At 47.4% G+C, this 71567-nt stretch overlaps 1 protein-coding gene across 1 annotated transcript; it reads left to right on the top strand.

Annotated features, from left to right (window-relative positions):
- Positions 1 to 37709: 37709 nt before the first annotated feature.
- CRHR2 (corticotropin releasing hormone receptor 2) lies at positions 37710 to 64028 on the top strand. The gene is made up of 13 exons (XM_049785284.1): positions 37710 to 37889; positions 42667 to 42754; positions 47827 to 47949; positions 56221 to 56306; positions 56874 to 56983; positions 57176 to 57293; positions 57454 to 57607; positions 57950 to 58010; positions 58977 to 59049; positions 62293 to 62378; positions 62476 to 62611; positions 62703 to 62744; positions 63761 to 64028. The coding sequence occupies exons 1-13, from the start codon at positions 37818 to 37820 to the stop codon at positions 63899 to 63901; spliced, it is 1290 nt and encodes a 429-aa protein (XP_049641241.1). The 5' UTR covers positions 37710 to 37817; the 3' UTR covers positions 63902 to 64028.
- The last annotated feature ends 7539 nt before the right edge of the window (positions 64029 to 71567 follow it).

Here is a 71567-nt window from a genome sequence, read left to right as displayed (position 1 = left end):
GTCTGCTCAGAAATAGCTCCTGGAAGGCCCGGGGGACCATATGGGACACCGGGATTCGAACCAACCACCTTTGGTCCTGGATTGGCTGCTTGCAAGGCAAACGCTGCTGTGCTATCTCTCCAGGCTCAGAAGCACAAATATTATCGTCAACCAATTACTTAATCTTTTCTGTTTTAGTGCCAGTTTTGTTTTGTTTTTAAAACATATTTAATCTGATGAAGTTTCATCTCTGTTCTGGATATTTTGTCCTTTTCACTGGAGTATACTGAGGATGACGTTCAGGAGATGATCATCTGAGTTTGCTTCTGCGTAGTTTACAATTAGGGGTCTAATATCTCTGTCTTTGATATATTCTGAGTTGTTCTTTTGTCTCTGATCATGCTTTATTTTTATTGTTTATTTTTATTTTCTACTTTGTAGGTGACAGTAGTTTTCCCAGCATTATTTCTTCAAGAGACTTGATTTTCTCCATGGTATGCTTTTGGCTCTTCTATTGCAGATCAGTTATTTATTTATGTGTGGATATTTTTCTGGGCTCTCTATTTTTTTCCATTGGTTTGTGTGCCTGCATTTGTTATTCCATGTTCCAATACCACAACTTTCTCTATCATGCTTTGAGGCCAGGGAAGATGAAGTCACCTATTTATCTCATGATATTTTTTGAATACTTAGGATCCTTCATGGACCCATATAAAATTTCTGGTTAACTGCTTCCTTGAAAATGACATGGATATACCTTGATAGGGGTTATATTGGCTCAGTAAATTGCTTTAGAAAGTATGAATATTTTAATAACAATATTCTTCCCGTATACGAGCCTGGGGTATCTGTCTTTCCATACTTTCTTTCAACAATTTCTAATAGTTTTTTTTTTAATTTTGGGCCACACCTGGTGATGCTCAGTATGATGCTCATACTCCTAGGTATGCACTCAGAAATCGCTCCTGGCTTGGGGGGGCATATGGGATGCTGGGGATCAAACTGATGTCCGTCCTGGGTCAGCAGTGTGCAAGGCAAATGCCCTACCACTACACCATCGCTCCCCTAGTTTTTTTTAATGTAGAAGTCTTTCATTTCTTGGTTACTTTTTCTCTCTGGTGTTTGATCTTTTTTATTTTTTATTTTTAGAGGCAATTACAAATAAGATTGTTTTCATTTTTTTCTTTTTTTTTTCTTTATCTTTATTTAAACACCGTGATTACAAACATGATTATAGTTGTATGATTACAGTCATGTAAAGAGCACCCCCCTTCACCGGTGCAACATTCCCACCAACAATTTCCCAGATCTCCCTCATCCCCACCCCCCTACACCTGTACTCGAGACAGGCTTTCCACTTCCCTCATTCATTCACATTGTTATGATAGTTTTCAGTGTAGTCATCTCTGCAACTGCACTCATCACTGTATGTGATGAGCTGCATGTCCTGAGCTGCACCTACCAGCCCTCATCTCTCTTGTCTCTGAGATACTGTTAAAAATGTCCTTCATTTTTCTTAAAGCCCATAGATGAGTGAAACGTTTCTGTGTCTTTCTCTCTCCCTCTGACTTACTTCACTCAGCATAATAGATTCCATGTACCTCCATGTATAGGAAAATTTCATGACTTCATCTCTCCTGATGGCTGCATAGTATTCCAGTGTGTATATGTACCACAGTTTCTTCAGCCACTCATCTGTTGAAGGGCATCTTGGTTGTTTCCAGAGTCTGGCTATTGTAAATAGCGCTGCAATGAATATAGGAGTAAGGAATGGATTTTTGTATTGTATTTTTGTGTTTCTTGGGTATATTCCTAGGAGTGGTATAGTTGGATCGTATGGAAGCTCAATTTCCAGTTTGTGAAGGAATCTCCATATTGCTTTCCATAAAGGTTGTACTAGACGGCATTCCCACCAGCAGTGAAAAAGAGTTCCTTTCTCTCCACATCCCCGCCAGCACTGCTTGTTTTCCTTTTTTGTGATGTGTGCCAATCTCAGTGGCGTGAGGTGGTACCTCATAGTAGTTTTGATTTGCATCTCCCTGACGATTAGTGATGTTGAACATCTTTTCATGTGCCTTTTGGCCATTTGCCTTTCTTCTTTTTCAAAGTGTCTGTTCATTTCTTCTCCCCATTTTTTGATGGGGTTAGTTGTTTTTTTCTTGTATAGTTCTGTCAGTACCTTGTAAATTTTGGATATTAGCCCTTTATCTGATGAGTATTGGGTGAATAATTTCTCCCACTCAGTGGGTTGCCTTTGTATTCTGGGCACTATTTCCTTTGAGATGCAGAAGCTTCTCAGCTTAATATAGTCCCATCTGTTTATCTCTGCTTCCACTTGCTTGGAAAGTGCTGTCTCCTCCTTAAAGATGCCTTTAGTCTCAATGTCCTGGAGTGTTTCACCTACATGTTGTTCTATATACCTTATAGTTTCAGTTCTGATATCAAGGTCTTTAATCCATTTGGATTTTACCTTTGTACATGGTGTTAGCTGTGGGTCTGAGTTCGCTCTTTTGCAAGTGGCTAACCAGTTGTGCCAACACCACTTGTTGAATAGGCTTTCCCTGCTCCATTTAGGATTTCTAGCTCCTTTATCAAAAACAAGGTGGTTATATGTCTGAGGAACCTTCTCTGAGTACTCAAGCCTATTCCACTGATCTGAGGGTCTGTCTTTATTCCAATACCATGCTGTTTTTATAACTGTTGCTTTGTAATACAACTTAAAATTGGGGAAAGTAATGCCTCCCATATTCCTTTTCCCAAGGAGTGCTTTAGCTATTCGAGGTTGTTTGTTGTTCCCGATGAATTTCAGAATTATTTGATCCACTTCTTTGAAGAATGTCATGGGCATCTTCAGAGGAATCACGTTAAATCTGTACAATGCTTTTGGAAGTATTGCCATTTTAATGATGTTGATCCTGCCAATCCATGAGCAGGGTATGTGTTTCCATTTCCGCATGTCCTCTCTTATTTCTTGGAGCAGTGTTTTGTAGTTTTCTTTGTATAGATCCTTCACATCTTTAGTCAGGTTGACTCCAAGATATTTGAGTTTGTGTGGAACTAATGTGAATGGGATTGTTCTCTTAATGTCCATTTCTTCCCTATCATTATTAGTGTATAAAAAGGCCATTGATTTTTGTGTGTTAATTTTGTAGCCTGCCACTTTGCTATATGAATCTATTATTTCTAGAAGCTTTTTGGTAGAGTCATTAGGGTTTTCTAAGTAGAGTATCATGTCATCTGCAAACAGTGAGAGCTTGACTTCTTCCTTTCCTATCTGGATTCCCTTGATATCTTTTTCTTGCCTAATCGCTATAGCAAGTACTTCCAGTGCTATGTTGAATAGGAGTGGTGAGAGAGGACAGCCTTGTCTTGTACCAGAATTTAGTGGAAAGGATTTTAGTTTTTCTCCATTGAGGATAATATTTGCCACTGGCTTCTGGTAGATGGCTTTGACTATATTGAGAAAGTTTCCTTTTATTCCTATCTTGCTGAGAGTTTTCATCAAGAATGGGTGTTGAACCTTATCAAATGCTTTTTCTGCATCTATTGATATGACCATGTGATTTTTATTTTTTTTGTTGTTTATGTTGTGTATTATATTGATAGATTCACGGATGTTAAACCAGCTTTGCATTCCTGGGATGAAACTTACTTGATCAAAGTGAATGATCTTCTTGATGAGGCACTGGATCCTGTTCGCCAGGATTTTGTTGAGGATCTTTGCATCTGTGTTCATCAGGGATATTGGTCTGTAATTTTCTTTTTTGGCAGCATCTCTATCAGGTTTTGGTATTAAGGTGATGTTGGCTTCATAAAAGCTATTTGGAAGTGTTCCTGTTTTTTCGATTTCATAAAAGAGCCTGACCAGAATTGGTAGTAGTTCCTCTTGAAAGGTTTGAAAGAATTCATTCGTGAATCCATCAGGGCCTGGGCTTTTGTTTTTGGGTAAATTTTTGATTACAGTTTTAATTTCCTCAATAGTGATGGGGGTGTTTAGATATGCTACCTCTTCTTTATTCAACCGTGGAAGGTTATATGAGTTCAGAAATTTATCCATTTCTTCCAGGTTCTCATATTTAGTGGCATAGAGTTTCTCAAAGTATTCTCTGAATACCCTTTGAATCTCTGCAGTATCTGTAGTGATCTCCCCCTTTTCATTTCTAATACGCGTTATCAAGTTTCTCTCTTTTGCTTTGTGAGTTTTGCCAATGGTCTATCAATCTTGTTTATTTTTTCAAAGAACCAACTTCTGCTTTCGTTGATCTTTCGGATTGTTTTTTGGGTTTCCACTTCGTTGATTTCTGCTCTCAGCTTTGTTATTTCCTTCTGTCTCCCTATTTTTGGGTCCTTTTGTTGAGCACTTTCTAGTTCTATTAGCTGTGTCATTAAGCTACTCAGGTAAGCTCCTTCTTCCTTCCTGATGTGTGCTTGCAAAGCTATAAATTTTCCTCTCAGTACTGCTTTTGCTGTGTCACATAAGTTCTGATAGTTTGTGTCTTTATTGTCATTTGTTTCCAGGAACCTTTTGATTTCCTCCTTGATTTCATCTCGGACCCACTGGTTATTGAGTATGAGGCTGTTTAACTTCCAGGTGATAAATTTTTTCTTCTGTGTCCCTTTGCAATTCACATCTAACTTCAGAGCCTTGTGGTCAGCAAAGGCAGCCTGCAAAATGTCTATCTTTTTTATTTTATGGAGGTATGTTTTATGTGCCAGCACGTGATCTATCCTGGAGAATGATCCATGTACATTGGAAAAGAATGTGTATCCAGGTTTCTGAGGATAGAGTGCCCTATATATATCTACTAGGCCTCTTTCATCCATTTCTCTTTTCAGGTCTAGTATATTTTTGTTGGGTTTCCATTTGGTTGACCTATCAGGTGTTGACAAGCCTGTGTTGAGGTCTCCCACAATTATTGTGTTATTATTGATATCCTTCTTCAGATTTGTCAACAATTGTATTAAATACTTTGCTGGACCCTCATTCAGTGCGTATATGTTTAGGAGAGTGATTTCTTCTTGCTGTACAAATCCCTTGATTAGTACATAATATCCATCTTTGTCCCTTACAACTTTTCTGAGTATAAAGTTTGTGTCATCTGATATTAGTATGGCCACCCCCGCTTTTTTAAGGGTGTTGTTTGCTTGAATGATTTTCCTCCAGCCTTTGATTTTGAGTTTATGTTTATTCTGACTATTCAGGTGTGTTTCTTGTAGACAGCAGAAGGTTGGCTTCAGTTTTTTGATCCATTTCGCCACTCTGTGCCTCTTAACTTGTGCATTTAGTCCATTGACATTGAGAGAAATAATTGTCATGGGATTTATTGCCATCTTTGTGTAGAAGTTTGGTGTGTTTTTTGTTCTGTCTTGTTTTTAGAGTAGATCTTTCAGTTTTTCTTTTAAGGCTGGTTTTGAGTCTGCAAAGTTTTTGAGCTGTTGTTTATCTGTGAAGCCGTGTATACATCCTTCAAACCTGAAACTGAGTTTTTCTGGGTGCAGTATTCTTGGCGAAGCATTTATTTCATTGAGTTTTGCCACTATGTCCCACCACTGCCTTCTGGCCTTGAGTGTTTCTGGTGACAGGTCTGCTGTAAATTTTAAGGATGCTCCCTGGAATGTAATTTCCCTTTTCGATCTTGCTGCTTGCAGTATTCTATCTCTATCGGTGGGTTTCATCATGGTGACTAGGATGTGTCTTGGGGTGTTTCTACTGGGGTCTTTTTTAGCTGGTACTCTTCGGGCATGCAGGATTTGGTCACATGTTTTCTTTAGCTCTGGTAGTTTCTCTGTGATGATGTTCTTGACTGTTGATTCTTCCTGGAGATTTTCTTCTTGGGTCTCTGGGACTCCAATGATTCTAAAGTTGTTTCTGTTGAGCTTATCAAAGACTTCTATTTTCATCTGCTCATATTCTTTGAGTAAATTTTCCATTGTCTGATCATTTGATTTAAGGCTTTTTTCCAATCTCTTCTGCTGTGTAAAGTTGTTATGCATTTCATCTTCTAAAGCACTAATTGTATCCTCAGCTGCTTTTAACCTGTTGGAAAGCTCATCCATTATGTTCTTCAATTCGTCTACTGAGTTTTTCAGACCTGTTATCTGATCTGATATTTCAGTTTGGAGTTTTCTGATTTCTATCTTCATATTCTCTTGATTTTTATTAGTGTTCTGATTTATACTTTCTTTGATTTCTGTTAGCAACCTCCATATTTCTTCTCTAAACTCCATTTCTGAAAGACTGCTTAGGTAGTTGGCCATTGTTGGGTCATCAGAGTTTCCATCTTCATTCTCTATGGTTGAAGTTGGTCTGCATAGTCTCCCCATTGTCACGCTTACGCTGTGGGTTTTTCTACGTTTTGTGGTGGTACTCATTGGCTAGGTGGAGTGTGCGGCTGCGAAGCGCAGCGAAGCGGCCACGCTCCGGCCCCCAAACACTCACCTCAGCCAAGGCAAGCCATCAGGGGATGCCCAGGGAAGCCCCCAAATGTCTGCCAAGCTAAGGAAACCAGCAAAAGTCTCTTGTCCACAACTCCAACAGAAAACACACGCCTCAGCCGAGACACGCCTTGAAGAGATTAATGCTGGAGGAGATCAAAGTTCCCAGGTTGATGCAGGCTGGGGGAGGTCCCAAAACATCTGCCGGGCCTAGGGGTCCAGCAGTCAGCCTGATCCGCAACTCTGGCCCCCGAACACTCACCTCAGCCAAGGCAAGCCGTCAGGGGATGCCTGGGGAAGCCCCAAAATGTCTGCCAAGCTAAGGAAACCAGCAAAAGTCTCTTGTCCACAACTCCAACAGAAAACACAAGCCTCAGCCGAGACACACCTTGAAGGGATTCAGATTGTTTTCTTAATTTTCTTAATCAGGCTCCATTGTGTCAAAGCATGCCCCTCTAGTCCCTGTGCTATCTCCCTTACCCAGAAATGTTTATTTATTTATTTTTAATTTATTTATTTTTTATTTATTTATTTTTTTAGGGTCACACCTGACAGCACTCAAGAGTGACTCCTGGTACTGTGCTCAGAAATCTCTCCTGGCAGGCTTAGGGGACCATATGGTATGCCGGGAATCAAACTATTGTCCGTCTTGGGCCGCCTGCATGCAAGGCAAACGTGCTACTACTATGCTATCTCTCCGACCTCTATTTTTAAAAATTTTTAATAGTAGCTTTATTTGTAATAATAAAATATTTAGAATAACTCAAGTGTTCCTCAATGGATGAATTAAACAAAATGTGATACATCCATACTATGGTATATTACTCAGTAATAAAAAAGAACAAACTATCAATACATGCAGCAAACTGAAAGGCTCTCAAGGAAATTATGCTGAGTAGGAAAAGCCATCTCAAAAAAATTACTCTCAGTATAATTGCATATATAAGTAACATTCTTGAAACCACAAAATTATAGATAATGGTAACTGAATTATGGTTGGAAAAATTAGAAAAGGAGGCATTTTAGTAAGGAAGAGGAATGGAATGGTTTATATAGGGTAGATGAAGGAACATTGCTGTAACGGAACAAATTCCATTAATTTTTAATTTCCATTGCAATCTTGATCATAGTAGTGTAACATTGCATAGTAACATTACATAGACTTACAGACACAGACAGAGAAGTTTGTGAAACTTGAATTCTAGATTATTACTTACATTCATTTCCAGGTTTTTCTATTACACTGTGGTATATAAATTGTCATCATTTTGGGGAAGCTACATAAAGGTTATCTTATAGAAGGATCCTCTCTATCATATTTTTGGAACTTTCTATTAATCTTTATTAAAAACATAAAGTGAAAAAGTCTATCAATCTAGTATCTTGGGTATGTATGGGTTAAACACCTATGTTACTCATTAAATAGATGAGTATAACATCCAGAAAGTTTTATTTTTTCCCCGACCCCAGAAAGTTTTATTTTTAGTACTGTTATCAACTTCTCACTAGGCCATAGAACTTGTCTCCCTTCCTTCCCCCTTTATCTTTTGCTATTGTCTCATATCACTGTTGTTTATGTCGCCATAAAAATATTACTACTTATCTTTGTTTAAGATTTAAAAACATCATTTAGTTTTTTTTTATTTTGGGCCAACACAAGCTTATTCCTAGTTGTGTACACTCAGGAATCACTCCTGTTGGTCTTCAGAGACCCTATAGGGTGCTAGGGCCTGAATCCAGGCCAGTCACATGCAAGGCAAGTGTACTCTCTCTAGCCCCAAGATTCTGGAATCTCTTGTTATTCAAGAGTTTCAATTATGTAGAACTTTCAACACTTTTTGGAGAGCAGGTTTTGTGGGAGTAAACTCTATTAGCTTTTTTTTTTCCATCATATGTGAATGACAATCTTTCAGGATTGAATATTTGGGGGGAGGCAATCATTTTGTTCCTTAGTAGCCTGACTAGTCATTCCATTCTCTTGTGGCCTGTATTGTTGGTTTCTGTTCTAAAATATGCAAGGAACCTGGTGGAGGTGCCTTTTCTTTTCTTTTTTTTTTTTTTTTTCTGTTCCTTTCCTCCACTTCCCTGCTGGACGTCTCCAATAGTTTATCTTTCATTTGACAGTTTCACAGTGATTGGTCTTAGTGTAGATCATTTTTTTTTTTTTTTTTGGTTTTTGGGCTGTAGCAGGACAGCCCCTGAAGAGGTTGACTGATGGAGGGATGGAGAATGAGGCCCTTTTCTTCCAGCTCGGAGCACGTGTCTGCCACCCTGTCTAGCCCACGGTTCTGAGGTGAAACGGCGGGTAAACAGCTCGCAGACAATCAGGCTCGTGGAAATATTTGCTTTATTCGGATGGACAAAACTGAAGTCCAAAGACTCCGATTCAGTTCCAGCCAGCAAAAAGCCTCTCGCCTTCCACAGACCCTTGCTCTTATAGTCCAGAGTCAGGTCCCACCCAATGGTGGGATCAGATACCAACCAATGGTGGAAGCAGAATCAGGTCCTACCCTGGGGTGGGGGCAGAATGCCAGGTCACACCCTAGGGTAGGGCACAATCACCTAATCAGATTAGGGTGAGCAACATAGTAATCCCCCAAAATATTTACATACACAACATTGGGCCACACCTGGCGGTGCTCAGGTGTTACTCCTGGCTGTCTGCTCAGAAATAGCTCCTGGCAGGCACGGGGGACCATATGGGACACCGGGATTTGAACCAACCACCTTTGGTCCTGGATCGGCTGCTTGCAAGGTAAACGCCACTGTGCTATCTCTCCTGGCCCAGTGTAGATAATTTAAATTAAAAAACTAAGATGTTGTCTTAGTTTCCTGTACTTAGTTTTTTCCTGAGGCTGGTGATTTCTCATCTTTTTTTTTCTTTTGGAATGTTCTCTGTTCCTTACTCTCTTTTCCTTTGCAACACCCTTAACTCTAAAGTTAACTCTTTTATGGACTCTGATGTTGCCCACATATTTTCTGCTTTTCCTTAATTCTTTTGTTGTTTTTTTTTGTTTTGTTTTTTTTTTTTTTTTTTTTTTTGGTTTTTGGGCCACACCCAGCGGTGCTCAGGGGTTACTCCTGGCTGTCTGCTCAGAAATAGCTCCTGGCAGACACATGGGACCATATGGGACACCGGGATTCAAACCATCCACCTTAGGTCCTGGATCAACTGCTTGCAAGCAAACATGGCTGTGCTCTCTCTCCGGGCCCTTTTCTTTAATTCTTATTTCTCTTTTCTCTTCTCTTTGAGTCTTTACTGTGACCAAATGTGCTCCTGAGATTTTTCTTCTTTAAATTTGAGTCTCCCAGGGATTTAGTGTGAGCTCCATTTTCCCCCATATAGTGTCTCTTTAAACATGCTATTTGTGAACTTTAAAAATGTCTTCAGATGTAAAGTGATGTACATGATACCCCTTCAGTGTCAGTATTGTAAATTACATTGAAAGGAAGAAGAAGGGGCGACTTAGGAAGATTTTTAGTCAACTTGATGGTTGATAGGGGAGAGGGAGGGAGGAAGGGCGAGAGGGTAGGAGGAAGAGAGAGGGGGAAAGAGAGACAGATAGACAGACACAGAGAAAAATTGTCTGCCATTGAGATAGGCTGGAGGTAGGGATCAGGAGGGTAAATTGGTGGTGGGAAATGTGAAGGGACTGGTGTTGGAACATTGTATGACTAAAATTCATTTATAAACCATCTGTAATGATTCAATTTAAATGTATTTAAAAGCAGCCCCTCAAAAAAATAAACCTTCTGGGGTCTAAGCAATAGCACAGCAGGCAGGGCATCCAGTTTCCCATGTGAGGTCTTCTGAGCCTACCAGAAGTGATTTATGAGCACAAAGCCAAGAGAAAACCCTGAGCCACAAAGCCAAAATCTACAGTCTCCATGCGGATGTGTGTGTGTGTGTGTGTGTGTGTGTGTTCATATTGCTCCTTTATAAACACATGTCTTTGTGTTCAGTTGAGACCCTCTAATTTTAGTGAGTTTTTTAATTTTTTTTGTCTTGAGGGAACACTGACAGTGCTCTGAGCTCAGGTGGTGCTGGGGGTAGGGTGGGGGGTGTTGAACCCAGGTCGGCCATGTGCAAGGCAAGTGCTCTACCCACTGTACTTACTCTCTGCCTCCAAGACTTATCATTTCCTTTAGGGAATTTTATCTCATGGTTGCAATAGGGATTAAGGCACATTTCTATCCGCATATCAAGGTTAGTTCTTCCACATTCCTGCAGGTGGCAGTGCCACTTTAGTATTGGAATTCTGTTTAAGTGATAGGGAGATGGCCCTGAAGCAATCAGGGGAGCTCCAAACTGCTCCTTGATTTCCGGGGTTACTCCTCCACCCAATTCCTGCCAACAGTTTGCTTTACAGTTTCCATTTGGGGGGTCACAACATGAGAGCCTGGCTATACCCTGATGGAAGGACAGAAGAGATGGTCCAGCTGTTGGAAGGTTCCTAATGAAATAGGATGTCAACTTGATGACAACTGTCTGTCTCTCTCCCTCTTTCTCTTCCATGTTTGGATTTCAGGCATACACTGTTTCAACACCCATCCCTTCACCATTGTCCACTTTCTCCCCTAATCACTTCCCCACCCCTTTTTGTCTCCCACCCATCAGTCTGCCCTTACACAGGCACTTAAGCTTTTTCATGGTAGCTTATAGTACTGCTGCTGATAGGATTTCATACCTAATACTTTCCCACCTTTCAACACACAGCTGATCACTTCTCTCCACCATAGCCATTGCCCCTCCATTTTCTACCCCTTAGCCTCTTCAGCTGGCATGTTCCCCACTAAGTACCAGTTCTCATGTTCCTGGTTTCCATTGTCTCTGAGCATTCTTCATTTCAATAAGTTTCCATTCCCGCTCTGTGAACTTCCCTGTGCAAAACACAATATAAACTGGCTTGTGGCTCTGGGCAGGGTTGCCTATTTGGTAGGTGACCCTGGCCAGTGAGTTCGGAGCTGTTAGTGATGGAATAATGCTTTGCTTTGCTTTATTTCAATTGTGTGGTCTTGTCCTGCAATTCCAGATCCTAGCAGTTCTGGCTTAAAGGCACCATGATAAGATGCTTTGAGCACCCAGAGAAACCAAAAATTCTCTCCATATATCTCCTCATTTCTTCTGAGGTAAATGATCCTCGTGTTGTCTTCTAAAGTAAAGTATATTTTACATCATCAAACATTTCTCCTAGAGTACCAGAGTCCATCTTTAACATATAAAGTTTTTTTTTTAAATCAATGAAAACTGGGGCCCTGAGAGCAAAGAGGTGAACGGCCTGTCTGTTCTGTCTCCATGGGCAGCATAATTCGAAGCTGGTTCATTAACCTCTTGATGCCAATATATCTAAAGCTACCGCATAATGATGAATTTATTGTCATCTGTGCTCCCCTGAGGAGTCCCCCAGCTTGGGCAATCAGAGATTAAAAAATATACAGTGAGGCCAGAATGATAGTAGTCAGAATGTTGGAATTTTGATTATTGGTATATAATATAGGAATATTAGGATATTGGAATATTGAGTTATTGGAAGGAGATTGAAATCATTGAAATAGATTGAGATCATTGAAATATTGGGATGTTCTATTATTGAAATAAAGGCATATTGGAATACACGAATGTTGGGTCATTAGAATATTAAGCTTTTGGGGTGCTGGAATAAAGGGATGTTTGAGTATTAGAATTTTGGAATTTTGATTATTGGTATGTAAGAATATTAGAATATTGGAAGGTTGAAATAGGTGTTGGAATATTAAATCAAGTTGAGATCAGAAGGTTTTCTTGTAATCTCAGCTACTCAGGACCTCTTCATTCACAATAGATAGACATTGCATTGTTCCTCTCTCCTGTGCTCAAGCATTTTATAATCACTCACTGGTCATTTTTTTTCTTGGTTTTTGGGTCACACTCAGTATTGCTCCAGATTACTCCTGGCTCTGCATTCAGGGTCATTCCTGGTGGTGCTCAGAGGATCATATGGGAGGCCAGTAATCAAACCCAGGTCAGACACATATCAAGAAAATATGGAAAATGAGCAATAAGATCACACACACCCTCAGATGAGCCTGTGTATGAAGATGTCATCTGTTTTTATCCAAACAAAGGCTAACGGTTGGCCAATATGCCCTACTATGGGCATGTAAGATGATCAACTCTGGAGGATATCCAATCAGATTCCCACATGCTGTTATATGAGCATATAAGTTATCATCTGGCCTCATCTAAATTGTATTTGAATTATGACCAATCTGATTGCAATGCCCTTTTATGGGCAGGTAAAATATATCAATCTTCATGAAGGCTTGGAGAATGATCAATCAGATCATACATGTCCTTATATGGACATATAAAATAATGATGTCCCTTGTCCTTTTTGCAAATTAAATATGAGGTGACCAATCAGATCACATATATCCTTAGGCAAGTACGGCATCATGTAAATTAGTTGAAGAATGACCAATTAGGTTACGCATCTCCTTAAATGGGCATAAAGATAATGTAATATCTTATGTAAGTAAGGTCTAGAAGATAACCAATCAGATTCCACATGCCCTAATATAAACATGTAAGCTATCATGTAAATAAGTCTGGAGTATGACTAATGAGATGACCAATTAGATTAAAAATAGCCTCATTGTAAAATAATATCATCTTCCTTTATGCAAAATAGGGCATGTTATGTGAGCCGTCAGAAGTCTGGCCCCTCCTCCTCTTATCTTTCCTCATACTCACTTGCTCAACAGTTTTTATGGGGTAGTGTTGCTGAGCATGGTGGGGGTATGCATGGCCACACTACCCTTGTACATAACTCATGTTATTAAGACTGAGAAATAGGTGAGGAACTTAACTCACTAGAGATGGTGGACTGGCTGCTCAGACTACAACTTCCATCCTCTATTGACATGAGGACAGATGACACTGCCTGGGGTCCATGTCCCACTCCTCTTAAAATATGAGCCCCTGGACCAGAAAGCCTGGAAGGAACCAGCTGTGAGGAAAGGAGCTTCTTTCACTTTAGGTGGGAATGTTGCCTGGGTCCACATTGATGGAAAACACTGTGATTTCTCAAAATAATAATAATAATAATAATAATAATAATTGGGCTTCTGTGTGACTCAGCATCACTCTTGGGCAATCCAACAGTGAATCAATAAAAATATTCATTTAAAAGGATAGATACGCACATATTGCAAAAAGTCAGAATTTAGAAACAGCACAATGGCCCAATGCTGGATGTATGAAGAATGAATCTGTGACCTATAGATACAGTAAAATCCTTCTTAGCGACCAGGAAAGGTGAAACTTTGCAGGTCACTGCAACTTAGGTGGGTCTGGAAGGACTTAAGTCAGGGAGAAGGACAGTTCCTGAACATTCCACTCATCTGTGCTACGGAGATAAACATAACAAGAGAATATTGTCAAAAATTATAAACCTGAACCGGAGTAACATTTATCTTGCATGCAGCTGACCTAGGTTCGATCCCCAAAGTCCCATATGGTCCTTCGAATCTTCCAGAAGTAACATCTGAGAGCAGAGCCAGGAGTAACCTCTGATCACTGCTGAGTGTGACCCAAAAACAAAACAAAATGACAACAACAACAAAGAAAAACTTTTGGTATGGATTACAAATTTGCTTTCTAGAATTACCACATTATTAAAATGTTCAACGTTCAATCAAAAAAATCACAAGGCATGCAAATATTCAGAGACACAACTACAAAAGTGTGGCTTTCTCCTGGACCAAGACCAAGGTCCAAATCATGACCATTGTAATTCGTGTTTAGACATAGGGTGCTGAGGGCAACACATCACAAATCTTCCCATCTGTGAGAAAGTTGTTTCAAGAAAAATAAAACCCAGCCCGACCCAGTTTGACACATGGGATCTTTCAACCCCATTACAACTCTGGGATCATCCACCAGTGTGCTTCTCTGACAATGTTGGGGTCTGACTTTATCTGAGCAAACAAAGGCAACCTCAGTGCAGTCTCCCCAAAGATGAAGCAATAGTTGGAAATGAAAAATGGACAGATGCCCGGATGGTGCCCTGAGCTCTTCCAAGGCCCTACACATGCACTATTGGAGAAGGAGATGCCAAGGCCCATCCACAGGTTCCCAAGCCTTCTAGGAGATTGGGTTGCGAGCCCTGTGGCAGGAGAGAGAAGTGGAGCACTGGGCCCCCTCACAGCCATTTATAGCACCTGGCAGCCTGGATCTCCGCAAAGGCAGGGAGGGAGGGAAAGGCCCATCTCCCCGGCCCCACCTGTGACAATCACACAAAGAAATGGTAGCTGAGCCCTTGGGACTGTTTGCCAAGGGATTCCCACCAGCCAAGGCTAGAATCAGCCTTGGGGGTTACCACATGCCTCAGACACCCTCTTGCTGGTTTTCCCAAGTCCACCCTTTGCATACACCTCCATCTCTCACACCCTGACTCCTTCCTCTTTAGCAATGAACAGTTCGTCTAATACCCAGCTGATTCCTTCCAAGAGCAGGTGAGACTTCACAGTTCATTTCCTCCATTCTGCTCCCCGAACAGTGCTCTGCTTTCCTACAGATGTGAGAGGCTGTAGAGCATAAGCCAGGATTGAACTACTCGCTGCTAAGATTCCCACCAGACCTGACTTCCGGCGAGGCCTGATTCAGCAAAGCTTATAGAACTGCAACCACATATACACATATGCTAGGGGTAGAGGCCAGTGTGTCTGGTCACTCCACTAGAGAGTGTCAGTGTGACCCTAAGATGTAGCTCACCTCGGGCAATCTGGCATTTCCTAGTTGCGGCTTCAGGCTGTCAAATCCTGTGTTCTGGCACAGAACACAGATGCACCCAAGTACGACCGCAAAATGCAGAGCCCCAGTACAACGAAGCAGCGGAAAAGGCACCAAACTTAAAAGAGCCTCCCTCTGCTCCCCAGTCTATTTATCCCCATGACACGGCAGCTTGCAGTCAGAATCAGAAGCTGTAGTTCTTAATCAAGCTCAACTAGAACACGGCATCCACCACCTGTAGTTAATAAAGTTTAGCTGCAACATGGCCCTTGAGCACTTGTGGGGTCCTGCAAGCCCCCCGGAGGGGCCCGGCCAGCGGGGATCAGTCGAGAGGCTCACGGATGGCCGCATCTTTATTTTGCAAAGCTCAGATCGCAACCACACCTGTAAAAAATCTGAGAGGTTAATATTAATAAGGCACAAGACAGGAAATTTTGTTCAAAGGCATTTCATGGGGTTCAGCACCTTCTTAAATAGAGAAGGTACAGGGAGCAGGCAAAAGGCAGTGTCAATCACTCTTTTCAGTGCACAGATTTATTTCATTATTCCAAATAAGGTATAAACACAGGACAGGTAGGTTGGAACAGGAACATAACACCATTCTCTAAAAAGGTGGGCAGGGGGCGGTCATGCCAGATCCTGGGAAGTCGGTTTTGCCACATTCCTAAATTCTTAACAGATGTATGGTGGGGCAAACTTCTTTGTAAAAACCCGATGTTGCACAAGGCAATAAAAGGTACCTCATTAACTCAAAAATGTGGACTGGGGAATTCTGACTTTATTCCAGGCTGGGTTTCTCTTTCCCCTGGGCTAAGAAATTATTATTACTTGTTTCCTGCTGGTCCAAGGGTTTGTAGCAAACAGCACATAGGACTGGAAAAATGGCAGAGAGACTTTTGCAAAAGTGACCACCGCCAAGTCACGGTAGCCAACAAGCACTAGCAATTATGGCTGGAGCATTTCTCCCTGCTGTATCATCACTTTGACCTCCAAGCTTCCCCAGCTCTTCATGTACCAGGGCATGCTGAATCTTCTCCTTGATGGCCGCAGGTCAGTGTCAATGCTCACACCTAGCCAGGCAGCGGTCACTGTGTGGCCATGGTCCACAGTGGGCAGGACAGTCCAGGGGCCTTGCTTGCTTGGCCCAGCTCTGGCTCAGCCAGTTTTGCCAGTTCTATCCCACCCCTTCATGAAACCAAATAGGAGATTAATGCAGGGCTGGGTGCTAGAGGAATTCAGGGGGTTCATTCCCTAGGCCAATGGTCCTCAAACTACGGCCTGCAGGGCACATATTGTATTTATTCCCATTTTGTTTCTTCACTTCTAAATAAGATACATGCAGTGTGCATAGAAATTTGTTCATAATTTTTGTTTTTACTATAATCTGGCCCTCCAACAGTCTGAAGGACACTGAACTTCCCCCTGTTTAAAAAGTTTGAGGACCCCTGCTAGGCTGACAACTGACTGGCAGCGTCTTGCTTTGGTGCTTTTGAGACCCCTAAGATCAATAATTCATCACAAACTCCAACTAAGCTCCAAAGAGAGAGAAGCAGCCTTCCCTCTGGTCTCCCCCTCTGAAGGCTGAGTGTCGAACTCTGTGAATTAATGCTGCTGCCAGCTGTGGGCAGTGTCAGACACTTGATTGATTTCCATTTCCAGAAATGGAAAGGATTCCCCATTTTCTCACAGAAAACTTCACTAAAATGGAAAGTCTATTAATAAAAGGTGCTTACTGCCCTGAGGCCCAGAGAGACATTCTATCGATGGGGGAGGGAGAGCCCTGTACCCCCATTTGTAGAAGTACCACTGGAAGTTGGTCTGAGTGATGTGTCTGGGCCATCCACAGAATCACAAGCTGATATGCATGTGTAGTTTGGTGCCTGGATAACAGAAACACAAACCTTTTGGGCCAAGGTGGAGGAAAGCCTCTAACTTCTGTACCTCCTGACAATGGGCAAGAACTAGTCAGTGCTTGACTTACATCACAAGGCCCCAAGGGCTGCTGTGGGAGGGAACAGAACAGAGACAGAGAGGGAGTGAGGATGGGGAACTCGGTGCAATCAGCTCTGTCCATCTGCAGCTCTGTCCATCTGGCCCCTGCTGCTGTGTTAGGGCAGCAGAATAAGGAGAGGTCCGGCGGTCCATGGCAAGGATCAAGACCCCCATCCTGCCTGCACCCAGCCAGCTGCCAACCCAAGCCAAGACCCTCCACAGAGCTTGGAGCCCTTCACAGACCAGGCCCTGTCCCTGCTACTCACCCCTCATCTTGCCCCTCCAAAGCAAAGCCTGGGGTCCTGGAGCTAGAGAAACCACCCCTAGTTCCACAACCCAGGTCCCAGGCGAACAGTCAAGTATGTATACATACACACAATGTTTGTATAGAAATAGTCTGTCATGCCATCTCGCACACACATACATTCATACACAAATAATCATACTGAAGCAGACAAGCAGGGAAACCTCCCCTCCAATGAATTGAGGTGCAATAGAACCCAGAGATAGGCTTTGAGGAGGGATGTCATCATTGATGAGTCTTACCTGGCCCCATTGCAAGTTTAGAAAAGACACAGGATTCCCCCTGCCCACTAGACAGGGCTCCGGAAAGGGAACCCAGCATGAAAATAGGGAGGTTTACATGCAAGAAACATGTGTGTGATGCCACATGCACAGGCTGGTAATATGCCTGTGTGCCCCTCCTTTGTTCCAAATTGGCTTTGATAGAGATCCCCACCTACCCCATGCACGGGGTTTTCTATACAACTCAGGGTCCAGTTGCCAGGGGAGTTGATGGTCTTCCCTGAAATTCTTATTTTTTGTGTTTTCGGACCACACCAGGCTGCACTTGAATGACTCCAAACATATTTGGAGGATCTTATGGGATGCTGAGGATCCAACCTGGGTTGGCTGCATGCATGGCAAATGTCCTCCCCACTGTGCTATCACTCCAGCCCCTCCCCTGAAACTCTTTTTTAGGAGGGACAGCCATGGACTGATTTGCCTGGGTAAAAGCCTAGGTCCGACTTTGCTTTTTTTGTGAGAACAAGGCCCATAGTCCTAGTCACCCCAGCTATTGGGGGGGGGGCGGGAATGACCAGAGGTGGAGAGAGATGGAGGTGGGGAGTATTTGAGAAGGAAGAGTGGGCCACAGAGGGATGGATGGTCAGGACTCTGGGCTATTTCTGGGCTGTGGAGAAAAGATAGATCCAGGGTCAGAATCGCCCCAGCAATGGGATCCCTGCTCAGAGGGTTTGCCAGATAAGGCCCTGTGTAATTACAGAGAGATTTGGGCTCCCTCCCCGCCTCCTCCCTAGGACTCAGGTTCATCTGCAAAGAAATTAAATTGAACTCTCAGCTGGCAGGGCCAAAGATGAGCGGCTAGGCCAGCTCGCTCCCTCTCCTGAGCAGGCCCAGCCTCTCTCTGTCAGCATTGGGTGCTGTGGCGGGAGGACTTTAGTTGATGTCCAGTGTGCAGAGACATGCAGGCATGACTGGAAGACACAACAAGGCCTCAAAGGGACACAAAGTATGGCGCAGATCAAGGACTGTTAATAGGAAGCCTACAAAAGCCAACCAACTGCAGCATGTGAGTGTTGCTCCAGAGGCCAGGCTGGGATGCCCAGAGCAGGACACAGGCAGGACTGGCCTCCCTGCTGCCCAGAAGGGGCAGTCTCCCCCTTCCTGAAGCCAAACACAGCCAGACTGCCCAAGGAGAGCATCTCTTTTCTGACAATTAGGACTGTCTCCTCCCCTCACACACACATTCTCACTCATACACTCAGGCACACACAGTCTGATACATATACACACATTCAGGCACACACAAATACACTCACTCTGACACATACACACATCCCATGTTTACACACATTCCTAGTCCCATTCAACTACACCCATGTGAAATCACTCTGACACATATATATCATCAGCCTTACACTCACTTGCATGCTTACACACACCCATGCACTTACACACATAGTCACAGGCATACACAAAAACATTCACGTATGCTCTCATTCACATGTACCATCACATTCAACACTCTCATACACTAAAACACACACTTGTAACACTCACACACTCTCACATTTACATTCTCATTCTTACACATACAGAAACACCCACTCACAGGTTTCTCACACGTAGAGAGGACCTTGCCCATTGCCTGTGGCTGATGGCAGCCCTGCTGCAGCAAACCCCCCATTTCTGGCCCCATTGATCCAGCTCCTCAGAGAAACGAGGCTCTAGGAGCACAGTGCTTGGCCCATGGGGCTTGATGTGCTCTCATGGCAGAAGCCTCCAGAGCTCTGCCCTGGAAGAGCTGGGACATAAGGGAAGGCTATCTCCAGCTCTCCCTTATCAGCCCCCCACCACACAGTTACACACCCACCACTCACTTGCCACACACCTCCATCACCCCTATAACACATACCTGCCATTAAGTTTCTGAGAAATTTTAATTGGGAGAAGTGGACAGTTTGGGCTACACCTAATGATGCTACGGGGCTACTCCTGGCTCTGAACTTAAGACTCTGTATGAAGTTCTGGGGATCAAACTAGGGCTGATTACCTGAAAATCCTGAATGATCTCTCCCACTCCTCCCAGTTCTGATCACTGCCCTGGCTTCTGTAGAGAAAGCTTTTACTCTTTGGAAAGACGTGTGAAGCATTTTAGACATCTGAGGGATTAAGGCCCTCAGTGCTCAGCTGCAGGCTGATAACATGAGTCTTCAGCGCAGACATAGCTATCAAAACGTTGAAACAAAACTTGATACAATTTTGATATCAAAACTTTGATACAAATGACTCAAACCAGTTCTGCTTGGTATGAAAACCTAGAAGAAAGGAATAAAAGCTCAGGGCACAGAAATTGTGTAGCCTGTCATTCTTACCCCCAAATGCACTAGCAATAATTATGGCACCATTTCTTTTTGCAAAGGCATACTAAAAAAGGGGAAATTTTATATATATAGAAACAAGCTTTTATTTACTAGGGATAAGAACTATATATTTTATAATATAGGGGCACCTCCCACCCTGAACACACAGGGTTATGTGGACCCAACTTAAACTCCAGGTGATCAGACAGCAACCCTCCAATCCCAAACCCTAGATCCCAGACATAGAACTGACACAGTTCTCTGCAACAGCACTAGGAACCAAACTCCCCCTGAGAAATTCCTAATACTGCTCTGGCACCAACTTGTGTCAGTTTTGATATGACATCCTGGCAACAAGAAAACAACAACAACTTGATCTAAGAGCAGGTTGTCCTATCTCATCACCTCACGAAGATGAAATCAGAAGACACATTGCCCTTTGATCTGTGCGAAAACCAAGATCACTAACTACAGAAGACTGACTTTGACAACTATGACTGAGCAGAACTTATTCTGGGACCAATAAGAAAGACCCTAGCCTAGGCTTCAGCCTATGATTTGTACAATAACCAAGATCTCTAATTCCAGAGGTCTGACTTTAACAACTGCGACTGAACTTCTGGAACCATAATGAAAGACTCTTCTATCCTAGGCTTCACCTAGGATTTGTGCAAAAACTAAGACCACTAATTACAGAAGACTAATTACAACAACAGTGATGGAACAGAACTTCTAGAATCATAAATTTTGGTAAGACTCTATCCTAGGCTTCATCCTATGACTTGTGCAAATACCAAGATCTCTAGTTACAGAGGCCTGATTTTATCATCCATAACTGAGCGGAAAGCTTCCTGGCACCATAAAAAGGCCTTGGGGTGTGAAAATGAGCATGTATGGAGTCTGAATGGAGCCTGTAGTTGTTCCCATGACAGTTGCTTCAAGAATAGAGAAACCCTGTCTTTTAGGCCAAGAATCTCCTTTCTAATTTTCCCAATACTTACTGTACATTTGCAAAAAAAAAAAAAAAAAAAAAGGCACAAAGCCTTGCCACACCAGCCATCCTTTTTTTTTTTCATTCTTGTGGTTTTTATTTGGTTGTTGTATTTGTTGCTATGCTGCTTTTTTGTAGTTGCTGGGTTTTGTTTTTTTGTTTGTTTGTTTTATGTTTTTCTTTTCCCCTTCTTTTAAATTGATATTTATAACCTCTAGGTGAACTCCTCCCAGTTTTTTTCTTTTCTTTTTTCCAACAGTACCAAATAACTTGAATCATCTTGATAAAGATGATTAATAATAAATTGATGGGGGGGAAATGGATGGTACCAGGACCAAACAGTCATATGAATATTGAGCAGAAATAAAAAAAAGATCAGACTTGAACACCAAACCCAAAGTCAATGACAACAGAATCAATACCCAATATACAACAAGCTATACACAGAGGGGACCAGTTACATTAGCAGTTCATGGGGCAAAGGAGGGAGATATAGGATACATAATGGGAACAGGAGTAGAGGGAAGAAAACACTGGTAGTGGGAATGCCCCATATTCATTGTCATTATGTACCTTAAATATTACTGTGAAAGATTCATAATTCACTTTGGTCACAATAAAAATTATTTTATAAAAGCAAATGACCCAAACCTATTAATCATTTTTACAAACTACAGCTTAATATCCATTTGTACACTTAGATAAATAAAAGAATACATAAGTTGTAATTGTTAAAAAGATGTTTAAAATCAGGGCTAAAGAGATAGTACAGCAGGTAGGAGGCCTGCCTCACATATGGCTGGCCATATTCTATCCCCAGAATTCCATACAGTCCTCTGAGTAGCACCAGGAATGATCCTTGGGCATTATTGGAAGTACCCCCACCCATTAAATCAATTTATACATGTTAGAATAACTAGTATAAAAGATAATAAAGTGGTTTGGAAATCTTGGCAACTTCCAAATAGAAATTCCATATTTTCAATTTGGGAAACTTCCAGTTTCCAAGTGGAAAGTGAGTTCGTGTATCATGGTGGGAATAGAAGTTGGGGTATCCTTTGTTGAAAGTAGTATGGAGGAACTGAGCTATAGAAATCGGGCAGAAGACATAGTCCAGGTAGAAAGGGCCTTGCCCTACATGCAACTCTGGCTTCAGTCCCTGGCATGACCTATGATTCCCTGGCACAATCAGGGCCATTTCTGAGCACAGAGCCAGGAAGAGATTCTGAGCACCAGTGGGTACACCCAACCCCAACCCAAATTAAAATTTAGTACTCTAATTTCACTTCTGAGTATTTGTCAGAAAAAAAATAAGAATCCCTAACCTTGAAGAGATCTTGGCTCATACTTGTTCACTGAAGCCTCATCCACAGTGTCCATGTTGTGGAGCTAGCCTGAGAGGTACACCATGTCAGCCAAATGGAGCTGAGGTGCAGTTAAAAAGAGAATATTATGTAGCCCTGAAAAAGAAAAAACCCTGCTATTCTCTAGAAAAAGATGCGGTGCTGAGAGATGAAAATAGGATGCAGAGTAATGAAGATGGGGCACAGACACAAAGAGAATATTATGTAGCCCTGAGAAAGAACTCTGCTGCTCTCCAGATGAAGATGGGCTACAGACAGAAAGAGAATATTCTTTTGTTTTGTTTTGTTTTGTTTTTGAGCCACACCCAGTGATGCTCAGGGGTTACTCCTGGCTCTCTGCTCAGAAATCACTCCTGGCAGGCACAGGGGACCATATGGGATGCAGGGATTTGAACCACCATTGGTCCTGGGTCAGCAATTGCAAGGCATACGTGCTATTGCTGTGCTGTCTCTCCTGCCCCAAGAGAATATTCTTGAGTCCCTGAGAAAAAAAAAGAGAACTCTGCCTTCTCCAGGACCTGATCAAAACTTGAGTTGCTCTGACTTAATGAAACTAGATACAGATAGATGTGACCTGCCTAGCCTCATGCCCAAAGCCCTAAATAGACAGCAAATGCCCTAGAAACCTACAGTGTGGTGCCCTTCTTTGCAGTGGTGGCCAGCAAGAGTGTTAGAAGGTCTAAAGCACCTTACTGGGCAGATGAATAAGGTCCAAGGAGCTCAGGGATCCAGTGAAAACACTTTTTTCACCCATGCAACCATTCAGAGCTCTCCAGCAACAAAAGCCTAGACACAGTCAGTGCCCATGTTGGTAAAACCCTGGGAGCCTCTCACCAGGCAGATGATGCAGCGAACCAGCACCACACACACACACACACACTTGAAGCACCTCAAGGTTCTTGTGTCAGGTCCCTACATCAGGCAAAATAAGTAGATTAAATTTAGTATTGAAATGCTGTATCTAAGCAGTTTTTATGGGGCCACAGATTGATAGGAATGAGCAGACCAGGAACCAGAACAGACGCGGCAATACCAAGATGAGGAATGATTTCATGGTGTTTCAGGGGAGCTGAGCTTGACTCAGGGCAGCTGTCATCTTATCTTGGAGGGGAACCAGTGGGCACCCCAGGATATTGGAAAGGAAGCCAGTGGGAGACAGGTCATGCTCCTTCAACTGCTGACTCAGGAGCCATTCAGTCCCTAGCCCTGGTCCATTGCATATGGGAGGGAGTTTCTGCTGGAGCTATCCTGGAAACCCCAAGAACGAGGATGTGGAGATTAAGCTGCGCAGATATGAGATGAGGCTAGAGAATAAAGGAGCTTGCTGGGCCTGTGGCATCTGCCTATTGGTCTGCAATTGGTGCCTATTGCAACCTGCAATTGGTCCATTGCTACCCCACCACAGGGGCTGAGGGATCTCCTGGCACTTACATCAACAGAGGGACCATGTCAGTGAGTTCGCCTCTCAGAGCTGCAAGGACACCTTCCCAGGATTCAGTGACTCGGATCTGGGTAAGAGAACTCAAGGGTAAAGTACAAGTGTAAGTGAGCAAGCTGCTGGGAGTTGCTCTCCAGCACTGCGTGCAGCCCTGAGAATGCTCCCCCTGAAAACCCCACATGTGCTCAGAGGGTCAGCACTGAGGGCCATGTATATGGCCTTGTGAGCCCATCACTGCCAGAAAATCCTTCCAGGAGCTGAGCTATGTTTGAAAGGTGGGTAATGAATCCAGTGGTGATACCACGGGATTACTCCTTCCTCCTCCATAGATCTGTCTGAGCCCACTTTGACTGAAATAGTATTTTTTGTTATTTGTTTGAGGGGCCACACCCAGCAGTGTTTGGGGCTGACTCCTGACTCTATATGCAGGGATCCCTCCTAGAAGGCTTGAATGACTATGTGGGGTGCTGGGAATGGAACCCAGGTCTTCCACCTGTAGTCTTTCCCTCTCCCAGCTCCTATCTCTATGCAGGGGGAGGCTTCAGGGCAGAAGTGATGTAGGGTAGATAGGAAGGCCCGCTCTAGAATCCACAGGGGCTCCTTTCTCTGCCTCATCCTGATTGGTTTTGGTCTTTGAGCTGATTTGAGTCATTTTAATCCATGTGAACAGAAAACTTATTGCAAGGGGTTAGATTTACATTTCCCTGATGATAGTTGGCGTCTAATGATAGAAGATTCATTAAAAGAGATGAAAAACTGTGTTTGTGATACCATGGAAGTACCTGGAGGAGGTTGTGCTGAGGGAAATAGGCTAGAAGGAGCCAGATGAAAGCCATCTGGCCAGCTTGTGGGCTATATGGAAAAAAAGCAAAGGAAGAGAGGAAAGAAAATAAAGCCCTTAGCTGGTGACAGAGAAAGGAGGTGGCCAGCAGGCTGGCTCTTTGGAGGTGACAGTGTGACAGTGTGGCAAGATGTCCAGCCAGGGGACTCTAAAACCTGCACAAATATGACTTCAGCAAAAGAAGAATTAAAATATGTGTATATGGGCCCGGAGAGATAGCACAGCGGTGTTTGCCTTGCAAGCAGCCGATCCAGGATCAAAGGTGGTTAGTTCGAATCCCAGTGTCCCATATGGTCCCCCGTGCCTGTCAGGAGCTATTTCTGAGCAGACAGCCAGGAGTAACCCCTGAGCACCGCCGGGTGTGGCCCAAAAACCAAAAAAAAAATGTGTGTATATATGTATGTTTTATATATAAATATAATGTAAATACACATGTAGATATAGATATAGATATATACATGACCTGTGTGGCTTCTGGAAAGTAATTCCTGATTCTTGTCTTGAGTGAGACCCTGGGACAGTCACTAACCTTCCAGTGAGAGCAGAGATTGGGGGCAAGGGTGCAGGTGAGGGAGAAGAGGCTGGGCAAGGGAACAGCTGGAAGAGCTGACTGGGGCAAGGGTGAGGCTGAGAGAGCTCATGTTTCCTTTTAGAATTGAGCTCCAGGGGGCAAATATGGTATCTTCAGACCTGAGGGAGCACAGAGACCAGCATCAGCCTTAGAGTATCCCCTAGGGCACTCATTGGCCTCCTACCATATTGGAATGAAAGTATTCCTCAGATATGACTAACATTCGATGCATAGGGATTTAGTCAAATTCTCTTGCATGAGAGGGGTGGCTCACTCAATCATTTGGTCAGTACTCTAGAGCCAGGAATAAGTGGTGAGCATATTCAGGTGTGTTCAAAAACCCAAACCTAAAATTGCTTAGAGCACTTGGCCCAGCGAGCACCTCTGTGAAAAGTGAGACCATTGCCAGGTCCAACTAAAGGTACCCGGGAAAGGCAGGCATGTCCCTGGTCACCATAAGGGACTAGAGAGGATGACTCCATTCCTGGCACCCAGTCAGGTTCATATAGGATCCCCTCACATGTGTGCAGATGTAGGTGCCAGGTGTTGTACTCTGTGCCTGTGACAGCGTGTGTGTATGTGATCTCATGTGCATCCACACGTCACATGTCTAGATCAGATCAGGGACCAGCATTGAAGACCATGAAGGCATCAGTAGATTTTTGTTTGTTTGTTCTTTCTGGGACCACACTCAGGTCATAAACTCAGGGATCACTCCTGGCTCTATGCTCAGAAGTCACTTCTAACAGGCTCGGGGACCATATGGGATGCTAATGGTCAAACCCAAGTCAGCCAAGTGGAAGACAAATGCTCTCCACTCTGTGCTATAACTCCATTCCTCAGCTGTGTTTTTAACTTTACCCTGTCTCCCTATTATCTGAGGGGACAAATACCCAGTTTTGTTTTCTCTCCTTTTAGAAGGCTTCATGCATAGATCTAGAAGAAATTTGTGGAGTTATGGTGGTCTGCATATTCCACCCTAATGCTCCCCGTGCCTGTAAACGGGCTTTCGGGGTCTTGGTCACATGCATAACCTGGAGGAAGGAATCAGGGTCTCCAGCCTGCAGGGCTCATCCCCAGATTCCCTGGGACATTTGAGCAGCTCAGTCAGTGCACTTTGAAGAGCCCCGGGCTTCTGCCCTTCCCCGCCCACAACCCCACTGGAGCCAGAAGAGGTGAGTGTGGGAAACCACAGCTGCCCAGGAACCAGGCCACATGGCACCACCTGGCCGCCAGCCTGAGCTCCAGGCTTGTTCGTTTGTGGGCAGGTCTGCCAGCATCCACTTAATCCCACTCATCGAACATGAGCACCTGCTTGTTTTCCTCTCTGGCAACTCACAGCTCAGCTGAGTGTGGCCCTGAAAGGCCCCTGGGGAGGACAAGGAGAACAGAAGAAGAACCAGGACCAAATGACCCACATGACAGGAAGAAATCAAAATAAAAACCAAGCAACTTCAACACTAATCCCACTAGGGCTCCAATGTTGCTTCTTGCACACTCAGCCTGAAAGCCTCCCAGGTTCCCAGAGCTAAAAGATGGCAGCTCCCTATGTACCTGGAAAATGAGACTTCACCCAGAAGCACAGCCCAGAGCACCTGTGTTCTTGGTGCCACAGCACAAGTCCAAAAAGTTGGAGCCATGAAAGACAGGGGCGCCAGGATCCTGAACCTCTGAAGATGGAGATGCCCTTTGCCCTTCCCTTGGCTCCTCTTTGCACTGAGAAGCTCCTAAGTTTTGGTCTGGTCTGTGAGTCCTGCACTATCCTTGTCCCTAACCAGAGCAGCCTGCAGTGAAACAGTACATGGGCCACAGCCCCTAGGTGCCCAAGCCTCCCACTTTTTGAAAGCCTTTCCCACAGGTCTGGACATGAGTGCCTTTTTCACGGACCCTCCTGTTGGCACCTGAGACTGTTTGGCCTGTAGAAAGAAAATATGCCTCATACCAGCAGGGGCAGAGGGGACCAACAGATGAGCATCTGTCTGTCAGGCGCAGAGCAGACCAGAGCCTGAGTGCCTCCCAGGGATTTTTTCCACTCTGCCTCCCTTGACTCTGTCTAGATGCTCATCAATGCCTGGCATGGCTGTCCCTGGTATCAGTATGTCCAAAGGGGAAGAATCCTTGTTTGTCTTTTTCTTAATATATATTTTATTTAAACAACTTGATTACATACATGATTGTGTTTAGGTTTCAGCAATGTAAAGAACACCACCCATGACCAGTGCAACATTCCCATCTCCAATGTCCCAAATCTCCCTCCTCCCCAGCCTACCCCTGCCTGTACTCTAGACAGGCTTTCTATTTCCCTCATACATTCTCATTGTTAGGATAGTTCACAATGTAGTTATTTCTCTAACTAAACTCATCCCTGTTTGTGGTGAGCTTCATGAGGTGGGCTGTAACTTCCAGCCCCCCCTCTCTTTTGTGTCTAAAAATTATTATTGCAAGAATGTCTTTCATTTTTCTTAAAACCCATAGATGAGTGAGATAATTCTGCGTCTCTCTCTCTCTCTCTCTCTCTCTCTGATTTATTTCACTCAGCATAATGGATTTCATGTACATCCATGTATAGGAAAATTTCATGACTTCATCTCTCCTGACAGCTGCATAATATTCCACTGTGTATATATACCACAGTTTCTTTAGCAATTCGTCTGTTGAAGGGCATCTTGGTTGTTTCCAGAGTCTTGCTATGGTAAATAGTGCTGCAATGAATATAGGTGTAAGGAAGGGGTTTTTGTATTGTATTTTTGTGTTCCTAGGGTATATTCCTAGGGGTGGTATAGCTGGATCGTATGGGAGCTCGATTTCCAGTTTTTGGAAGAATCTCCATATTGCTTTCCATAAAGGTTGAACTAGATGGCATTCCCACCAGCAGTAGATAAGAGTTCCTTTCTCTCCACATCCCGGCCAACACTGCTTGTTCTCATTCTTTGTGATGTGTGCCAATCTATGTGGTGTGAGGTGGTACCTCATAGTTGTTTTGATTTGCATCTCCCTGATGATTAGTGATGTGGAGCATTTTTTCATGTGTCTTCTGGCCATTTGTATTTCTTCTTTGTCAAATTGTCTGTCCATTTCTTCTCCCCATTTTTTGATGGGATTAGATTTTTTTTCTTGTAAAGTTCTGTCAGTGCCTTGTATATTTTGGAGATTAGCTCCTTATTGGGTGAATAGTTTCTCCCACTCAGTGGGGTGCTCTTGTATCCTGGGCACTATTTCCTTTGAGGTGCAGAAGCTTCTCAGCTTAATATATTCCCATCTGTTAATCTCTGATTTCACTTGCTTGGAGAGTGCAATTTCCTCCTTGAATATGCCTGTAGTCTCATGATATTCTTCAAAGATGTGGATCAGGCACTTTTGAAATTTATTTGGAACAATGAACACCCTAGAATAGCTAAAGCAATCATTGGGGAAAAGAATATAGGAGGAATTACTTTCCCCAACTTTAAACTTTACTACAAAGCAATAGTTATCAAAGCAGCATGGTATTGGAATAAAGACAGGACCTCAGATCAGTAGAATAGGCTTGAATACTCAGAGAATGTTCTCCAGACATACAATCACCTAATTTTTTATAAAGGAGCAAGAAATCCTAAATGGAGCAAAGAAAGCCTCTTCAACAAGTGGTGTTGGCACAACTGGCTAGCCACTTGCAAAAAATTGAACTTAGACCCCAGTTAACATCATGTACGAAGGTAAAATCCGAATGGATTAAAGACCTCGATATCAGACCCTAAACCATAAGATATATAGAACAACATGTAGGCAAAACACTCCAGGTCATTGAGACTATAGGCATCTTCAAGAAGGAAACTGCACTTGAAAAGGGAAGTCATCACAACCCCGCCCCCACCAACCTTGGCGGATGTCCCGCTTTTAAGGAAGTCATCACTACCGCTTCCACCAATAACTCGTATTATCTTGGTGGATGTCTCGCCCTTAAGGAAGTCGTCACTACCCCTTCCTTACCCCCTTCTTATGGTATATAAGAAGGAATGTAGAACACCACGTGGTCTTTTGCCTATGTCCTGTTATGGACACACATTTGACCCTGATTGGCCAGAAATAAAGGACTTACAGGAGCATTTGCTGGGGCCTCAGTCTCTTCATTTCTCTGTGTTGGACAGCTAGAATAGGACGTCCGGACCTTTCATTTGGTGAGACAGCCAGGAGTCCTCATCCTGCCCGGAACAGAGCTGTGAACAGGCGGCCTGGTGAGTTCTGATGTGTGTGTGAGTGCACTTTGCTTCATGTCTGTCCTAGTTTAAGATTATGTTATATTCTTTGAACAATGGGAAGCAGACTTTGTAGTGGCTTAGTGACTGAACTTAGTAACATAACTTAGTAACATAACTGAAGGTATGAGTTCCCTACTCGAAGTGGAATACGAGTAGTAGCAGACTGAGGGTTCAAGTCCCCTACTCAACGAGGAATCCAAGTAGTAGCGAGCTGATGGGGCTCTGGTGCTATAGGTCACGACCCTGGAGGTGCCCCAGGGGATCATTAAGAACAGTGGGAAGACTTTCCTGGGCTGCTGGGAGAGGTTGTCTGCCTGTGATTTGTAGAGCTCAACCAGCTTGGTTGTTATTGGCATTGCCATCTGTCTTGGACTGATTGTTGGTATTTACAGTTGAAAATTAACCTGTGAAGTTTACAGTTGTGCCTCTGAATGTTCCTTTGATTCCTCTCTAACTGCCTCCTTTGTCTGTCCGCCTTCGTGGCGATTCTAAGTTCGACTCACAAACCCCCCCCCCCGGGTGCAGGTACCTCATTTAAAAGCCAAAGGGCGAGGTCCAGTGACAAAAACCCTGTGACAGGATAAGGGGGTCTCAGCCAAGCCTCTCCAGATAAAGGCTTGTCCCCCACAGAAGAGAAAGTGAGTGTCAAATAGGAACACATTGGTCCAAGCATAACAAAAAGCCCCCTTATAGTTGTCAAACACTTCCTCTTTAATCTGCATTCTGCTTCTTTACAAGTTTGATTCCTTCCCATTTTCTTTTTCTATGGTTGTATTTCAAATTGCACTTCTCAGAAAGAAAAGTTCAATACTTTTATTGGGTTGTTTGCCTTTCATATTGTCATAGGCTCTGGAATATTTTTCCTCCTAGTGATTTGCTGTATTAGCCACTGTAATAGAAAATTTCAAACTCGCTAGAATGAGGCAAAGTCAATCCACCCCACTTACTTTGACACTAGAGCATTGGGCAGAAATTCTTGAATGCATTCGTTGGGGTTGTTCCAGTGTGGCGCCACTGTCTGTCTGGTTTTTGTCTGTGGTTCTTTGTGTTCTATGTTTTCTTTGGTCTGACCATGGAAAGAAACTCTAGGGGCCACCTCTCCTCAGGTCACAATTTGTGTGTTAAGCTGGCATTGTTATTCTAGGGACATGGCAGAGGGTGTCAGAGATTGCAAACCCCAGATTTCTCAAAGGCCATCAGGGATAAATTTTCCCTGGAGAATTTCTGGACTTTGCAATCACCCAACTTTCCTGCCATGTGTTAAGGCCAGAAAGAAATGGGGCTAACTGGCCACTTTTTTTTAGCTGAATAAAAAAAAAGTGCTTTTTAAACTCTCCAGCCTGAGGAATTCACCAAGCCCCCAGGGCAATGGCTATTGTCCTCCTGGACTCACCTGGCTGGGAAATGTGGGTGTAGAAAAGTAATCCCAGTGGGTCTTTTACATATCAAAGAAAAATTTAGCTAATGGTTTGGAAGTCAGAAAAAAATTTTGAGCGTTTAAATTACTAACTTAAAGGTTTCTTAAAATGAACAATTGAGAATATAAAGATGTTGCAGATTATTGTGGTTGGCCTTTTTTAAACAATATTGTTAACTTTGTGAATGCATGTTATTGTTAAAGTATCTCAATTCCATGTCGAATTTATCTCACCAAACTTAATAGTGGATTTTAAGGTGGCTTAATGTGAAAATCTTGATGGTACTAGGTTGTGAATACCTAAAGAAAAAGGAATCAATAAAATCTGGTCCTGCTAGGTGCAAAAATATTCAGCAAAGTAATTCTAAACTGGCAGCAGACAATTTAAAGCTCTGTTCCTAGGGCCCTAATGCTAAGTTCTAGTCTGAGTTTGGTGCACGTGGCGGTTTTTAGCAGCAAAACCACTCCCAAAGAATGTGGAGAAGTTAAAAAGAAGAAGAAGAAGAAGAAGAAGAAGAAGAAGAAGAAGAAGAAGAAGAAGAAGAAGAAGAAGAAGAAGAAGAAGAAGAAGAAGAAGAGAAGAAGGAGCCAGAAGGTAGGGCATTTGCCTTGCATGCAGAAAGGAAAGTGGCTGAATACAAAAAGTTTAAGGATGTGCAAAAGAGGTTAAAAATGTGTATTAGGAAAAATCTGTATAATCAAACTAAATTATTATTACTGATATGCCTTTAGGTTAACATAAAAGAAGTGTAAATGTTTTTAAGCATGTTCTGCCAGAAGTAATGAGCACTCATTCTTTCTGGTTTTCAGAATTAATTTGTGTAATGTAAATTGTTGGTGTCTTCTGCCTGTAAATCGAGGCCAGAAGACTAAGTAAACTTTTATATGTAGAGTCAAGCATGATTAACATATTATTTTACAATTTTTCATTATTTGCTACCCAGAACATTAATATTTGTATCACAAGAGGCTTTGTAAAAATGGTCATGGTTTTAAAGATCAAAAAATATAAAAGATTTCATTGTAAAACAGATTCTAGAATTTTCTGTGCAAATTTAAGTAATATTTGATTTTTCTCTTCTCCTAGAACCTTTTAGTACCATTTTATGTCACAGCATCATGTTGCTTTGCACAAGATACAAGCAGATGGCTTTCCTCTCTGCATGAGGAGTGATCCCCATGCAGACAGAAAATCCTAAAATTAATGAGGGGACCCCAAAGCCCTCTTTCAGAGGAATAATTGGAGTTGAGGTGGTGTGACAAGCAGGCACTCTTAAGCATTTGGCTGTAAAGACTGGAAAGATAGCGAGATGAATGGCCTGAGTAAGGAAATTGAAGATATCCTAGAAGATTCTAGATTCTAGAGCAGCACTAACTGACCACAGCCTGTGGGCCCTGCTCTCACCCTCCACCCCCAGTCTCAAGAGAAAGAGTCTCTTCCAAACCTGAAGAGGAGCGGAACAGACAGATCACCTCTGAAAATTCCTACAGAGGGTGAGATGCCCACGGCCATCCACAAGATCTTCATGCTGAACTGACCAACTAATCAGCCAAACCTGAGTGACTGTGACATGATAAACCTGCTGTGTCTACAACCTATCCTCAGAAAAGCTCTGTAAGTAATGGGGGTGCCCTAGATGGAGATTTCTCCAACAGTGCTGTATATGTGCAAAGGAAAAAGCCAAGTTATTTAAATACCTGGTAAGGTACAAGGTATAGGTGGAGAGAAAAACTATTTTTGTAGCTAATTAAAATTCTAGTGGGCCTAACTTAAAACCCACTTCTTTGAAGTAACTTATGTGAAAATGTTCTTACTAGTTGTACTAAACCAGATCATAAACTATAAATGCAAACGTTAGTCTGGCTAAAGTAACTCAGAGCTGTGTTTATTGATAATGCTATACTGCTTTATTTTCTGTTGTTTAATTTGTGCTATCATTACAGATAATAAGGACAGCCATGGCATTCAAGTTGTACTATTTACTGCTCCAAGGCCTGATTGTGTTAAGTAATATTCCCCTGTCTAATTGATCTGATTCTTTTCAGGTGTTAAGACTGCAAATGTGATCCAGTTAACTGTTCCTTTAGGGAAATATGAGATTTCACCCTATCTAGAGATTGAGACTGCAGTCCCTTGCCATCCTGAAGTAGCTACAGAAAATTGATCTTTGACCACGTTCCCTTTAATGACTTGTAGGGTGATGAAATTTCTAGGAAAAACATGGAGCAAAATGGTCATCAGAAAAGGCTATGAGGGAAATAAGGGGGAAAGAAAGGCCACAGGAATTAATAAGCCAAGTTAACAATTAAAGATAACATTATGCCTATCTATCCCAGAGGTTGAAGCAGGTAGTGAAAATAAACCAACTCTAACATTTAACAAAAATGGGTAGTATAAGGAAAGAAGCAAAAATTATGCTTCCCTTGGTTATGTTAAAAGTAAGAAAATTATTACTAAATATGAAATTTCTTCATCTCTGTCTAACCCAGTGCAGGAAAGGCAACTGAAGTTTAGGGCTCTATAGTTTTCTCTCTACCCCAACAGCCCATTTAAGTTGCAGGATTAAAGAAAAGAACACAGAAACCTCCTTATTTTCGTGGTGAAATTCACAGCCTGAATAAGAAGAAATCCCTGAAGATTCAGCTGAATCAGCTCATAGGACCAGAACAAAGGGCAGACAGTCCTGGTCTTCCTACAGCAGCAACCATATGGCACTCTCTCCCCTCACCCCCAGTGCAAATGCTTTCTGAGCCTTATAATGTTTTCTCTCCCCCTTCCACTCCCCTAGTAGCTTGACTGGCCGCCATTGTTGCCCTACGAAGCCAAATCTGGAAGGGACTCAGACAGGCATATGAACCCAGAGAACTGACAGTGTCTCACCCTTTCAAGCCGGGAGACCAGGTCCTGGTGAGACGGCACTGCTCGCAGACACTAGAGCATAGGTGGAAAGGACATTATGTCATCCTTCTGATCACCCCGACTGCTGTTAAAGTGGACGGCATTGCTTCCTGGGTTCATGCCTCCCATCTAAAACCTGCCTGTGCTGATCTCAACCATGATGAGTGAAAAGTGGAGCACACTGAGAACCCTCAAAATTCGGGTTCGGCGGGCACACTCCAGCCCTGATGTGCTCACTGACTCTGGCAATGCTTCTCCTGGCACTTACTGAGGGAGGACTCGATCAGGCCATACACCTGGATGAACTGGTAAAAAGACTATATGAAAACCCCTGTGACTGCAGGGGGGCGGGCTATCAACTCAACAGTAGGCTTCTGTACACTCGATCAGTAGACTGTGGAACTAGAACTGCTTACCTCCAGTCCCCTAGTTCCCATGTGAGGGGGAAGCCAGAATGGGTGTGTAAAGCAAAACCTCAGCCTTTGCCTCCCTCTTCAGGAGAAAAATGCCCTGCTGGATGTGTGGAGCTTAATCAAGTTCACTCCGGTGCTATAGGGAGTATCGAGAGTGTACCAAAAATAACAAGGCATATCTGATGGCCAAGTTCATCGAGACTTACAGGGGGAGCATGGGAGGTGAATGGACAGTTAATAGCCATAAGTCCCCCTATGGAGCCGTGAGTTGCATGGCCAAAGTGGGAGACTTGGTCTGTTGGCCCCTAAAGGCTCCCATTCACATCTTGGGTGGGGGGGCCAACAGACAAGGAAAGAGAGAAGGAGGCCATAGACTGGGCTACAAAGGAGGTGAAGACCCTAATGCCTAAGTGGCCCCAGCATCCCTCCCTCCGACCCCGGATGCCTGCTGAGAAGTTAGATCCGAATACTCAGAACATCCTAGAAGAAACTCACAAACTTCTTAATTTCTCTAACCGTTCTTTAGCTGCTGATTGTTGGCTTTGTATAAAGGCAGGGGAAAATTGGCCTCTGGCTGTCCCTGGCTGACTAGGTAATCTAACCTTTGCTTCTTTTAGTTGTACTTAAGTCAAACCCTTTAAGGTAGTCCCTCTTAGCTTTGAATCTTCTGTTTGCTATTCGCATAATGGCACCGAATCTATAGACCTGGGTCAGGTAGAAGCCACTCATTGCTCAGAAGTCCTACCTGCCCCCCCAGCCCAGGGTGCTTACCTCCGGGACAGGTATGGATATGTGGGGGAAATTTGGCTTACTCTCTTTTAGCCCAAAACTGGACTGGAATTTGTGCCCCAGCATTGACATCATCCCGGGGACAGAGCCCATCCCTCTGTCTAGCATAGATCTCGACAAGCCGTGATGCTCCTGCCCCTACTGGTAGGGCTCAGGGTAGCAGGTGGATTAGCAACTGGGGGAGCAAGGCTAGCAATATCAATAGACAGGTATGATAAACTCTCGCAAAAGTTAATTTCAGATGTGGAGATGGTATATAAATCTATTAGTGATCTGCAGGACCAGCTCGACTCGGTGGCTAAAGTGGTATTACAAAACAGGCGAGGGTTAGATTTAATCTTGGCAGAGAAAGAAGAGCTTTGCATGGCCTTGCAAGAAGAATGTTGTTTTTATAGTAACAAATCGGGAATAGTGTGGGACAGAATCAGACACCATCAAGAGGAGCTGGCCGAAAGAAGAAAGGAGCTATTAGACGGTCCCTTATGGTCTTTATGGGGTGGGATTCTCCCCTATCTAATACCCCTACTGGGGCCCCTTTTGGGCCTCTTACTTCTGGTAGCCATTGGGCCATGCATAACCAATCACCTCACTACATTCAATCGAACGCAGGTTGGGGAAGTCAAGCTCATGGTATTACGCCAACAATACCAAGAATTAGCTCACTCAGGAAATTCTGACCAGGAATATCAGGAGATGGAGGCCCCCTATCAAACTGGCTTCTAGGATTAGAAGCCTTACTACAAAAAGTGGGGATTGAAAAGGAAAGTCATCACTACCCCGCCCCCACCAACCTTGGCGGATGTCCCGCCCTTAAGGAAGTCATCACTACCGCCCCCACCAATAACTCGTATTACCTTGGCAGATGTCCCGCCCTTAAGGAAGTCGTCACTACCCTTCCTTCCCCCTCCCCCTTCTTATGGTATATAAGAAGGAATGTAGAACGCCACGTGTTATTTTGCCTCTGTCCTGTTATGGACACACATTTGACCCTGACCAGCCAGAAATAAAGGACTTACTGGAGCATTTGCTGCAGCCTCAGTCTCTTCATTTCTCTGTGTCAGGCGGCTAGATTAGGATGTCCGGACCTTTCACACTCTCCAAGCAAGTGAAAGCGGAGCTTGTTTGTCTTTTTAATGCAAAGTTTAAGGAAGGACTTGGATTGGGCTGGAGAGATAGCACAGCTGGAAGGGCATTGGCCTTACATGCTGCTCACTCAGGTGCAATCCCTGCCACCCCAGAGCTCTGATGGGAGTGATCCCTGAGTTCAGAGCCAGGAGAAGATTGAGACCATGGGTGTGGCCCAAAAACAAAGAAGGAAGGACATGAATTGAATCCAAAGAGATCAGCCATCTCTTCCCGCTTTGGCCCCTAGCCCTTGACATCAGAGAACAATACCTCCCAGCACCAAAACCAAGCACCAACAAAAATGCCTTTTTCCTGTAGGTCCCTAACACATCCCCACCCAGCTAGATGAAGACCAGTCTCCTTCAAGGGTAGGAAAGAACCCTTTACTAAGGTGGCCAAGGTCGGAGGCCATGTGGCAGTCAGAAGAGACTGCCTGGAAGTAAAGGAAGAAAAGCAGGAGGAAAGAAGCAAAGGGAACAGCTGGGAGATCAGAGTCAGCATAGGGCTGGGGGCCTGAGCTCACCTCTCTACTTCCCCCACCTACCCCAGCCCCCCACACCCCTCTAAGCTAAACACATTCCTCGAATACCTTCTGGGGATCAAGGTGCTGAAGCAGTGGCTTAAGCTTTTAAACTTCTCATAGGCCAGGTCCCCAGGGTGCCCCACTGCCTCAGGACTGAAGGTCTGGTATCCAAGGATGGTATCCAGACCTGCAGGACGCTGTCTGGCATCATGGTGCCTTCAGAGCTGGTAGAAATACCGCCTCTCTACTGCCCACTCTGCGCCCACTTGCAGGGAGTTGTTGCTGACCCTTGGGGAGTGTTTGAGCATTTTATTTCAAATGGTATAAAAGTTAAAGGTTTGAGCTAAAGCGGAGCCCACACCTATGCCCAGATGTGCCAGTGACTCTGTTCGCCTTGCTCGGGTTTTCTAGGGACTGGTGTGAAGAGGTCAGAAAGGGGAGGTGCATTTCTCACGTGTGTTGTTTGTGTTTGGGATCCATACCTAATAGTGCTTAGAGCTTACTCCTGGTTCTGTGCTCAGGGATCACTTCTGGTGGGGCTCAGGAAACCACATGGGGGTGCTGAGGATCGAACCTAAGTCATCCACATGGTAGGCAAGAGCCCAAGTACCTAAGCTGCGGCACTATTGCTCTGGCCCCAGAAGGAGAAATTTTCTAACCCTGGACCTGCCCTCATGTATCAGCACACCCTGAGCTGGCCACAGGATTTGAGACCTTAATCTCCATCCCTTTTAGTAGATATTCCTTCCATTTTAAGCAAGTGATGTGCAAATATTCATTTGAAAATACTTTTCAAACCCAAAGTCAAAAATCCAAACTCTTGGGGGTTGAGGGGTGAGGCGAACTCCCCCTGGCTTGACCTTTTGTCCCCCCAATGGCTCCACTCTGGCCCGACCTCAGTTCCCAGGCTGGGCGATGCAGGCAGGCAGAGCCTTTAACCCCTTCCTGGCTGCAGGCCAAGCCAGCAGGAGCTGTTGCAGCTATAAATAACCAGGGGGTTGGACTGTGGGCGGTGCGGAGAGGAGGGAAGCTGCACCAGGCCCACCTTGGCTGCCTTAGAGGACTAGGGACCAGGGAGGCCTTAGGGGACCAGAGACCAACTCCCCATGCACTGGGAACTGTGTTGTGTCCTGGGCACCTGGCCATGGGGAACCAGCACCCCTTCCAGGCCCTTCAGCCTCTCCTTTGCCTGCTGCTTCTCCCGCCACTGCTCTCGGTGAGTGCAGAAAGTGAGTGTGGGGCCAACCGTGGCGTGAGTGGGTGTAGGGAGGTGACAGCCAGGGGTGATGATACTGCTGCTCAATCACAGGGCTCAGTTGAGATGTTGAGAGTTGGGGGCCTGTCTAGGGGGGGGGGGACCACTTAGGCTTGGGGATCCTGGCTGTGGGTTCTTGAGTCCTTGTCATCATCCCACAAGGACACCAGAGTTCTGGGAGCCCCACCGTCACCCTACAGAGACACTGTGAAATAAAATCCACTCGTTGTGAGATATCCCCAGGCACCATGTTTCTAAAACTCACACAGATGGTCTGAAGAAACAAAGTAGAGGGGAAGAAAGAGTAAAACAAGCCAGTCAGGAAGGAAACATGGAGCCAGTGGCTTCACATGGTCTCTCTCCATGCCCCAAGCCAAACCGACTTTCTTTATCCCAGAACCAAACCCACCAGGGCAGGGTAGGGCAGAGTGATCCAGGTGGACTTTACATATCAAAGGAGAGATTTAACAGAAAAAAAAAAAAAAGATGGGGAATGTCTTTGTTTTGGGTTTATAGCTAGCTGTCATCTTACAGATCTTACAGGACACCAGGCTCTAGGATCCCCATTGTCACCTCACCTGGATCCGAGATCCCAGAACTGCTGTGACCACCTACCCCAAGCTTCTGAGGTCCCTGCCAGACTGGCCTAAATGTTTCTGCAAATAGGCGACAGCCACAAGTCTCACCCCTCCTGACACACCCCTGCACCATTTGCCTCCCCCAAATCCCACTGTCATCTAATTCAGTCAGCTAATTTACCCTGATGGCTTTGCCATTTGGGTGATGTCTAACTTTTTTTTTTTTATCAAAACCAATTTGTCCAGGGCACTCAACTGAATGTGGAATATCTAATAAGTCTCAAATGTGTAGCCTTTAATGATTTATGGAGCAATTCTGCATCCTCCTCACTCCAATTTTCTATTTTATCTTATTTGAACCATTTTGGGGGACTTTTCAGTGACTTAGTTCAAAGTAACTTGTTTCAAAAATCTGCTTCTTTTTGGACGATACCAGGCAGTGTTCAGGAGTTAACCCTGGCTGGTGCTCAGTGGACCATATAGGATGTTGGGGTCTTACTGTGTGCGAAGCAAAACTGTGTGTCCCCCCCCACTCCAATCAACTTTATAAAATTGCTGTTTTTAATGCAACAGAAGTAAGAATGTGTTTCATTTAACTACTGTTTGGTGCTTCTGACCCCTTCAGCCTTGCTCGAAACACTGACCCCTGTGGCTTTCCAGCACAGCAAGGGACAGGGCTATCACTGCACATAAGTAAACTGAGGCATGGTCAATACCCAAGGTCACTCAACTGATTACAGGGTCAAGATATAAAAAAACTTGCCTAGCCAGGTTCCCACTTGCTAGCAAAAATCTAATTCTCCTGTGATCCGACTTTAATAGCTCTTAGCAAAGCCCACAAGAAGGGACTGCTTTTAGGCACAGTGTCAGAGAGCTGATCTTTAAGCTCATTTTAGGTTTTCTGACTAGCCTGATTCTTCCCCTCGTTCCCCTCAAAATCCTGAGCCCTGACCCAGGGGCTTGGCAGAAGGAAGAGTGTGAGGGACCAGAGACTGCTCAGGATGAAAGAGGATGTGAAGAGAAATCTAGATGGTTCTCTGAAGCCTTGGATGGGGCTGAATCAGGATGGGAGGGGAAGGAAGGGGAGAGTGGGGCATTTTAGGAAGAGAGGGGTGCTGGAGTGTAACCCTGTAACAGGAGGATACATGACAGTGGTTGCAGCTTCTCAAGCAACTCACCTGAGAGCCGAAACTCAGTAACTTAGAAAGGACCTCTTGGGATCACCGTGGAGAGGGCAGCTGCCTTGCACACGACTGACCTGGGTTTGATCCTGGCACCTCGAGTAATTCAGAAATGTTGAATTAGAATCATTCTGGGTTGCAGAGCCAGAAACCAGCCCTGAGCATCACTTGGTGTGATGCCAAAAAATAAATAAATAAATAAAGAAGTAGAAGCCTCTTTCAGGAAGTCTTTCAGGATGTCCCTGCAATCAAGTCTAACCTCTTAGGAGCAAACACCAGCCTCTACCCGCCAGGCTGCCTTGGGACATGACAGCTCTGCATCCTGCGTCTCCTCTCCAATGCCTCTCCCCCATCTTCTCCCAGCCCCTGTTCTGCCCCTTCCACCCCCTTCTCTGTAGTTTTCTCCTCCCCACTGTTCCCTTCCCCTTTTCCTTTCCTATTGTCCCCCACTGAAACTGAGTGAGTTAGAACAGCAGCAAGGAGCATGAAAAGGAATGCTCTGACCTTGGGCAGAGAAATAGGCAGCAGAAACACCTCACCCCGTGCCCAAGCGACAGCCGACTGGCCACCAGCCTGTGCTCTCAAGTCTCCCAGCTCACACCAGGGGCTAAATTTAGATGCAGCCGCTGGACAAGAGGCGCCTTTGAGACTAGCCCAGTTTTGGGGAGCAGGTTCTGTCTAGAATTGGGCCCCAAGTGGAGTAAGAGCAGGAAGATCCTGAGGGCGCACTGTCCCTGCCCAGCCAGGACCACCCTGCCAAGCACTTCTAAGCAAGGACTTTCTTCCAAGCCAGCTGTGAAGGCAGAGGAACTGGAGGCCCAGTTGACCATGGGGTGGGGAGGGGGGAGGGCAGTGAGCAACATCTGAACAGCCCCACTCACAAATCTCCCAGGGGTACACCTGGGAGGGGACTGAGTCCCTATACACAGCTGCATCCAGCTCTGCACAGACAGCTAAATACCAATCTTGCCAGGCTGTGAACTGCAAACTGACATGAGGTAGCCAGAACCGGCCCCATGGCCCAGTTGAGCTGACCAGTGCATATGGCCAGCAGGGAACCTCTCAGAACAATGACCGAGACACGGGCACCTCACAGATGACAGAAACTGGATTCCTGAGAAAAGGCTTTGATCATAGTCCGGACAGGCCTCAGAGTCCCCCAGGGCTCTCCTCACCCAGGGTACCCAGACCGTACACCCTATTGCTAGCCAGTCCTGCCCGGCCCTTGCCTGTGGGTTTCCTTGGGAGTATTTTGGCATGTCTGGCTCATTCTGGGCACCTCTGGACCTCTCTCGATATCTCTGAGTGTCTCTGGGTACCTCTGAGTCATTCTAGGTGTCTCTGGGCATAACTGGACCTCTCTGGGTATCTGTATCTCTTGGCATCTCTGGACCTTTCTGGATGTCTCTGGATATCTCTGAGCATCTCTAGGGTTTTCTGGGCCTCCCTGGGTGTTTTTCTGGGCCTCTCTGGGCCTGTATAAAGCAGTCTCCAGGTGCCAGGTGCTGATTTGACCTCAGAGAACCCCTCTCTTCTGCCCCCTTCACCCTCTCACTGACTGCTTCTGGATGCACCATGTGCTTGTCTGGGCCTCTGCTCAAGACCCTCCTTTTTTCTTGGTCCAGAACATCCATTCCTGTGTGATGCCCCATTTCCACAAAGCCCCCAGCTGAGCTATAGTGAGGGTAGATTACAGGACCTTCCATTCACATAGCTTTTCAAAGAAGAGCTCAAGCTGGGCTGCTAGCTTCCTTGGGGTTTGGACCCCAGCCCTGGCCTCACCTTCAGCTGGCGAGGGGAACGTGTTCAAAGCCACAGAAGAACATTTCCCAGTGGCACTGTAAGCTGGGTGTTGAGCCTGGCTGGGCCTGGGCCGTTGGGTCTTGCATAGCAGCTAGCATTCATGGCTGCTTTGCTCCCTTCCAGCCGCACAAGACCCAACCTTGCTCAGGGTACAAGGTGCTCAGCCCCAGGCTCCAAGCATGGCCAGTGTGCGACAGCCCCACATCCCATACTGGGGACATCCGAGGCAGTTCTGTTCCCTGTTGCGGGCATAAGTGGTAGCAGCTGGTGGGGAGAGGAGGCTCAAGATCTGAAATGCACTCAGGGTGGCCCTGGCCCCAGAGGCCACTGCTCTCATGTCCCTCCTGTAAGTCAGAGGGGGGCAGAGTGTAAGGAGAGTGAGCCAGAATCACTCTCCCCCAGGAGCACCAATGGAGGAGAGTGGGTTCTTCCTTCCTAGAAGCCCTGAGAATTGGACTTCTAGAGCTCACGTTTGCATTTCTGAGGCTTGACCCATCTTGGCATACTCCTACCTATTCCTCAAGGCCCCAAGCAGCATGATGTCTACTACACTGTACCGCTCCTCACACAGTGCTCCTGCTATGCCAAGCTGGTTCCTGACAGCATGCCCATGGCCTTCCCTTCCCTCCTTGTGGTGTGCTCCAGAGAGTGAGCAAAAGAGCTGTGCCATCCGGATGGACTTGCCCTTGTTGCCATAGTCACATCAGCTCCCTGGCAAGGTAGTCGTTTCTCTTGTGCCTCTAGTGACCCCAAAGTTATCCCTCCTCCAGGAAGCCTTTCTTGTCTTCCCCAGTTTGGGTTAGGAGTTTTACCTTTTGTTCTGTGCTGTGTGTGCCAGGACAAGTCTCCTACTGTCTCTCCCACTCGTCCTATTCTTCCTAAGTCTAAGGCATCCTAGCTAGCAGGAATAGCTGCTCCAGCCCCAGTTTAGTAGCAGGACACGAGGTGCAAATCCAAAGGTGGCACTATGAGGCAGAGCTGGACAGACACAGACACAGGCAGAGCTGGGTTCTTGCATCAGGGCTGCATCAGTCCATTGCCCCTAAGCTGTCCTGACAATTTCCCAAGCCCCCTGGGCATCTCCCAGTCCCATTTCTCAGGCCACAGATGGATGGAAGTCAGGGTGGATGGCAATGGCTCGCCATGCTCACCTCTGACACTACCCTTGTCTTGTAGGTGGCTGGGCCAAGCTGGGTACCCCAAGAGCAGCTGGTGTGGGCTCTGCTGAAGGACTGTCAGGCCACCTTCCATGCTACTCTCCCAGGTATGCTGCCCCTGATGCTGGAATTGAGATGGGAGCTGGGCCCAGTGGGGCTTCACTCCTGGTTCTGCTCCCTGAGGTTAGCTTTTTTCACGATGATGATGATGATGATGATGATGATGATGATGATGACGACGACGACAAAGGACTGGGCTGGGAAGCTTTCACTCTGGCTCTCTAAGAAGGCCAGTGTGTGGCCAGGCAGATGTCCCGAGGGGCCTGAGTTTGGCCCCGGCCCCACCCTATTGCTGCAATGTGCACCCCTGGGCGTGGGTCCTATTTCTAAGCAAAAGGGCAGAAGGAGGCCAACTGGCCTTCAGGAGAGATGGCTAGAGGTGTGAATGATGCTTCTGTTGCTGTGGTTACAACTGCTACCTCTGGGAAAGGACCCATGAAACCACAGCCCAAGTCCCCCACGCTGAGCCATCAGCCAGAGTCCAATAGAGGCAACCACATCTGTGCTAGAACATAGCCCAGTCTCCTGCGGTTCACATCCTAAACCCTTGGGGTTCACACCCACCAGAGCAGCAGGAGAGGAGGAACAGGGAGGTGGAACAAGGAGCCAGGGGCAGAGGCCAGTCCCAAGACAGCTCCAAGGACAGCATGAGTCAGGTGGGGAAAAGGAAGTCAGCAGTGGGAGTTAAGGTTTGAGGTACTGAGTACCCACAGACCTAAGTCTCGATCTCCTGGCCTCAGAAAGGGTCCTGGACCAGTTCCCTGTCCCTGTGTCATCAGTGTGCTGGGCTGTGCTAGCCTGCAAACCTGAGAAAACAGGCTTTGGTTTTGTTTTTTGTTTTTGTGCCACACCCTGCAGTGCTTGGGCTACTCCTGGCTCTGCGCTCAGGAATCGCTCTCTTGCTCAGAGAACCATATGGGATGCCAGGATCAAACCTGGTCTTCCATATACAAGGCAAACACCCTCCCTGCTGTGCTATTGCTCCACCAGGGGAGATACTATGATCATGAAAATAAGCTCTGCATCCGGACCTTCAAGTGCAGGCAGGGCTGGTCTCCTTCACTTCAGAGCCCATTTCAGGGTCCATTTCTCCCTCTGGAGAGGCCATTTCTGCTCTCCTCTTCGTGTACTTCCTCCTCTTCATTTTCCTGTCTCTGTTCCATTCTGTGTTTTGATGGTAAGATTAATATTAGACAACCTCCTCCTCCTCCTTCCACTTCCCATCCTGCCTTGGTATCCTTTCTGTTCTTCTCTCAGACTACAAGGTCACGTTCTCCCTTTCTATTGCCCTTTCCCGCACTGTGTTTCTCTCTCTAGCAGAGATGAACACAGATCTTTGTCCTTCTCCCTCTGACCTCTTTCACTGAACAATGACAACCCCTAGTTCTAGCCACATTCACACACAAAGAAAGGTGATTTGGGTGCGTCTCTAAGACGCAGTGCACCTCTCCACCCTTATCTGCCTGCCATGGGTTGCTGAAGTCAGATGATGCGCAGTGACGGACTCACCAGGTTCTAGTGCAGACACTCCTATCCAGAGACATCCACTCCAACCCGGAAGAGATCTCAGAGATAGACAAGCACAGTGGTCAAGCAAATGTTCTTTCTGGGGAAGAATAAATGATCAAAATGGGAGGATGAGGCTGGCAATGTTCTTGTTTCAGATGGGGTGCTAGATCCACTCTATTTACTACTCTGTACAAAAGCTCATAAGAGAAAAAAAATAAAGTCAGGCTATGCGTGGGTTAACAATGACAAGGGCTCATGAATCAAAGGCTGCAGCTGATTAAATTGGCTGCCCCTGAGGTCCCAATAAAGGCAAATACGCATCATGGTGAGAGATTTCAGGCTGGCTTAAACTGCATTATTTCTGCTTGATTTTTTTATGGAGAGATCTAACAGGGTGCATGTGGAGACACATATTAGAGGTTCATGCCTTAGGCAAAATAGGGCTTCAAAACTGGAAGGACCAACCCCTAAGACCTAAGACCGTGTTAGCCCCTAAGTACTACTGGAAACAGCCTCAAATATAGGGTAGCTTTGAAAACTTCCCTGTGGTTCAATGGAATAGGGTCAGACTGAATTTAAGAGTGCCTTGAAATAAGTTCCTAATCCAAACCATCCCCTACTATACATACACAAACAAAAAATCAAGGGTGTCCACTGGGAAGAAATGAGCAGAGAGCAAGACCAACCTGTCACTTGGGACCCCTGTGTTTGAGTCTGGAACCTTCTGAGGTTCCAGCACTCACACCAACAACCAGCCTGCCCTGCCCCTGAGGGTCACACAGCGGCAAAGCCAGGTGAGGTGACACCAAGTGCTTCAGCAGATGTGGGACTTTACAGACACCCTTCCCCCCAATGAGTGTTGTGTTGGGGGAAGCAACAGGAGTCGGCTCACACTTGGGCTGTCTCAAGCCCATCTTATTGGCGCCTTCAGCCTCCATCTCATGGGTGGCAGAGACTGAGAGAGACAAGCATGCAAGAAGTGCCCACACTTTTGGCTCTCCCATCTTGTTTAAGAGACAGAGACGTGAGAGGCCCTTAATGTGCATAACAGCAGCAGCCAATAGGCGCTTGAGACTGGGGCATGTGGCATAGCCCCTCAGCAGATGTCCTTTGAGGAATGCTAAATAATGGCCGTTTGTTATTCTAGTAGTGCCCATCTGGTGCCCATCTGTGCCCACAGCTGTACTGTGCATGAATTGACCGTGTCATCTGAGTGTGCCGGCACCTGGCCTGGGCCCCTGCTGCCTCTGACCCTCTCCTGTGGATGCCGCCTTCCCTGCATTTGTCAGATGCATCCACCAGCCTGTGCCTGTCCTCAGGATGCTGGGAACACACAGCCTCAAACACTGCTTCCCACTGCTATGAACCCATGTGGTCCAGCCGCCTCCAGGCACCTCTTCTTCCTTAGTAAAAAAAGCCCCAGACTGGCTCATGTATGGTCGGGCCAAACCTCATTGAGGAAAGTTCCAGTCCTTCCCAGTTTCCTTCTCTTTGACCTATTTGCAAGCCCCAGAATGCAATTCATCCCAGAGTTGCCTCCCCTTATCTGTATCTTTCGTGCTGCTTCTGAATCACGGGAGACTGTTCAGTTAATAATGGGTGCCAGGTAGTATTCTGGAAAAGAGGGGGCCTTGTTTCGGTGGGTGTGTACTCAGGAAGGACATTGGCTCTGGCCAGGACAGATCCCTGCATTTGAACCTTGTTCAAGGCATGGCCCATTTTGGAGCAGTGTGGAGTAGTGGGCATCTCCACAGCTCCCCATTCTGCTCTGCACAAGGCCAAGCTAAAACAAGGCCTTGTATGCAGGTTGGTGGGGGCTTCTCTGCTGTGGCCTGATTTTTCTCCTCTACTGGATTGACACTAGAGGAGCCCTACTCCTAGGGGACAGCGGGAATCCTGGGTACAGGGGAACAAAACTACTTTCCAGAAGATGGTCAGCTGGGTTGGCCCTAATGGTCCATGTGGGATCTTCTGGACTCAGGCTGGTATGTCAAGGCTGAGACTGGGGCTCAACTGAGCCCAGAATCCTCACTGTCCATGCAAGATGTGAAGGACAAGCTGGTGGCCTTCCTTGCAGCTCAGGACCTGCACAGCCAGTACTTGGCCCTGGCCCCTCAATCTCCAGCAACTGCAGGAGTTAGGCACTGGGGCTGCTGAGACGGATGCAAGGGGGCAGGGGGCAGTCTCGGCAGCTCTCTTCCAAGAAGAGGCTGGCAGAAGGACAGCTCCAACTTCCCAGCTGGGTTGTGTCGCTCTAAAGATAGAAACACGTACACACAACGTCTCCCTGGGCCTCGTGGCTCATAACTCAGAGCAGCTCCAGGAGCAGATCACAGAGAGGGGAAAGGGCCTGAAGAAAGGCAGGAGTCGAGTCGGGGCAGAGAACTTCACGCACGACCTGCAGTCCACATCTGGATGTGTATTCCTGCCACATGCACTCCTCTCTGCAGGCCTCCCTGGTACTCCCAAGCCAGATGCCATAAATCATGGAGCAGATAGTCCATAGTATGACCTGTGTAAATTCTACACACACACACACACACACACACACACACCAGCTCACACAGTACCCACACACACACCAATCATGCACACCCCGTTTATGTACACACCATCCCCACAAACTCTCCATGCAAACACCCATCCACACACACCACCATCCACACATCCCTTTCGGACACACTGACCCGACTAGGGTGTCCTCCCCCAAGTATAGACACAAGATCTTTGCCCCCCTCTCCAAGGCAGGTGTCTGAGTGGCTTCACCCATGATTCCCCATTTGGTCTTTTCTCAGTCTCTCCTCACCAGTTGGCAGCGCTGTGCCCCCTTCTGCTCCAGCCACCCTGGAGGAGATGCACAGCCTGAGGGTCCTTGTCCACCACCCTGCCCTGCCCACCCCTCTCCAGACCCCAAAGGGGTCTCTTTGGCCCTGAAATCCCTCTCCAGCCCGGTTCATCAGGAGTCCTTTGGTCTCTGCAGATTTCTCTGCGCCCTGCTTTCATCCCCCCCATCCTGGACTGTTAGAAACTCTGGGCATCTCATGGACTCTACCCCCCACCCCTGAGCGCGCAGCAAGAGCCCCTGAGCGCCCCTCCTGTGCTCGCTGAGAAGAAATTCCAGAAGCTGGGAGTCTGGGGTTTGGGGGTGGCGGGTGAGGGGTCGATGCCATCCATGTCGGGGCATGCTGTCCTCGGGTCGGGGTCCCACTGCGCCAAGCTCTCCAAGTCGGCTGCCCTCAGGTGCACTCCCCTCCGGCCGGGGCAGGGGGTGGGTGGGTCTTGGGGGGCACAAAGGGAGGGGGGTTGTATGCTAGATCCCGCCCCCCAACCGCCATTGGCCACGACTGAGCGGCGGACTCGGGGCTCTGCGCTCCGTGCGCACTTCGGGGCGCGCCACGGGCCTGGCCGGGCTGGGCATCTCTGCGCCCCGGGTGCGCGCGCCATGGACGGAGCGCTGCTGGAGGCCAACTGCAGCCTGGCGCCGGCCGGGGAGCCGCTGCTGGACGGCTGGGAGTCCCCCCCGGAGCCTGGCGGTAGGGAGGCTCTTCTTCCCCTGCTTCTTCTCCCAGCGCGCCGGCACCCCTGACCCCCGGCTCTCCCCGGGCTCCAGGTCCCGCGTTCTGCAATAGCACCTTGGACCAGATCGGGACGTGCTGGCCCCGGAGCGCGGCGGGCGCCCTGGTGGAGAGGCCGTGCCCGGAGTATTTCAACGGCGTCAAGTACAACACGACGGGTGAGTGGCAGGTGGGAGCACCTGGTCTTGCAGAAGGCGCAGGAGCTCTGCCCCGACCCTGCGGCTGAGGAAGGAGGACGCTCCTCCTCCCTCGCCGCCTTCTTGGGGGCGTCCTCCTCTTAGGATGCGCGGTGGCAAGCTAGGAGTGGGGGGCAGGAAAGCAGGGGTGGGCCCTTGTGCGGTCCCAGAGGGGGCAGTTGCCTTCCCTAACCTAACAGCCCAATGAGAGTCTGATGAGGTGACCCCTCACAGCCCTGAACCCAACCCATCTGGAAGGTTTGTCTGAAGTCCCTCACCCCGAAAACATCGCAGCATCCCCTCTGTGATAAGGGGGTTAGTGACCCAGCTTCCTGATCACTCAAGCACATTTGAGGCTTTCTTAGCCAGCTGGTGGAGCTGAGCCCTTCTCTGTAAGAGGCGGGTGAGGGGGATGGCTGCACCCCATGCCTGTCAACAGCTCTGGGGCTCCAGTGCCATGAAGCAAACAGACACAGGACAGAGTGGGTTGAGTCCAGTGCTTCCCCACACTCGGGGGCCTTCTAGCCTTGCTTCCTCTAGCTTCCTGCTTCATAACCCCTTGCCCATCATCAAGACATTCATCATGGGCCTGGAGAAATAGCACAGCGGCGTTTGCCTTGCAAGCAGCCGATCCAGGACCAAAGGTGGTTGGTTCGAATCCCGGTGTCCCATATGGTCCCCCGTGCCTGCCAGGAGCTATTTCTGAGCAGACAGCCAGGAGTCACCCTGAGCACCGCATCATTCTGTATCTTGGGGGACAGGGGACGATATCTGCATGGTCGGACCACAGCAGCCTCCCTGGAAGCAAGCCAGAACGCTGGTCATGCTGTATACATAGCTGTTCAATCATCTTCACAGTCCTAACAGCACATCTGTCTGTCTGTCTGTCTGTCATCTGTCTTGGAGCCTGCAGGCCACCCAGGATGGCGCATAGCCACCAGGGTCTTTAGTTCTGGCTGAGTCTGAAGACCTGAGCTGAGGGAGGGTCTCAGGAGCAAGTGGAGCTGGCCTTGTCCTCCCTGAGGCAGAGCCTGCTCGCTCCTTCATAGCAGAGCTGGGCACAGTACTTAGGAATCAATCTAGCACACAGAGACTCTGCCAGCCACTGTACTGGCACCGTGGCCTTGTCCAGACAAAAGAAATCAGGCAGAGGGAGGGTCAGGACAGTGCAGGGTGATGGTGTGCCTGGCATGCTCTCAGCCTGGGCTTATCCGATTCCCAGTGTCTTTGGGAGTATCTGCCAGGGCTGACCCCAGACTCCCCCAGAGTTCAGATCCTCACAGTTTAGCATCCTGGGGCACTTGCAGTGAACAACCCTCAGGATTGTTGAAGAATTGTCGGTGGGTTCCCCAGACTTCTTGAGTACTGCTTGGTTGCCCCCTCCACCAAGATACAGAATGATGAATGTCTTGATGAGCAAGGGGGTTATGAAGCAGGAAGCTAGAGGAAGCAAGGCTAGAAGGCCCCCGAGTGTGGGGAAGCACTGGACTCAGCCCACTCTGTCCTGTGTCTGTTTGCTTCATGGGACTGGATCCCCAGAGCTGTTGACAGGCATGGGGTGCGGCCATCACGCCATGTCACAGCTAAGGCTTGAAGAGCTAAGTTGCCCAATTCCTGGCATGTCACCTGGTTCCCTGGCCATGACTGTTTCCTCCCCTGTGTGCCCTGTTTGGGAAGATGTTTCCTTTGTGCAGGAAGGGTGCAGGGAAAAAAGTGAGAGGCCACCCTCCTTCTCCTCTCTTCTCCCCTCCTCTCCTCTCACCTCCTCCCATACCTCTCCTTTTCCCTCCCTTCCCTGCCCCTCCGCTCTCCTTCTATCTCTCCCCTCCCCACTTCTCTTCTCTCTTCTTGCCCTCTCTCTCCTCCCCTTCCTTTCTCTCCTCTCTCATCCTCTCTTCTCTTTTCTTCTCCTTCCCACCACTCCAGTCCCCTTTTCTTTCCTTCCCTTCCCTCCCCTCCCCTCTTTTCCTCTCCTCTCCCTTTCTCACACACATGAGAGATAGGAACTTTGGAAGGGAGGCATACTGGGAGTCGCTCCGACAGTGCTTGAGGATTGAACCCATGCCTGCCACATGCAAGGCAAGTACCCTGCCTTCTGTACTGTCACTATAGCAAAGTAATTACTTTTTATTTAAAGAGCTGTGACTTAGAATTATTGATAGTGGGGGCCGGAGAGATAGCATGGAAGTAAGGCATGCAGAAGGACTGTGGTTCAAATCCCGGCATCCCATATGGTCTCCTGAGCCTGCCAGGAGCGATTCTGAGTGTGAAGCCAGGAGTAACCCCTGAGTGCTGCTGGATGTGACCCCAAAACAAAAAAAATATTGATAGTGGAGTGTTATAATATTTCAACATATAATATTTCAATATTTCAACCAATCCCACCACCAGTGCCAACTCCCATCACCAGTGTTCTCATACTCCATCTTCTCTGCCTGTCACCTTTACAAGCACATTACAAAGTAGGGTGATTGCAGCTTAGATCTTGTGTTTTCAGTGTTGTTGAGTATGTACTTTTGCTATAGAGCTAAACCACCTCCCAGTGTGATGACAAATGTCCACAGAGTGGTTCCTTCTCTACCAGCCTGGTACCATCAGGACCCCACAGTGAAGGACCAGTGGGCCAGTTCCTGCCCTCTCGTCACTTTCCATCATATTAACAAGCCCACCAAGTGCCCTATGCCCTATGCATGGGTACATGGCTGGAAGAAGGAGCTCCCAAGAGAGGCCAGCAGGGTGGGCACATCCCCCTCCTCCCAGGGAGCAGTGCTTTCCAGACCAGCACACTCACTCCTGCCCCTCCTCAAAGGACCCAGCCTGGTCTCCATAGATTGCTCTGTGTGTCCATGACTCAGTTTCCACACCCTGCCTGGCCTCTTGAATACAGGGAGAGCTGGAGAGAGAGGACAGAGGAGGACAGAGGAGGATTGAGGAGGACAGAGGAGAGGGTGCTTCTTTGCACACAGTCAACTGGTTCAATTCCCAGAACCTCCTATGGTCCTCTGGGCCCCACCAGAAGTGAACCTTAAGCACAGAGAGCACAGAGACAGGAGTCAGCCCTGAAAATGGCCAGATGTGAACCCCACATCCTCAACCTACAAAGAAAAGAAGAGGAGCAAATAAGGAGAATAAAAAGGGGCCAGAGCAAGAGAAAAGACTAGGCACATGCCTTGCACAAGGCTGACCTGGACTCAGTCCTACAAGAAGGTTCCAGAGCACCGCCAAGAGTGACTCCTGAGTGCAGAGTCAGGAGTAACCCCTGAACACTGCAAGGTGTGACCCAAAGACTAACAAAAATAAAACTAATAAATAAGGGAAAATAAATGGGACAAAAATGGCAGGAGTTCTGGCAGCATGCCCTAACAGTCTCTGAAGGTGGTTCTAGCTCCCCAGAAAGTGTCAAAGGGAGAGGCTGAAGCATCTTGGGGTATAAATCTCCCTGGAAGTAGAGGACCTAGGGCTGGGCCTGACCGCCCAAGAGGTGGACAAACCGGAGCTCTCCAAGGTCCTCACCTGCGTAGTTGGGTTGGGGAAACTGTCCGTGGTGCTGAATGTGTGGGCCTTCCAAGCCCCTTTTCCTAAGCAGGACCCCATTATCTTTCTGGAGTCTTTTCTCCCCTGATACCCCATTCCTTCCCTGGACCCCTATTCCTTCCTAACTCCATCATCTCCCTGGGACTCTGTTCCCTTTCTAAGCTCTACTCCCTGCTTCAGGCCCTGACTTCTTTGCCTCCTGCCCAGACCTCCAATGCTCTGGTGGTCCCGCATCGCAGTGCTTGGTCCAACTACCTGGCAGCTTCTCCCCCATAGCTACTGCCCAGAGGTCCATCATGACGCCTTTTCTCCCCAAGTCTCGTTGTCTCTGATCACTCAGCAACTTCCGTCCAGAGAAGCAGAGGAGTGTGCCTGGTGTATCGTTGTCATAGTGACTTCCCTCTTTTATTTACTTTTCTTAGAAGGGGAAACTGAGGTTCAGAGGGCAGAAGAGACTCAGCCAATGCAGAAGGAAACCAGTTGCAGCTCCCTCAAGGGTTTCTGGACTATTCCAGGGAATGCCTGGATAACATTTCTCCCTTTTGTTTTGTTCTGGGGTCACACCGAGATGCTCAGGGGTTGATCCTGGCAGCTGATGCAAGGCAAACACCCTTCCCACTGTGCTATTGCTCTGTCCCCAAGATCCCTTGTCTAAAATCTGCCCAGCTCTGTGTGGATAAAGACTAATTGCAATGAGGACATTCCACACATTAGATCTCTGCAGGACCAGAGTCTAGCCCCCCCCCCCCTCCGACTCCCCAGACCTTCCCTGCTTGCATCAGCCAGAACCGTACACCACAGACATCGATCTTTGAGAGTTACCTGTGTTGTCACGACAACAGGCGCCTACCTGGGGCAGCCCCTCAAACAGTCCGTGCTCGTTGGCCTCTTGGCATCTGCAGAGAATGCTCCTTTTTCATTCTCTCCTGTCTGAGACTGTGCCAAAGGGCTGGGCCACCTCATTAGTTCCCCCAAAGAGCTTGGAACATCTGCCTCCCCATCCCCTGGGACCCAGTGTCTGGCATTGCTGAATACCATGAGGGAGATGCTCTCCCCCACCTCAGGTCTGCACTTCCAGGATCTAGCAGGTCTGAATCCATTTGGTTCCATCCTACTGAGAACTCCGAGGTTTGTGTCTCTGAGAGGACCCAATTTCCCTGTCTCAGGCTTTTCTTGACTTTCAGAGCTGCTCTGTGACATCAGAGAAAAGAAGAGCTGAGTGGTTGAATCCACCTGCACTTGTGGCCCTCAGTTTTTTAGAAACTAAAGAGAACTTAGGAGCATTAAAAAGAAAGACGGTTTGGGCTCAAGATTACAAAAGGAATTCAGTGACATTGTATCTGGAGTCTGACCCCAACACAGAGCACTGGAGGCCTTTGTTTGCAGAGATGAGAGGTCCTAGGACAGGATGAAGGAAACTGTTGACTATTCCAGGGGGTAGGGAGTCTCAAGAGAAGAAGGAAACCAAGCTGGAAAGGAAGGAGTTTTGTTGGTTGGTTGGTTGGTTGGTTGGTTGGTTGGTTGGTTGGTTGGTTGGTTGGTTGGTTGGTTTGTTGGGGACCACACCCAGCAGTGCTCAGGGATTGAACCTGACTGTCAGGGACTGAACCTGGGTCAGCTATGTACAAGGCAAGTGCTCTGCCGCCTGGACTTAAGGAGTTGGTTGGTCAATAGTAGGGACTGAGAATCACCTTTCTAAGGGTGGTCAGCCCTGATCTCGGGGCATGGCACTGACAATGCAGAATATGGCAATGCATGGCAGAGCATGAGGTTGGCAAATGTAGGCTGTGGCCCACATCCCCAGTCACCTCTGGCTTTTCAGCAAGGATTTCCCCCTGGCTCTGGTGTGAGTGGAGGAGGGGCACAGCCATGGGAGAAATAAGAGGCATCGCTGGAGACCCGGTGGCTATCAGCACATGACAGGAACTGGCCACAACCTCCCATCACCTGGGCCACTCAGACATTGCCAGTATCCTCCATGATTCCACAGGCTGCCCTATGATATGTCTGACTCCTTGACAGATCAAACCCCTGCTCTGGGGACCTCACACCACCATGAGGCAGAGCACCTAGGGATGGCGGGATTAGTGGGCAGGACTCCAGAGAAAGTGAATGGGGTCAGAGTTCTGGGAACATTGTGCTCTGTGAGATAAATAGACACTTTTTGAAATAATTTCCATCTGTATTTGTATTCCTACTGCTTCTCATCTGGCTTTTTCTCCTCCCTCCTGGATGGAGAGGATTTTTTGGAGCCCAGTAAAGGGGAGGCAGGATATCCGTGAGATGAGTTATCATCTAGGCTTGTGGTTCCACATGGCGGAGCGATTGGCTTGTGGTGAGCAGCTTGCGGTGTGAGGTTTCTTGCCTGCTAAAAACCTTCATGTTTGTGTGGATTACTCATCGTGGGGAACTACAACCAGACCAGCATCTCTTATCCTTCCCAGTGGGAGGTATAGGATTTCCCTTTTCTGTGCTGGGGACTGTGGAACATCCAACTTGTCTAGCTACAACGCTCCCCACCGAATAGGGTTCTGCTGGCAGCATCTCTTGTGACACATGTCCAGAAATCACCTCTAGGAAATGGGTTTCCTGAGGGCTTGTCTCTGGGAGCTCCACACTGATAAGGTTCTGGCACCTCCAAACAGCTCCGCCCAGATGATGTGCAAAGACTAGAGTGAGAGCTCAGGCCCACAGGAAAGAGATGGGCAAAGGAGAGTTGGCTCAGCAAAAGGATCTGGGAGCAACCTGGGTGGCCTTCCTAGATCTAGGAAAGGGCCCAGTAGCTAGATAATGTGTGAACATGAGCTCGGATGATACGTGTTTCTGTCCTTAGAACTACAGTCAGGGTCAGGGTTTGGGAGGGCTTGTTAATCCCCAAGGGGAGTTCATTTTATGACCAGGGTGTGGCATGACCCTTTCAGCCTCACTCCCAGGCTGTCCTGGAGCTCAGTAGTGTCACATGGACCCTCAATGTGAACAGGGTCTTTCCACTAGAAAAAGATTGGTGGGGGGGTAGGGGGTGGGGAAGCAGAGCAGGGCTGGCACAGTGGGCTTAGAGCTGACAAAGACCAAGATGAAAAGAGCCACATCACAGCCCTGGACCCAGGTAAGCTCTGACAGCTCCTGAATCCAAACCAATTCCACTATGGGGCCAGAGTGACAGCACATCAGGTAGGGCATTTGCCTTGCATGTGGTCAACTCAGGTTTGATCTCCAGCATCCCATATGGTCCCCCAAGCCTGCCAAGAATGATTCCTTAGTGCAGAGTTAGGAGTATCCCCTGAGCAGCAATGGGCATGGCACAAAAAACAAAAAACAATTCCAATAGCAGAAGGTCCTTGGCAGTGCACCTGAATAGTCCCATTGCTGCTAATTTATGCCAGGGAGTGGGTTCTTAAAGTGACTATTATTTCACAACTCACTGCATCAGGCACACTCTTAGATTCCCCTCCAGCTCTGCAATGCTGGCCCTCCCTAGCTGTTTCTTGCAATGAGTTGCCCTTCTTTTCTGTAGCCAAGGCCCAGACAAAAACCCTCGGGCCTCTGCCTAGGGTTTAGTGAGCAGAGCCTGGCTTCAGATTAGCCCCGTGTGCAACTGGTCCAGCCACATGAAAAGAAATCCCATAGCATAGCATAGCATAGCATAGCATAGCATAGCATAGCATAGCATAGCATAGCATGGTGGTTTAGGTGGGCCAAGAGCCTGCACGTTGGAGGCTGGGGTTATGGAGGATAGGGGGTGCTGAGGGTTCAGAGGGAGGTGAGCAGAAGAGATCTCGGTGTTCCCAAATTCCTGCCCTGCCATACACCAGACCTTGGACTCTTCACATCCCTTGCCACCTCACCCTGCCCCACACAGCACCACCAGCCCCTGCACTGCGCCCTCAGACTCACACGGCAGCTCCAAACTCCACATGGCATCCCTAGATCCCCAACATGGCACCTCCAGACACTACAAGGCACCCCCAGTCCACCACACAGGCCAGTTCTGACTCCTACTCATCAGCATCCTGACAGAGTCCTGGCCCAGCTCGGTCCATGCCCATGGGGCCTCCCCAATCCTCAGGGCCACCCATGACTTGGCACTCAGGTTTGAAGCCTTGACTCATCCTTGTTTCTTTGGCAAGCATCTTCCCCTGCTTGTCTGTTTCCTAGGGTTACTAGTGTTTGGGTACAGTGTGGCCCCCAGGCAGGGCTGAACATTCATGTCTCAGGGATGCAAAGGGGACTCTCTGGAATGTAGACAAAGATGGTAGCTGTAGATGGTGTAGACAGTAAGAAGTGGGCTCCTCAGCCTGGAGCAACTGTGGGAAGGCTTGGAATAGGTTTTATAGGGTCAGTGTACAAAGATATTGAGCATGTTTGGGGGACTCCCTAGCAGTGCTCAGGAGTGTGGGAATTGGGCTGGATGGTGCATGCTTGAAGCTGCTCAAAAGTGTGTTCCTGGTGTCCTCCCCTGCACCCCAGCAGTATTCTGGACCAGGTGGTACTGGTGCTGTGAGTGGTACCTGTATCCCTGACTCTGCTTTTCCCCTGTCCCTGCAGTGGCTCTAGACCCCACATCTGACACTGGGCTTTTGCTGGCTTCACCGGGCTCTCAAGTCTGGCCTGCATTTGTGGCTAGGAGGACAGGAGAGGTGAAGGGGTATAGGGGGTGGGGTGGCAGCCACCCTGGGTATTCTTGCAGGGGTGACGGCTTGTGGCGGCCATGTCTTCCAGGGAGTGCCCACCGGCAGTGCTGGGACAATGGAACATGGGCCTGGATGATTGACTACTCTCAGTGTAAGCCCATTCTGGATGGCAGGGTGAGTGTCTTGGGGCCCCCAACCCCGTGCCATGCCTGGAGCTAGAGAAGATGCAGTCCCTGAGAACAGAGCTTGGGCCTCTCTCCCCATCTCTCTGGACCTCTTTTCTCCAGCCTCCACCAGGAGCAGGCCCAGCACCCATGACCCATCCCTCTGCCTTCCCATCCGCTTCCAGGAAGTGTGGGAACTGCAGGCTGGCAGGAGACATCTGCTGGCCAGGAAATGCAGATGTGGGTTCTGCCCACTGTGTCCACCAGGTCATATCAGAGAAGAGGGACCTCCTGCTCCCCCAAACACCCTTTGACCCAGGGGCGGTGGGTGGCTCATGGCTCTGTCCAGGAGGTTGCAGACAACACCTCTCATGTGGTTTTGGGCACCCAGCCACAAGGGAGCCTCTCTGGAAGCAATGCCACGAGAGGCTGGTGAGTCCATGGGCACCCACATACTCATGCCTCAGAGCTACCTTCAGAGCCCCCTGGCACGTTGCAGAATTCCTTCCAACTCTGAGCACGACAGGTGCAGCTGTGGGCCCCGGTGCAGGCTCTGAAAATGTGTCTGTCCATCCAGGAGCTGAAGTACGAGATGCACTACCATGCCGCCCTGGTCCTCAACTACCTGGGCCACTGTGTGTCGGTGGTCGCCCTGCTTGCTGCCTTCCTGCTCTTCCTGGCCCTGCGGTGAGCTGCATTCCCCCCAACTCCCGCCAGAACCCCATCTACCTGGACAGGGGCCTGAAGCTGAAGCTGGAGTGACCAGGGCACAGGGCAGAACTGCCTGGGCCAGGAACTCACCCACACCCAGGGGGCACCGCCTCACACCCTAGGGAGTCCTCCTCCACACCAATCCCCCTCCCATGCTGGCCCCCCTAGGAGCATCCGCTGCCTGCGGAACGTGATTCACTGGAACCTCATAACCACCTTCATCCTGCGCAACAGCACGTGGTTCTTGCTACAGCTCATCGACCACGAGGTCCACGAGAGCAACGAGGTCCGTGGAAGTGGTGGGGATGGGGTCCGTGGGTGGGAGGGGCCCACAGTGGGGGGCAGGGGCTCAGAGTTGGAATCTAGAAGGCTCAGGACTAGGGCTGGGTTCCAGGCAAGGCTGCACGGCCGTCCCCGAGCCTGCCTGGCCTTGATTCGACCTACAGGTGTGGTGCCGCTGCGTCACCTCTGTCTTCAACTACTTTGTGGTCACCAACTTCTTCTGGATGTTCGTGGAGGGCTGCTACCTGCACGTGGCCATCGCCAGGGCCTACTCCACCGAGCGCCTGCGCACCGGCCTTTTCCTCTTCATCGGCTGGTGTGAGAGTCCCGGGAGCAAGCTGCCCCCAAGTCTCCTCGAACCTGCAGCCAGGCCTGGAAATGCCTCTGGCATTTGCCAACACAAGACCTTAGCCTGGCACGTGCCTGGTTGATCCTGGGCACAGCATAGGGTTCCCTGAGTCCAACCCAGGGGAAGCCTGGACTTCCTGGGCATTGGCCTTACACAAACCCAAACCTCCTTCCTTCCTGTTGGGAGGGGGCACTGATGGGTACCGGGAGAGGGACCAAGGCCCCAGGCCCTCTGTGATCTCCCAGTCCATGTGTGTTGAATGCTGCCCCATCTATCTGTCCACTCCTGCAACTCTGTTGTCCATCTTTCAGGCATCCCCTGTCCCATCATTGTGGCCTGGGCTATGGGCAAACTCTACTACGAAAATGAACAGTAAGTTGCCAGCCACAGCAGCCAAGCTGTGTGTACGAACAGCTTTATTCCTGCCCTAGCTGTTGAAAGTCCTGGGGCTGAGGCAGTACAGGGGTGGGGCATTGCCTTGCACATGGCTGACAGGTTCAATCCCCGGCATCCCATATGGTTCCCCCAAGCCTGCCAGGAGTGATTTCTGATCACAGAGCTGGAAGCAGTCCCTGAGCATCACCAGGTGTGGCCCCCCAAAATTAGTCAGGCCCCAGCACCTGGGACTGTCCCAGCTCCAAGTCAGCATATGGCTTCAACTGTTCAAGGAGTTGTGGTCTCTGACCCGAGGGTGCCTTTGGGAAGGTCTGTCTGGAACTGAGCAGAATGGCTCAGACCCCATTTACAGAGGAGGCAGCAGAGCCCAGGCCCAAGCTGGAGGCATTGACCCACCTGCAGCAGAGGTGGGCCATCCTCCCAGGCACTGTGAGCTGAGGACAGACATAACTGGGTGGTGGGTCTGTGGGTTTTGGGGGATCTTGAGGCACTTGGGAGTGGGGCAGGGGACATTTCCTGCCAGGAGTGTGAGACTGCATGAGAGGTAGTGAGCTTCCCATCATGGGGATAGTTCAAGCAGAATCAAGTCCTGGGGATGGGATGGGGTGGGAGGGACTCCTGCCGCCATGGTAGGAATAGGACTTTCTTTTCTGAGCCCAGAAGGAATGGCAGCAGGTCAGACTGGGTCCTATTGGGATCTCCAATGTCCCTTTGGTCCTGGAGTTGAGCCACTTGTATGGGGACAAGCGTTGGGCTCCCCAGCCAGGAATGAGTGGCTAGGTGGGCCCCACGTACCTTGAAAAGCAAGGGGCTTTTTACCTTGAAAAGGACAGGAGCACTGGCCAGAGGCATCAGACCCTACTCACGACCTTCTGGCACCCTAGTCCTGCCTGCAGGGGAAGAGGGAGTTTGGTTGTGGTATTTGACAGCCGCCCCGCACAGGTGCTGGTTCGGGAAGGAGCCTGGTGACCTGGTGGACTTCATCTACCAAGGGCCCATCATCCTTGTTCTCTTGGTAGGTGCCATGGCAGGTGGGGGTATGGGGCATGGCTGGTGCCCACCCAGCAGACTGCATTGCACCTGCAGTGTGTCTTGTATGGATCCCACAGACACCCCCACGCTCCCTCCCACCTGTACCCCACACCCTGCTTTCTCCTTCCCTCTTTCCCTCTCCCTCTTCCCCTCTCCTCAACTCTCTCCCTCTCTTTCCCTCTCTTCCTCTGGATGAAAATGTCTAACTAGCAGCTTCTCATTGAGCTGGCAGCAAAGAAGGGGTGCAGGCTGTCTGCCAGACCACACCCCTCACCTGCCCCCAGGACCCTTCTAGTTGCCCATCCCACCCCCACCTTCAGCCCTGAACCTGTTACTAGAATGAAGCTGATGAGCAATTGTTCTGGGCCCTTTGCCAGCTGTATTTGCATCTAAGATATAATTGCCACCTCATCTTTAATCCACAACGAGCCTTAATTAAGACACGGTTTAAGTAGAGGCATCATCCTGCAAAAAAGGAGCCCATTATAGATCCGACATTAGAGAGTGAGGGAGAGCGCCATCAAAGGCACATAAGAAATGGGCTTTTAGTGTGACTTCTTTAGGGCTGGTGATTGGGGCCCCTTTGAACCAGAGAAGGCAGCAAACAGCAGGACTCAACCACTTTTCCTCTTTCCTTCTTCACTGTCCTTTTTGTGGCTTCCTCTGGGGTTCCTTGAATGGTGGTATATGTGCAGTGGGGTGCCTCAAGGGGGTCCCCACTACCTAAGATCCACCCTCAGGCCACCAATCATGAAGCATGGGAGGAAAGCATCCTGGGTCTCCCAGAGACCACTATGCTCATCCACTGCTTAGGGCTGGTCTTGGGGAGCCCCGGGAGAATATTGGCCACTCTTTGCTCTGTTCCCAAACTGCGATTCCTAAAGCTCTGGCCTCCCTGTTTCACTGAATGCACAGACTAGTAGACTAGGCCCCAGTGCTACAGCTGTGGGCTCAGGATGCAAGGATGGCTCCTTGTCATAGCTCCTTGTCACATCTCCAATGTCTGCTACATGCCTCATGCCTGTTCCTGGGATCTGGTCATTGAGTCTGAGGCCCAAATCAGCAGGAGGCCTGAGCTCTGTGGCCAGGAGAAGGCAGATGGCACTTCTTAGGTCCTCCTTGAACCTAGAGCCCAGCCTAGTGTGCCCAGGAATGGTTCTGCCTGGTCCCATCTTCCAAGGGAAGGGATCCTGCTTGTCCACAGGCAGGGAAGCAGGAATTGAGGACCCAAGGCCATACAGAATTAGCTAGGACCAGAACCATGTGCTTGAAATGGGTGCAGGCATTGATTTGAGAGGTGCCAAGAACACTGAGTACTGGAGAGGAGAAAACAGAGAGCAGGAGAAGGAGGATGAATGGATAATCAGTGGATGGTGGATGGTGGGTGGGATGAAGGGATTCAATGCTTAGAGAATTGAATAAATTAGCAGGTGGATTGCTAGGTAATGGGTAGATCAGATTAAGTGCAGTGTACAGTAACAGCACTGAGAATATATCTTGATCCAATACCAGGGGTCCTCAAACTTTTTAAACAGGGGGCCGGTTCATTGTCCCTCAGACCATTGGAGGACTGGACCATAGTAAAAACAAAAATTATGGACTTGAGGGACAAAGTAATTGTACATGGGTTCTGTTTTACTTTTCTTAATGTTCTTTGGCTGAAAGTTCAAAGTTAAGATATCAGCAATGGGACTACTGAGAATTCTGTTTATGGGTGATTGTCCTTCCACTGTAACTTTACTTTGTCCTCTTTCTTTGCATCTTTGTTCTCATAATTAAAAATAAAAAATTAAAAAGAATTATGAACAAATTCCTATGCACACTACATATATCTTATTTTGAGGTGAAGAAATAAAATGCAAACAAATACAATATGTGGCCCACGGGCCGTAGTTTGAGGACCACTGCATAGCCTCTGCTTTCAGAGAAGTCAGGAAGAATTAGAAAAGGTCAGATTTTATGTATCGGTTGTGTGAAACAATTAGTACAGACCTATGTGGAAAGGTGACCTCATGGCTGAGGGGACAGACCAGAGTCCTGGACAGTCCTGAGGGAGCAGAACGGCAGGCCCATTGGAGGCCGCCCAGCTCCACCCTCCTGGGCATCCCTGTCCAAACGTGAGAGCAGTAGCTCCAGCTGAAGGGCACCCAGATATCAAAGGGGTATTTGCCCCCAGTGCTCACCTGTGTGGCTCCTCCTAGCCTGGAGCCCTGAGTTGGAGGAGTCAAGCTCTAGGAGGAGCATGAGGGTCCCGCAGGTCTTGTACATGTTTGTGTGTCTGACATACACACACTCATACATGCCTGCACTAAAAGCCAACACGTGCCATCTCATATACTTTCTGGAGAGAGATTCCAGAGTTTCCAGACCCCCCAACATGTCCACATGCACCCCTGCTTGGCTATGGAGCTGAGGGGGGAGATAAACAAGGCTGTCCAGTGGCAGAGTCCTGATACTTTAAGCCTGTTTTTTTTTTTAATAGAAAGCCAGGAGCCTATAACAAACTCCTAGGACGAGAGAGGGAGGGAGGGAAGGAGAGAGAGAGAAACAGTGACAGAGAGAGACAAAGACAGGGAGGGGGGAGAGAGAGAGGAGAGAGAGAGAGAAGAGACAGAGAGTACTAGTTTCGGATCAGGGTAAAGTCATATTGAGGGCCAGCTACAAGGAACAGGTAAACAAGGATAAGCAGTCTAAAAAGATAGAGCAAAAGGTCTGTTGAAATCAGGGAGAAAAGTCGCAGCCAGGAGTAGAAACAGTTCGGCCAGTCAGATTACTGCTCTAACTGCCTCTTTAAACTACCAAACTGTCAAACTACACAGTGTATAAGTGTGTGTGTGTGTGTGTGTGTGTGTGTGTGTGTGTGTGTGTGTGTGTGTGTGTGTCCAGAAAGCCAATGATAGTTGATGAAGGTCTCTCTCTCTCTTAAAGGGTTAGACTTCTTTTAGGGCTGGTGCTGGACTGCTACTGGGATAATACAGTAATATAGGACAAAAGTCAGGAGAGAAACAGCCAGCCATTTGTCTCCATGGTCCAGGGGCGTCTGTGTGGGTTGGGGCACTCTCCTGGGTCTGGACCTTGCACTCCATCTTCCCCACCTGAGAAGAGTCAGGTATGAAGCCTGTCTGGGAAGCATGGAGCAAGGTTGGATCTGGGGACATCTTGGTGGAGGCCTCTGCTTTGTATCAGCTCCCATCACCTCAAGGTCTTTCCTGTCCCCTCTACACAGATCAACTTTATCTTCCTCTTCAACATCGTCAGGATCCTGATGACCAAGCTAAGGGCATCCACCACATCTGAGATGGTCCAGTATAGGTGGGTGTGGAGAAGGTTGCCCCCCCCAACTGCATTATGCCTCGGGGTGACCCCGACTCCTCGAGGAAGGCCCAGTTTGCCCCTTCTTGCCCCTTAGGAAAGCAGTAAAGGCCACCCTGGTCCTGCTGCCTCTGCTTGGCATCACCTACATGCTCTTCTTCGTCAACCCAGGGGATGATGGCCTGTCTCACATTATCTTCATCTACTTCAACTCCTTCCTGCAATCCTTCCAGGTGGGCCCAACCCTCCTCACACCCACCTCTGACCCTTGTTTTTGCGAGCCCCTGTTCCAGCGGAGTCCTGAGCATCCCTCCTTTCTTGTAGGGCTTCTTCGTGTCTGTCTTCTACTGCTTCTTCAACGGAGAGGTGAGACAGGCCCAATGCCCTCCAGGTCAGATCTTATGGGTCCACCTCAGTTCTCAGGGCACCTGGATCTGCGGGCTCCTCTGGATAGGGTGGAGTCCCAGAAAGAAGCTCCCTGCCTTGGTTATACAGGAATCCTTGTCAAGGACTTTGGCCACTTGAGGTCAACAGCCCCAGCCATAAACCAGACACAGCCACCCCAAAAAGCAGCCCAAGAAGCATGGGTGTGGGAAGGAGAAGGGGGGCCAAGGGAGCAGCAAAAATCAGCTTCCCTGTTGATCTGGATAAGGCGTAGAGAGATGCCAGCATGGCCCACACCTCCAGGTGGGCACATGACCAGCAACCCTGGGCAGCTTTGGGGGCCAAGTTCAGAACCCCAGAGAGAGGCTCCATCAGGACTGTATAGGGTGCTGATTCCTGATTCCTACAGTAGCAGACAGACCATAAAATGCAGATGGGGCTTGAAGAAAATACTACTCACAGTTGCTGTAAACTGGCAGGTGAAGAGCGGGCCCTGGATACAAATACACAGTATTTGTGGGACCTAGGCTAGACTGTACTTCACTAGGGGAGCGGTACTTGTGGCATGAGCCCTGATCTGCCTCCCAGTCCAACAGAGAAAGCACAGTGAAGTGGTCCTGTGTGCCAGGCTTTGAAGGGGCCTTGCTGGAGCATTTTTAGCTTTCAGGAGAGAAGGCTGGGGGAGAGATGAGAGGTCAGCAGAAGTGTTGAAGGTGGGAGACTGTGTGTGTGTGTGTGTGTGTGTGTGTGTGTGTGTGTGTGTGTGTGTGTGTGTGCAGAGGCACCTGTAGGGCTGTTCTCTCTAGTACAGGGCACTGGCATTCGCAACTGAGGGGACTATAAAGAGGAGTGAGGGTCCCACAGGGCTTGGAGATTCTGGAGTAATAGCAGCCTCAGCACTGCAGAAAGCAGAGAGCAGGGAGCGGACTGTGTGGGGCTCCAGGATGAGCACTAAGAGTCCCACCGAGCCTCTCTGTCCCCATCCCCGGCCCTGGCAGGTACGCTCAGCCGTGAGGAAGAAGTGGCACCGCTGGCAGGACCGCCATGCACTGCAGGTGCCAGTGGCTCGGGCCATGTCCATCCCTACCTCACCCACCCGGGTCAGCTTCCATAGCATCAAGCAGACAGTGGCCATGTGAATCCACAGCACCCACTGCTGCCAACGCCTGCATCCACCATGGTCTTTCTTGAGGTCTCCTGCAGGGTTTGGGCCACTGGGCAGCAGGATGGGGGCCAGGAGAGCGGGCTATGCTCATGCACCAGACGGATGCCCAGGAACTTGCAGGAAGAACAGGTGTATGTCTTCAGACATATGTCCACACCGGCCTCTTGCACTGAACCCTGATTTTGGCCCAATGTGCAGCTGGAACAAGCATGCAACCAGAAGGGCTTATCCCAATCCCATGGAGACCTCTGCCCCCACAGAATGTAGCAACCACTCACCAGATTGCTTGTGGGGCCAGATGTGGACAGAGCAGCCCCCTTGATTTCTGCCCCCGTGTTTGCAGGTGCCCTGCAAGTTGGGTAGGGAAGGGCAGGGCCACAGTCACCTGCCTCTGGCTTATCCTAGTACAGATCCACCCAGTGACAGCCACTCCTCCTATCCCCAAGACCCATGAAGGCACCTATTCTCCTCTAGGGACCCCTTCATGACCTGCTCCCAGACCCATGATCTTAGGGAGGGACTTTGGAGGGAGAAATGTGAGAGAGATGGGATAGGTGAATTGGAATCACAGAAATTAAAGCAGGAATGGGTAGAACCCAGTTCTCAGTCCTGCTTCCCACAGGCCTTCAGCCTCCCTCCACCCAGAGCAGATTAAGGGCCGGCCTGGAGGGAAGTGTTACGCCCTGAGTCTGGGACTCCAGACTCTCCAAGATATTGAGAAGCAGCCCCGAGGTCTCTGTCAGCCCCTCACCACAGTCCCACCTACTTCCAGGGGTGAACCCTCTGGTTTTCGATATGCATCCCATCTTGCATGTTTTCAAATTGATCTTTACTGTGTTATTTTTTTTTTACATAAGTTTTAATGTTTGCCTCGGCTGTGAGTTCTGGTATTTGACAAATATTTACATTTTAAAATAAGACTGCCACAACACTCTCAAATACATCGTACAGAATCCAAACACAGTGCTGATTTAATACCATGCATTTAAAGACACAACCAGCACTTCCATTTTTTTTTTAATTTTGCAAGTGTTTTATTGTTCCCTTTCTCTTTGAACTTGGTTTTACATTTCATTTACCTAAGAGATGTATAGACATTGTATAGATGATGTGTTTTTATGGTGAAAAGCCTGATCACTCACCCTATCCCCTTCTCTGCTACAAAAATTGTAAAAAATTAAAGTGGAAATAACTTTCTATGATTAAAGACCTAAGGATTATTTTTAAAACTCTGGATTTAGTGATTTATTTTGTGTTCTACTAGTTTTAGAATTCACTTTCTATGTAAAATGTAGTATGCAATAAATTTAAACACATCAATACTAAAAGTTTGTATAGCTCCATATCAATCCTGAAAGGAAAATTTTGTGAAAAAGCAGCTCATTGAAATGGCTAGGAATTTTGTTTTGTGTGTGTATATTTATTGCTTGCATGAGCCAGGACTGCATCAATCTTTTTCATTCTATCTCTACATACTGAGAAGGCATTTCACATAAATAAGGAAATGTCACACAAATCAGTAGATGCCATTCAAATCTCCAGATTCGTGGCATGTATAGACCAAACTGCATCATTCATTTAAGCAAAATTGATGTCACCTGTCCAATTCAGCCCTCTTGAAATTTGGCTGGAATAAAACTATTTGAATGGAAAATGATCTGACTCGCACAGGGCTTTTGCGGGGAGACATACACTCACTCTGGGTGCTGTGGAGTGCTGAGTCACCTTGGGTTGACGATAAAGCTTAGAATGGTGTCCATAAATGGGATGAGGTGTGAGTTCACCACTTGGGGTGAGGGAGATGAGGGCTCAGCAATGAGCCTTCTGGAAATTCCCTCTGCACTGCAAGATTATGTTGAATGCTTCACCACCTGATATCCATAGTCAGAGCAGATATGTCTGTGAGAATCTTCCTCACAGCAGCCTGCTAGCCCACCTGGGGACTGAGCCCAAGCTTCAGAATCTAGATGAGCCCTTGTGTTTCTTTTAAACTCTCAAAACTCAATTATTAAAAAAAAACACACAAAAAAAAAAAAACAGAAAAGGGGGTATACCTCCCCTTGATATATTATTATCCATAACATTATTTTCTCTCTCTTTTTTTTTAATCTACCTCAAGGAGAACCCAATAAAGCTGCTGAAAAATACTTTCAAGAAGATGTATGGCTCAGAAAACAATTGATTCACTAATCTTGGTGAAAATTGATAAATATCAGGCAGTAGGCAACCCAATCATTCAAGGAAAGGCTATGCGCATATATATATATGTATACATGTATATATACATACATATATATATGTATATATATATATATATATATATATATATATATATTTGGTTTTTGGGTCACACCGGCAGTGCTCAGGGGTTACTCCTGGCTCTAGGCTCAGAAATCGCCCCTGGCAGGCTCAGGGGACCTTATGGGATGCCGAAATTCGAACCACCATCCTTCTGCATGCAAGGCAAATGCCTTACCTCCATGCTATCTCTCCAGACCCCTATGTTTATATTTCTTTTTTTTTTTTTTTTTTTTTGGTTTTTGGGCCACACCCGGTAATGCTCAGGGGTTACTCCTGGCTATGTGCTCAGAAGTTGCTCCTGGCTTGGGGGGGACCATATGGGACACCGGGGGATCGAACCGCGGTCCATCCAAGGCTAGCACAGGCAAGGCAGGCACCTTACCTTTAGCGCCACCGCCTGGCCCCTATGTTTATATTTCTAAAGAGGACAGTCCCAACAAGAAACTCTAGGTTCCATTATGCCTCATCAGAAGTCAACATCTCTGAGACTCAGCAAGGCTTTTTAGCTTTTTCATTACTTTAAGAAATCATGTGGAAGATTCTCTTGTTTTCAAGCAATTCAGCTGTATTTATACCTTTGTACAGTAATCAAAATGTAGATATTTATATTTTGACCCAATAAGAACTCAATTTTGTCATTTTCCTTATCCTTTATAAGGTAGATATCAAAAATGTAAACTCAACCCAAAACTATCCCATGTCTGCAGGTAGTGAGTCCATCTTGTCTCCTCATCTCCTAAAGGATTAGTTTTCACCTCTTGAAGGACAAAAATGATAAGTTTAGCTTTTTTGTAAAGGTTTTAACACACCTCTACATTTGGGCCAACTTTAAAATAACAGTTTTTGTTCTAAGTAGTTGATTGATATTTCAAAATTTCTCTCTTTTAAACTATTTTCTGATCCTATTTGTTTTGGTTGCTTCTATAGATATTCAATAGTTTTTCTTCTTGTTCTACGTCTCCTACAACATGTTGCTATTTTTACTGTTCCTAAACAAAGTTTCCTTTTATTTTTTGGTCCCCTGGCAATGGAGTGCCAACCCCCCATTAGTAACTGCTGCTTGCAACTAGTCCACCACCAATTTGAATCAGCTTCTCTGACTGGGATCCTGAATTTAATCCACTTCCGTACTGCCCCATACAGATTTGATGACATCTCAGCTGAAGGCTACAGAGAACCAAAAAAAATTCCTGACTGCTCTGTACAGATTAATGACGTCATTAGTTAGCCCTTCGGGTCTGACTTATCTGAAACTTGACCATCAGTGCGGAACAATACATGGATACAATTCCTGCCTTCAAAAACTTTCAATTTACAGAGTAAGGGAAAGTTCTTGGATTACACTGCCATAAAAGGGTTCTATTCCTTTACGGCAGAGAACTATGTTAAAAAGGACCTCCTGGTAACTGTCTTTTTGAGGCAGTGGCTGGTGGGTAGGTGAGTGGGGTGGCTGTTTCTCCAGGACACTGGCTGCATTTCCCAGATGATCCTAATCTCAGCACACTCTCTTTCTCCCTCTCTATAAACCTGGTTTCCAGAAAACCTTTCTTGTCATGCCTGTTGCGCCACTGGCAGGAGGTGTCCTCTGGCCAGAAAATGCCAAACGTGGCCCAGGGGTGGATGGGAGGAGCGCAGGCTGGCTGAAGAAGAGAGTATCTGGGAACTAATCCAACTCAATACCACTTGCACTTTCCTTGGGCCTTTTCCTGCTCCCATTCCCCTATCTTAGCCTATGACATTGTGACCCCTGGCCAGATCAGGTTTACAGGACCTGTAGGAGCCTCAGCTGCCTACCTCCACTTGAATGTGTCAAGGAAAATAATATATATATATAAAGTAGAGACCACACACACTTGCTGGGTACAGCAAGATTCCAACACGTCTTCCAAGTCTAGCCTGTCAGGGTCATAGTAGCTGATCATAGGCCCAGAAGCCAGCGTCAGTCAGAGTGAAGAAGTCTGGCCCAGGCCACTGGCCTCACTTCCAGCCAGCTCTGAGATGTTCAAGGAAGACAGTGACTCAGCTGACTAGGGACACTCATCACAGCGCTCCATTCAGGCTGCTTTCAGTGAAGAACAGGGCGACCAGCAGGGGGAACAACTGACTCAAGTTCAGCCCTCCCCTCATGCAGGAAGCAAGGCCCATGGTAAGATCTTTCCTAAGCCTCTGAGCCCTTGCACAGCTCTAACTGCATGACTCAGTTCTAAGAGAGGCCCTTCCCCTCATTGCCTGTGCCAGAAATCGTTTTTAATGGTGTCTAAGTGGTGTGGGTAAATCTTGGTGTCAAGGCAAAAAAGAAACGTGATAAAAGAATTTTCTGGTGCCATGGAAAGACCATGTGCTTTGTGGTAAATGGTCCTGCCCGGAATAGGATAATGTTGAGCAGTGAATGAGATATAAAAATAGGAAGAGAAGCAGTGTAGGCCAGCTAGGAAAAAAGGAGACAGAGGAGAAGGAGCAATTAGCCGGGCAAGGTTCAAAGCCAAAGTAGGGGAGGAGGGAGCAGAGGCTGACAGGTTTACCAGTCGTCTCTTGCCTCCTCTTACTGCTAGTCACTTGCTCAAGGACAGACATCACTTCTTGGGAACTAAATCATGGCTGAAAAGCTAGGATTCCTAGCCAGGCTGACAACCTGTTGTTGTTGTTGTTGTTGTTGTTTTTAACAACTCCAAGGACTGGGAAAAAGAAAGAAGGAAGAAAGTGCTGAAGTGATTGATATAGAAGTTCTTCCTGATAGCAAGTAACTTTTTTAAGGGGCAACAGCTGGCTTGAGTATGCATGGCTCCCAAGGACAACGACCAGAATAGGGACTTAGTTGGGAGACTTCCCCAGACCCGGTTTTTTACAACCTGACAGACCTATCCTATCAACTACAAAGTCAAACTACCCAAGATCCCAAGATAGTGCTCAACCTAGTGCTCAATTCAGTAACTCAAGCACTCAAGTCGCCATCCATTTGCTAAGTTCCTTCACGTTAACCTGTGGGTTCCTTTGTAATGAGGCAGAGAGTCTAGAATACTTCAGAGTTTTCCTCCCAGTGCTGGGTATGGAACTCGGGGTCTTACACACAAGGCACAACCCTTACCACTGAGTGAGTCATATCCCTGGGCTTTACACATACCTTTCTAAAGGGAAATGTTCCATCAATGCTCTAGGGCTCTTTCCCAAGCCAACTTAGTCCTTGAGCACAGAAGGTGGTGAGGAAGAACAAAGCACAGCAAGTGTGTGAGTCCCACAGACCCCAACTTTAGCTCAGAAGGGATTACACCCATCCATTTGTAGGTGAATCACAAAGGGCCCCGCTTTGCTGCCCTTTTATGTGAAGGGGCAATAACATTTTATTTTTGTAAAGATTAGAAGAGGAATCCCCTTCAGGGATCTCAAACTCAATTTACCTGGGAGCCGCAGGAGGCAAAGTCAGGGTGATCCTTGAGTGCAAAGTCAGGAGTAAGCCTTGAACATTGGGAGGTGTGACCCAAACAACTAAAACAAAACAAAACAAAAAGATTCCTCTAGGGCAGGGCCACAAAATGTTGTACGGAGGGCCGTTTGCGGCCCGAGGGCCGAGAGTTTGAGATCCCTGCATCATACCGAGGTATATGGGCCACAGGCCACACAGCTCATGTTCCCCCTGGCTGTGAATGCAGCTGCAAACAGCCCCTCAGAAATCTGGACATTCTTTCCAAACACTAGACAGGAAATGTTGGAGGCTGTTAGAGCTAGAGAGCAAAATGGAGTCTCTGATGCCGGAGAAACCAAACTGTGGCATTTCCCCCATGGGCCTAAAGGAAAGAATAGCCACATAGTTCAGTTAGAAAAAGTCACAAGATGCTCCAATAACCCTCCCGAGTTGATAAGATAAGATCACATCCTGTTAAGCTACCATTGTGAAAGAATGTCTGTATGATATAAGGGTATGCTGTAAAACTGGAAAGTCCATCCTGTACGACCTCCTACTTTCCTATAGATGCCATGGAAAAGTACTGACTGCTACTTCCGTATTTTACTCATATATAAAAACTAGCCCCCTTTCAATAAACCTTAGCTCTTGATCAGCCAGCTTGACTTGAGCTCATTTCTTTCTCAGCCTCTTTCCTCCTTTTTAGGTCGGATCCCGCTCGTTACCCACGAATTACTTCGTGATCCTCAGTCTACCCTGTGGGCAGGGTCCTAGGGGGTCGCAAGGAAATCAGGAAATAAACTATAGACTCTGGGATTTATGAGGGTACACTGCAGTGAGTACCACAAAAACAATGCCTCCTACACTGGTCTTTTCTGGAGCTGTTGAGTGTTGAACACGTGATTCCCTTCTTCAGAAGACTTTTTTTTTTTTTTTTTGGTTTTTGGGCCACACCCGGTAACGCTCAGGGGTTACTCCTGGCTATGTGCTCAGAAGTTGCTCCTGGCTTGGGGGACCATATGGGACACCGGGGGATCGAACTGGGGTCCGTCCAAAGCTAGCGCAGGCAAGGCAGGCACCTTACCTTTAGCGCCACCGCCCGGCCCACTTCAGAAGACTCCTGACTCAGTGACCATGACAGGGAGCTGTGAGGGGCTGTTCAGACATGAGCTGAGGCACAAAATTGAGGCACAAGAGGTTTCCTAAAATGCTCCCAGACAGTGCTGATGCCTGGATCTATTTCTAGAGGAAATTATTAAACTGGGGTGAGAGTGGTCTAGAGAAGAGTATTTGGGGAAAGGGTGTTTGGACTACACCAGTGGTGCTTAGAGCTTACCTCGAGCTCAGTGCTCAGAGGTCACTTGTGGCAGGGCTCAGGGAACCATACTGGATTCCAGAGATGAACTCCACAGCCCTACTACCCACTATCCTATCTTTCTCAGACTAAATTTTTAAAGCTCAAGCAACTCAAATGAGTGGCCCTTCTTCCTTCTACTGCAATGTTTTTTTTTGTTGTTGTTGTTTTGGTTTTTGGGTCACACCCGGCAGCCCTGGCTCTACGCTCAGAAATCATCCCCAGCAGGCTCGGGGGACCATATGGGATGCCGGGATTCAAACCACCGTCCTGCATGCAAGGCAAATGCCCTACCGCTGTGCTATCTCTCCAGCCCCTGCATTAAAAGGTTTTTTTTTTTAAGTGCGTATAAGACTTCCAGCTTCTGAGCATTTTCCCCGAGCATGAGCACTGGCTGTTTCTCTTGGACAACTCCTGGCAAAGCTTTCAAATTACACCCCAATTTCCTGCAGAGATGTTGATTCCATCCCTGTAATTTTAACACAATTACCTTGTAGAGGCAACCCAACCAATAAAGAATTATTGAAGAGGCAACCAGAGGTGAATTCTGAGGTCCAGTGAGATGATTCGTCAGCTTACTGAATT

The sequence above is a fragment of the Suncus etruscus genome, chromosome 13 (genome assembly GCF_024139225.1).
Source record: "Suncus etruscus isolate mSunEtr1 chromosome 13, mSunEtr1.pri.cur, whole genome shotgun sequence".
In the NCBI taxonomy this organism is placed as follows: domain Eukaryota; kingdom Metazoa; phylum Chordata; class Mammalia; order Eulipotyphla; family Soricidae; genus Suncus; species Suncus etruscus.
This window is presented reverse-complemented; position numbering and strand designations above follow the sequence as displayed.

Bases quoted from the DNA above. Each gene is read 5' to 3' on its own strand.
- CRHR2 (XM_049785284.1), top strand. From the start codon at position 37,818: ATGGGGAACCAGCACCCCTTCCAGGCCCTTCAGCCTCTCCTTTGCCTG. The intron at 42,755-47,826 runs GTATGCTGCCCC...CCCGGGCTCCAG, and splicing joins CTTCCATGCTACTCTCCCAG to GTCCCGCGTTCTGCAATAGC. The intron at 56,984-57,175 runs GTGAGCTGCATT...TGGCCCCCCTAG, and splicing joins CTGCTCTTCCTGGCCCTGCG to GAGCATCCGCTGCCTGCGGA.